Source organism: Pistacia vera, unplaced genomic scaffold (assembly GCF_008641045.1).
Source record: "Pistacia vera cultivar Batoury unplaced genomic scaffold, PisVer_v2 Contig179, whole genome shotgun sequence".
NCBI lineage: Eukaryota > Viridiplantae > Streptophyta > Magnoliopsida > Sapindales > Anacardiaceae > Pistacia > Pistacia vera.
The window spans coordinates 266,695-337,797 of record NW_022195887.1 but is presented as its reverse complement, the minus strand read 5'-3'; the positions used below and the strand labels follow the sequence as shown (position 1 = coordinate 337,797).

Here is a 71,103-nt window from a genome sequence, read left to right as displayed (position 1 = left end):
TAAGCGATTTATTGTCTCACTTAAGCGATCCTTTATAGAAAACTCTTTGTCGATTAAGTGATATATGTAGTCGCTTATATATCGCTTAAGCGATCATAGGCAATACATATTTTTTTCAGCTTTTCTCCTAAATTTTGACAAACTAAAATCACCAACACATATTAATTCCATATTTTCTCCTGAATTTGACAACCTAATTGCATCAACACATCAATGCCATGTAACAAGAATACTAAATAAACTCAAACTCAAAAGAGGGAGAGAAATACTGAATTGCTTTTGTATTAATCTGAAATGTGTCAATTACATTCAATTACAACATTATATACAACAAATAAATCTCCTATACACCTAAAACAAAAGCAGGGTCGGTAGCCTCCACCACCCTCTTCATCATTCTCTTCAACCACTTCCCCATCCTCCAAAATTATCCAGCATTCAAGACAACCCAATTATTCAAGACAACCCAATAAGACAACATCATATAAACTACAAAATTCTAAGTCCAACTTCCATACCTTTTGATGGCAGCATCAATAATTACTTAGATTGGGTTCTAGTCAGTCAAAAGGGATCCATATGCCCATGGAAGCACTCAACGGCCCAGCGCTCCCGACAGTTGCCCACTGTTTCGTCATTCAAGCCGTCCATCGACGTGTTGGTCATGTCGAACTTAATAAATTTCAGTGCATATGCCCCGTAATCAACACTACAATAGGAGGAAGACATTAGCATGAGTGGCCACTTTTCCGTTAGTACTTCATCACTGAAGTGCTGAAACATCCCTCTATCGCGCAACAGCCATGGGAACAATACGTACAATGGCTCCAACTCCGCCTCCAATTGCCTCTCTCAACAAATACTTGGGTTGCAGTCAAGGATCTGCAGCAAGCCCTTTCTAGAAGCGTGACAACGATTATCCAATGCATATCCTTGATGTTGATGATGCAGTATACTCTTTTAACCTTTGCCCAACTGTGGTCATGTTTCAACCTTTCCCCCTGTACATACTGCATCATCCTACCATCAAACTGAAAATCATTAGGGACATCGTTGAAGTCATATGTGGCCAATCTTTTTTGCTTGCCTCTTCTTGCTGCACCTCTACCAATGGCATTTTTCATTAAAGTGTCATATGCCGTTACTAGCGTTTGGCCAAAGGCTACATTGGTGATGACACAATTGGGATACAATATATAACTATTACTGCTCTGTCGTAGCCTCATGAGTGTCAATACTTCATCGATGTGCTGCATCAAATAAAAACAACATGATAAGTATACAATACCTCATGGAAAACATAAGGAAAAATAAGAGAAATAACTCACCGATTCGTCAAGCCACCTGTCCATCGTCAACATCTTTTCAAACCACTCCTGGGGATAATCCCCAGTCTTGCACTTCACATGGGCATCACTACCAGATTCATTGTAATAAGTATATAAGAGTTTTTTCTTTTCCTCTTCTATTGGCCTAACAAATTGACCTTTAACTCCTCTGTTTTTGCTTGCCCACTTCCTCCCCCTTCCTCTATTTGCACATCCCCACTTCCTTCGCGTCCTGCCTCACCCTCTTCCATTATCACTTCCCCACTTCCTCCACCAACCTCCTTAACCTCCTCTATTTTTGCTTCTCCACTTTCGTGGACTTCCTCAATTTTTTTCTTCATTTTCCTCTTCTTTCCATACGTTACTACAGTGTAAGGAGATTTGACAAACTTACTCTTTCAGCTCTCTCTTTTCAGCTCAGGTTGCACTTCAACAGCTTTCAATACTCTACCAACTTCCTCCTCCACCCTACCAACTTTCTCTGCCACCTTATCAACTTTCTCCTCCACATTTTTCATCCGCTCTTCCATCTTGTCAAACCTCTCATAAACAGCTGTTGTAAAACTCTCAAACAGACTGTTTATGAGGTCAACCACCTCATTCTCCTAACCCTGATGCCTCGGCAAAACGGTGCTTGTTGTACCGGTTTGCCAATTGGGTGCAAGCGTACGAACCTCTTCATCCTTTTCATCTTCTTCCTTCTCCTCCTCCCTCCCGCCGATTGGAGCTTCATCATCCTCAACGTCAACAACATTCTCAAGTAGTGGCCCTGCAACTGCACTTACATGTGTGACCCCTTCTAGGTCCTGCATTAGGCGGTCTATCCCTTCATCTGCTTTATCCTCTAGCAATGTAACATACTCCTCTCCCGCTTCACCCCTAGTAGCGGTGAGGAAGGGACAGACGACTCCCTGCAATAAGAAAAAAACTAATCAAATTTAAGCCACATTTAAAAGCAAGTGCATATTCAAAAGATTAATCCTTTAATCTTACCCGAGCCGCTTGAATTTCTATGTCTATTTTGTCGTAATTCCAATGGGTACACTTCTCGATGTGCCACCGCAACATCCTAGGAAATTGCGGTCGCTCATCCCCCCTGCCTTAGCCAGGACAGGGACGGCCTCATACATTAAAGCCTACATTGTAAAAAAACAGTCCATATCATAATTAAAACACATATAATAATAAAAAATATAACAAAAAGCTATTAATATTTACTTGCATGGCCCATGAGAAGCCAAATAAATTGTACGTGGTCGGTCTATTCTTCTCAACAGATTGGCAATGCTTTAACGCTATGTCTTTTCCTTGCAAGGAGTCCATGGTTAGCTGAAATGATACACATCCCCACGGATAAGCATTAAAGAAGTCCATGTTGCTTGCAAACTTCACCCAATCCATATTAACAGCTTTTGTTGAGTCTAAAGCCATTAGGATCGAATGAACAAACCATATCAGGCACATCTTGAACCTCTCTGAAGAGGTAAACCTAACTTCTCCTCTAAATTGCATCCCGTAATAGACGCCTTCGCCCTCGCGCACCCCCCCCCCCCCCCCCCCCCCCCCCCAAAAAAAAAAAAAAAAACCTTTTTAGACAGTTATCGGCTGCCCTACTCTTTTTATTCTCTCTTGCTCTTCCACATCTAGAAATGCCCCGCTCTTAAAGCTTTATGACCCTGCGAAAGAAAAGTTACGGTACTTTGTTGTTTTCTATTGTATATTTGTGTCTGTGAGTTTATTTTTTTTAATTTTTTTTTTTTTTTTTTTTGGCTTTTTACTGAGTGCAGCAACATATAATGCACTCCCTGCCCCCAGAAAGCCTTTTTCCAATTTTCTCCGATGTTCACAAAATGACCAAAGCAACTCTCTTTAAATCGGTATATACCCTTCTTCTGTTCCTTTAAAATCTCCATTATTCTGGTAAAAACTTGCCAACTCGACCTAACTATCACCCTTACGGGAAAGTACGGTACCTTATTGCTTACAAACTCCAACCCATAGTCTTTATAATTTATGCTTCGCAAAATCTGCACAAATAATATAAACTGAATATCAGCAAAAAAAAGAGACCAAAACAACTAATAGGTTGACAATTTGGGGGATATAGCCTTCGAAGGCATTGGGGAGTGGGTGTTTTTGGCCTCGACAGGACCGGGGAAGCCAATGCAAGCCCTACAGAGCCTGTTGTGGCAGGTTCCATGAGGTTGGAGGGCTAAGGACGACAGGAGGCGCAACTGTGCGTGGCCAGCCCTGCAATATGCAGGACAGCCCTCCAGCCCCCTATTCTGCCACCTCCTGCCATCCCCAGCCCTCCAATCTCCCACAAACAACCTTTCTACAGCCTCACTTGCCTACCCCCATCCTCTGGAACCCAAACAAAGTCACTCCCCCCATGCCTGTCAACTGCTCGACAAAACGCCACAACCATCATAACAATGAAACCAACTACATATCCCCAAATTCGCACAAATCAATCAAATTTCTCATCAAATTCAAAACAAAAAGTAAAAAGCGTACCCTTTCTTCACCACTGTCCTCCTCCTCACTTGAATTCTCACCGGCGTCCTTCTCTTTAGAACCATTTCCCGATTCTTCTCTCTTTTCTTGTGCCGCCATTGTCCCCTCTGCCTCTAAACCACCTTGACTCATCGGATGATCCACCAAAGCATCTTCTTCAATAGCCTTTAAACTGCTGGCACCGTCAGAGTCTAAGATTCGGAGTGAGGTTAGGTTTTCCTCCTCTTTGTGAATGTCAGTCATGGTTTCGCGTAAGGAAGCTTTTGGATCAAATATTTGCTGGAATTAAGGCACTGTTGTCATCGAAAATCGCAGAGAAACAAAATGTGTTCGTCGGTCGTTTTTTGAGTATATGGCTTGATTAAGCAATTTTGAAGGGTGGGACTGGGGGCTCGTTTTCAAATTTCAAAATTTAAACAAACTTCCGTTAATTATAATTTTATCCACTTATGTTTAAATCTTTTCAATTTAACTCATTTTACATGTTTAATGAATCCTAAGAACGCTACGTCAGCTTTTCTAAATTAAAAAAAGTTCAAAAATATTTTCAAGATCATTTTTTTAAATGCAAACTTAAAAGGTCCGAAGAGTTAGGCTTCGTTTGGCCCACATTTGGGAATACTACTATTAGTATTCCCAATAAAGTTAAACAGTAAAATTGCAAAAACTCACAATATTATTCAATATTATTCAACTTTTTTTAAACCCCCTAAATTTGTTAATTTAATTAAATACCCCTAAATATTTTTTTAGAAATTACAAAAAAAAAACCCCAACAACCCATATTTACCAGATTCTGGCCACCACCGTCGGAAAATGGCCGAAATCTGGTATAATGACGCACTACCGGCTGAATCTGGCCGATAGTGCGCCGATCTAGCCTTTTTCGGCCAGATCCACGATGGATCTGGCCGGAAAAGGCTAGATCTAAGGCCAAAGATCTGGCCGTTGAAGACTAGATCTTTGGTCGTAGTCAGTCGTCAACGACGGCCAACACATGGTCATCAACGACGACCGTATATTTGGCCATCGTTAACGAGCAAATACGACCAGATCTAGCCGTAGATCTGGCCGGAAAATACCATATCGACACAAAACCGGCAAGATCCAGCCGGTCATACGCCACTACGACGACTCCGACCACCCTTCGACGGTGGTGACCGACTGTTTATATTTAATAGGTGGGTTGGAGGTGTTTTTGTTAACTTTTAATGTTTTATTTTAAGGGTTTTTAGTAAATAAACAAACATAGAAAGGGTGTTTAGTAAATAAACAAATATAGAGGGTATTTTTATTTATTTTCAAATTCTACCTCATAATACCCATCCAATTCAACTCTTTTTAACTTTTTTCCCAAAACTTTTCTAAAAAGTGTTCAAAAAATAAACCAAACAGAACCTTAAATTTCCTCTCAGTAAGTGTAGTCTTGCCCTTTCTTATATTGGTTTTTGGAATAAAGGACCCCTGATAATACCTCAAATTATGAATCAAACATCTCCTTTATTACAAAAAGTTTATTTTATTTTTGAATCCAATTATAGAAAAACATCTATTTTTAAAAATAGATAAAACTGTCAAACATGCATCGTTTAGAATATAAATATGGAAAGAAATGATAAAAGCGCATTTATGAATGGATTGGGCAGTGATTGGTTGTCATGAGTGGGTGTGGGTGTGGGTGTGGGTGTGCTGATGCTAGTAAGGGCGGTTGGAGATTGGTGAGGAGAAGCGTAGGTGATTTGGGGATTTGCAGTGCAGAGTCGAGAGCTGTAACAAGTAAATAAATTTGAGGCCTGCTATAGTTAACGATCAGACATTGCCATGTTGGCTCCTGCCTCCTGGATCAGAAGATAAATTTTTTTTTCTAAACCAGTGTCACCTCTAACACTTTTTTCTCACCCTAAATTTTAAAATTTACAAAATCATCTACTAAAACAAAAATGAATGTACCTTTTACTGCAAGTTGTACAAAGCAAAATGCATACCTTTCCCGAAATCTATGTCAGGCACCCAACTTTTTCTTTCACATGAAAAACGTTGGATGTAACTGACTACATGTAAATTTCAAGTTTCCAGGTTGCAACAAAATGCCAGCAAAACACAACTATGGACCTGAATTCATATCAACACTGAAGATAACACCGAACGAGTAATGCAATGGAACTTCTTCATAATCTGGCATCTTCGGATGTTTCAAATTTCAATACTGGAGACATCTTCATACCAATGATTTGTACCTCTGGATTTGAGTGACCTTCCAGAAACACATTTGTAATCTACAAGACAGCAAAACTGAAAAATTAGTCTCAAATGTCGAAGACATTGTTTCATTTCCATGTGAAAGAAGGTTTTCTAGACATAGTTTCATTTCCATGTGAAAGAAAGTTTTGTATTCAGTATCAGTCAAAGAACAATGTTGCAAAAAGTTGATTAAATCAAACTCACAACATATGTATACCTGGGTGCATCCAAAAATTTTAAGGATCTTCAGCGACAAACAGCTATCAACAATCAGACCCACAGCCTCATTTGTCAAATTACGGCAAAATGATATATCTAGACTCAATAAGTTTCTCGAACGCTTAGCAAGCGATACTGCAGTGTTGTGGGCAACCTATAAAAAGTCACAGTTCGCCATACAAAATTAGAGAAAAATAATTTTTAACTCCAACCAATAAACCCCTTTGGCCCAACTAACCTTTAACGTCAAAGATTAGCATCTTAAACAAATAACCAAACATGCATCACACTCATTGCGTACCTTGCCATGAGCAGCCAATCTAGAATTATTTCAAAGAAAGTTCACTTAAAAAACATGCCAAGGAAGCCTTAATATTAATCAATCCAAAATACACATTGAGCATCCAGAGAGGGAAAAAAATGCAATTTTAAGTAGAACCAATTTTAAACCAATCTAACTTCTACAATATGCACAGACCATTACTCAGAGAGGTTAATGTGGTTACCTTGACACTGTTTAGAGAAAGTTCTTTCATAGACTCCCCAGACGTTTCCAAGAATGCAGCAATAGCTTCATCACTGTAACACAGAATAACATGACAAAAAGTTTGCGGTTTACTTATGTCAGGATTGCATGTGCTGTGAGCATTCAACATAACTTGTATTACATGGGAAAATGAGAATAAGAACACAGCAAATAGTATGTATTTTCAAAAAATAACCTTTTCCTCTAGAGCTTGCATTTTTTTCGAAGCAATATAAACAGATAGATTTAAAACCAAATCCTAGTTACACATTTATGAAAGAGAAAAAAACTCAATACTATAATTTGGTGAAGATTGGCAAAGATAAATCTTTGAGAAATTCTGTTCAGCTCAGTAGAGTATATTTCACGATGTTTGCAATCTATCAACTACTGCAACAATAGTTTACAAGAAGCCAGTATTGATAATCCATAAAATGCTATATTTTCCAGTGTAATATGCCAATTCCTAAATCACCCATTGCTCACATCAATGTAGCAAAAAGGACAAATGACATGGGGTCAAGAGTTCACCTGAAGGAAACAACTCTAGCATACTCATGGCTCTACAAAAAATTAGATTTAATTGTACTCCTTTAAGGGATTGCAAAAACCCTGTAAATCCAGGTTTCCCAGCCCAAGCAAAGACTAATACATTGAATCAGGGGAAAAGAAACTTCAACCCACCTCAGTTTTGCATCAGGAAAGAAGTTAATGACTCTGGATTATCAAATACATATCAAACCTTGATACAGAATTATACAATGTTCAGCAAACCCCATCCCTCAATTGTCTTCAATGTATAGGATTCAATTATGCACTGCTCACCATCATCATCATAGATTCATAAGTCCACCGAAAAATTATACAACCTTCATCATCCATTTACTAGACCATTATCATCCATNGTTTCATTTCCATGTGAAAGAAGGTTTTCTAGACATAGTTTCATTTCCATGTGAAAGAAAGTTTTGTATTCAGTATCAGTCAAAGAACAATGTTGCAAAAAGTTGATTAAATCAAACTCACAACATATGTATACCTGGGTGCATCCAAAAATTTTAAGGATCTTCAGCGACAAACAGCTATCAACAATCAGACCCACAGCCTCATTTGTCAAATTACGGCAAAATGATATATCTAAACTCAATAAGTTTCTCGAACGCTTAGCAAGCGATACTGCAGTGTTGTGGGCAACCTATAAAAAGTCACAGTTCGCCATACAAAATTAGAGAAAAATAATTTTTAACTCCAACCAATAAACCCCTTTGGCCCAACTAACCTTTAACGTCAAAGATTAGCATCTTAAACAAATAACCAAACATGCATCATACTCATTGCGTACCTTGCCATGAGCAGCCAATCTAGAATTATTTCAAAGAAAGTTCACTTAAAAAACATGCCAAGGAAGCCTTAATATTAATCAATCCAAAATACACATTGAGCATCCAGAGAGGGAAAAAAATGCAATTTTAAGTAGAACCAATTTTAAACCAATCTAACTTCTACAATATGCACAGACCATTACTCAGAGAGGTTAATGTGGTTACCTTGACACTGTTTAGAGAAAGTTCTTTCATAGACTCCCCAGACGTTTCCAAGAATGCAGCAATAGCTTCATCACTGTAACACAGAATAACATGACAAAAAGTTTGCGGTTTACTTATGTCAGGATTGCATGTGCTGTGAGCATTCAACATAACTTGTATTACATGGGAAAATGAGAATAAGAACACAGCAAATAGTATGTATTTTCAAAAAATAACCTTTTCCTCTAGAGCTTGCATTTTTTTCGAAGCAATATAAACAGATAGATTTAAAACCAAATCCTAGTTACACATTTATGAAAGAGAAAAAAACTCAATACTATAATTTGGTGAAGATTGGCAAAGATAAATCTTTGAGAAATTCTGTTCAGCTCAGTAGAGTATATTTCACGATGTTTGCAATCTATCAACTACTGCAACAATAGTTTACAAGAAGCCAGTATTGATAATCCATAAAATGCTATATTTTCCAGTGTAATATGCCAATTCCTAAATCACCCATTGCTCACATCAATGTAGCAAAAAGGACAAATGACATGGGGTCAAGAGTTCACCTGAAGGAAACAACTCTAGCATACTCATGGCTCTACAAAAAATTAGATTTAATTGTACTCCTTTAAGGGATTGCAAAAACCCTGTAAATCCAGGTTTCCCAGCCCAAGCAAAGACTAATACATTGAATCAGGGGAAAAGAAACTTCAACCCACCTCAGTTTTGCATCAGGAAAGAAGTTAATGACTCTGGATTATCAAATACATATCAAACCTTGATACAGAATTATACAATGTTCAGCAAACCCCATCCCTCAATTGTCTTCAATGTATAGGATTCAATTATGCACTGCTCACCATCATCATCATAGATTCATAAGTCCACCGAAAAATTATACAACCTTCATCATCCATTTACTAGACCATTATCATCCATTTACTAGACCATTATCATCCATCGGCTGTGTCTAATATTTCTTATGTCCACTTCCTCTTTCTCCATCTTAATTAATTCTATTTCAGATCCAAATCCCAAAAGTGAATATCACAATCTTTGGTTATATTTCATTATCTATCATTTCCCTCCTCCATCAAGTCCGAAAAGAAAATATTAAAGCATCAAATTTCAGCCAAATCACTGTTCATAATTGCATAAGTTTGAGGCACAAATGTTCTTAGGGGCCAGTCAACTCAACTTAATTTAAAAAGTCCAAACATAAGACAGCAGTCTAAGGAAATGCAGTTCCGCCCACAAGGATTAGGGGAATAAAGTCACAATCTACCGTCATGAAAACTAGTCTATTAACTCATAAACAACATATTTTGTATTAGGTAACCAAATAAAAGAATCAACTATTAGAAAGGAATTCCATATCTAAGTTCACACTCAAATATATGCATTGACACAGGTTAAAGCAGCAAATCTGTAACAGAAGATTATAAATAAATACTGAACAGCTAATACCTCAAGATCTCAACGAGCACAAAATAAAGTACATTGTGATGCAACAATAAAGTTTATTATGTAGTAAGGAAAACATACAAAATCCCAACATTAGAGTAAAAACCTGAACGCATTGTAGCCAACATTTAATTTTTGAATTGCTGGACTGCCATTCGCAAGATAGCCAATAGAGAAATCCGTCAAGCGACGCAAGTTAAAAATATCAAGTGCACGTAGGCCAGTACAGGTTTCAGCAATGGCTTTCAAGGAAATATCAGTCAGTTTTCTGCATCCAAATAGGAAGCCAGCATGACTAAAGGAGGCCAAATTGCACAGAAGCCAAGTAATTTTACAACAAAAGTTTAAGAAACTTACACACATTCAGTCAAAACAAGCTCCTTCATATTATGACCATGATCACTAAGAAATTCTCTGATAAAATCATCACTAACAGTTTCAATGCGTGCTACCGATAAAACTTCTAAATGTTTTAGCTTTTTCAGTGCCGGCAGAATAAGCATAGCATCAATGTTTTGGCAATCATTAATGTACAGTTCCTGCATAACTGATCCCAGTGAATTTGCGAGGATGTTGATACTTGTGGCGGTAACAAAGCAGCACTGGCTGAGATTTATACATCTTAGTGCTGAAGCAGAAGACACAATACCCTGAAGCCCAACATCTGATAGCCGGGATGCTCCACAGAGGGATAAAGTAGTTAGGGAGGACAAGCTCTTTGATGACCTGACTAAGGTAGAAAGTACAATGTGATCTGGCAGGCGTCCACAGTAGTCAAGTTGTAAAACCTAATTTCAAAAAGCAAAATGTTTCAGGTTCTCTGCAAAGTTCTTCACAATAGAAGATAATTCTCCACAAAATTCTTCTGAATAGAAGACAAAAGACTAAATTCCACATTCAAAATTCAAGAAGATGATCCTTCACAGCATCCATAAACAAAAGCAAAAGAATTTCAAAAGATAATATCCCGTCTCGAAAAGAAAAACAGGTCACAAAACTATGTTCCACTTGCAACTTGGAAATAGAAGCCACAAATAAGCTCATATCTAATTCATTTTTTTTTTTTCACAATTACTAGCCCTAGTTTTGAACAAGAAATCCTTCGTGAAAACATACTACGAAACCATCTACATATCAAACATTAAAATAAAACATTTAACGTGGAACAAATACTCATAAATTAAAGGGAATCTCCCACACCCCGACTTATTGCAAATAGTCATCAGAAAGAAGCTGTGTACTAAATTCAAAGTGACAGCAAGAACATGAAACATGAAATTAAAGCTACATTCACAAAAAAATATCATACCGTCAAGTTGCTGGTGTCACAATCCTGAAAAGATTCGGTGAACTGTTCCTCTGTTAGCCACGAACATTCGCACAGAAGTATCTCTGTAGGGGATCCAGTGACAAGGAGGTCAAGAAAATGACTATTCATCCTCCGAGAATTGCAAAGCATCACAGTAAGCTTGTGCCTCAGTGCATCCGGGACATTTTCAAGTGAAGTCATTGCATCAGCATTCTGTACAAGAATTTTCAAACATAATTCTTTCAATGATGGAATCCTCAATTTTGAACGACCCTGACCAGTCTTGGGAATCCACGTTATTGCTGTAGGTTTTTTATTCTCTAAAGAGCTGGTCCCATGTTTCCTTTTCAACTTATCATCTCGGTCCCTAATAATCTTCATAGCAGTAGAGAAGGGACCGGGCCAATCTTCAATCTCCCTTTCATTCTCAAGAGACACTTGNTTATTTTTTTTCACAATTACTAGCCCTAGTTTTGAACAAGAAATCCTTCGTGAAAACATACTACGAAACCATCTACATATCAAACATTAAAATAAAACATTTAACGTGGAACAAATACTCATAAATTAAAGGGAATCTCCCACACCCCGACTTGTTGCAAATAGTCATCAGAAAGAAGCTGTGTACTAAATTCAAAGTGAAAGCAAGAACATGAAACATGAAATTAAAGCTACATTCACAAAAAAAAATATCATACCGTCAAGTTGCTGGTGTCACAATCCTGAAAAGATTCGGCGAACTGTTCCTCTGTTAGCCACGAACATTCACACAGAAGTATCTCTGTAGGGGATCCAGTGACAAGGAGGTCAAGAAAATGACTATTCATCCTCCGAGAATTGCAAAGCATCACAGTAAGCTTGTGCCTCAGTGCATCCGGGACATTTTCAAGTGAAGTCATTGCATCAGCATTCTGTACAAGAATTTTCAAACATAATTCTTTCAATGATGGAATCCTCAATTTTGAACGACCCTGACCAGTCTTGGGAATCCACGTTATTGCTGTAGGTTTTTTATTCTCTAAAGAGCTGGTCCCATGTTTCCTTTTCAACTTATCATCTCGGTCCCTAATAATCTTCATAGCAGTAGAGAAGGGACCGGGCCAATCTTCAATCTCCCTTTCATTCTCAAGAGACACTTGTTCCTGCTCCTGCTCTTGCTCTTCCGAAGAGAAAAATGCAAATCTAGACGCATTCTGCCTTGCTATGTCTCGAAATTGTTCCATTCTTGATTCGCTCACCCTCACACCTCTCTTTTGTTCCATACTTGATTCACTCACCCTCACACTACTCTTTCCAACTACATTCTCTCCCGAAATATCAGCTGAGCTCTTAACTTCATCTTCCAAATCCACTTCAACATCGTCACTTCCTTTCAATACAGAGTCTTCAACAACCAGTTTCGCCTTCCCTTTCTCTTCTCTACTAAACCTCCTCGTACAATTTGCACTACGGCTTTGGATCCTCTCAGTCTTGAAGTTCTCCATATCAACACCCTCTTCATTTTCTATTATCTTTCCCTTCTTTTCATCCTCAACTTCAAAGTCTAATTTCCCCCTACTTTTCCCTTTCATTTCCCTTGCATTAACCCGCTCATCACTCACATTTTCTTCCCCTTTCCTCTTCACAACTTTCTTCCCTGACCGTAAATTCAAACACCCGCCACTTTGCCCACTCTCCGAACTCAATAAACCCTCATTCACACCCAATTTTCTCTTCCTTTTCACCGAACATTGCTCCGAAATCTGATCAGCGCAACAAGAGACTGATGATTTTGAAGTGAGCCGAGCACTACGTCTGCAAATGGAACCAGAATCCGGCCCATGAGCAGCTGCCGCCTCGCGGGTCTGGGAGGGAGTAGCGGGCTCTATGTTGACTCCATTTTTTACCGGTTCGGTTTTGGGTTTAGTTGGAAGTATTTCGCGGGATCGAAGTACTGTCATATTGATTGGAGCTAAAGAAAGAAAGTTATGATTGAAGAAGAGAGACGGTGGTGTTGAGGTTGAGGTTGAACTCGGGAAAATGAACAGGCGTATTGGTTTGTGCAAGAGTGTTTCTTTTTTTCTTTTTTCTTTTTTCTTTTTTTTTTTTTTTGAAGGGATTTAGGGTTTAGGAGAAACTTCTCTTGTACGCCCATTGGGGTTCTTAATTTTCCCGCCAAATATGGCACCTGTATTGGGCTTGTGGGCTACACTTTTTTGGGAGGGAAAGAACAGAGGTTCTGATTCCGCTGCAAGTTTTGTAGCTACGGATGAAATAATCAATAAATCATTTCATAAAAGACTCGTTATTTAGGGCTCCGTTTAATACACTCTTCCAAATGTTATTATTGGTTTTCTAATAAAGTTAAACAGTAAAATTGGCTTATTCTCAAAATATTATTCTATATTATTTAATTTCTTTTAAACCCCCCTAAATTTGTTAATTTAACTAAACACTCCTAAAAAAATTTTTAGAAATTGCAAAACACCCCAACAACCCATATTTACTAGATTCCGGCCACCACTGTCAGAAGCTGGTTAGAATCTGGTGTAATGGTACACTACCGACTTAATCAGAATCTGGTGTAATGGCACACTACCGACTTAATCTGACTGGTAGTGCACTAATCTAGCCTTTTTCGACCAGATCCACGGTGGATTTGGGGCCAAAGATATGGCCGTCAACGGTCAGATCTTTGGCAGTAGACAGTCATTAACAACGGCCGTATCTTCGGCGATCGTTGACGACCAAATACGGTCAGATCTAACTGTCAATGGCCAGATCTAGCCGTAGATCTGGCCGAAAAAAGCCATATCGATGCACGACCGGCAAGATCTAGCCGATCATGCACCGATACGGTGACTCCGGCCACCCTCTGATAGTGGCTATCGGCTGTCCGTATTTAATGGGTGGGTTGGAGGTGTTTTTGTTAACTTTTAATATTTTATTATAGGGGTGTTTAGTAAATAAACTAACATATGGGGTATTTTTGTTAATTTTCAAATCATACATCTTAATACCCATCCAATTTAACTTTTTTCAAAATATTATTCTAAAAAATATCAGAATAATGAACCAAACGGACCCTTGATATTCAATATTGCGTTTGTTTCAAAATACTATATTTTTATCTTTAAAAAAATGCATATTTGTTTCTCTATTCTCAAAATCATATCCTATAATATTCAACCATTTAAACCCCTATAAGTTTGTTAATTTAACTAAACACCCCCAACAATTTTTTTTTATAAATTGACAAAATCACCCCCACTCACCCACACTTGTCAGATTCCGGCAACCACCGCTGGAAGGTGGCAGGAATCTGGCGTAATGGTGCACTATAGATTGGATCTGGCTTTTTCTAGCCAGATCCACAGTGGATTTGACCGGAAAAGACCAGATCCACAGCTAAAGATCTGACCATCAATGACTGCTAATATATGGTTGTTGTTGACCGTCAACGATGACCGTATCTTTGTCTGTCATTAACGGCCAGATGTGGCCATAGATCTGGCCTTTTTCGGCCAAATCCGTGGTGGATCTGGCCGTAAAAGGCTATAGCGACGCATGATTGGCCAACTCTGGCCGGTCGTGCACAATGAAACAAGATTCTAGCTAGATTCTGACGATGATGGCCGAAATCTAGCAACTGGGGTGAGTGGGGATGTTTTTGTCAATTTATAAACTTTTTATTATTAGGGGTGTTCAGCTAAATTAACAAACTTAAGGTTTTTTTTGATTAATTTTCAAATTCTATCTCATAATAATAACCCAACTCAACTTAACAATAATATTTTAAAAATACTATTCAAAATAATAAAACAAACACACCCAAAATAATTTGATTATAACTACATCGAACTAGCATTTATACGAGTATTAAGAAACTAAGACTTTATTTTCTTACAGTAATGCTAAATTCACATTCCAATCTCACAAACTTCTCTCACAACTTCCGATATGACAGTTCACAATTGGTTAGCTCACAATTAGGTCCCGTCTATTTAATTGTAAGCTGTCACATCGGAGGTTGTGAGATTGAGTTCTAGACTTAGTATTACTCTATTTTTTTATGAATTTATTTTGTGTTTTTGAAACTATTAATAGTATTTAAAAGTATTGATTTACATAAGACAAAAAGAATGTGTTATGCCTAAAAAATATAAGAGCTGACGTCAGGTCCAGTCAGCCTACAAGAGTCAGATCATGGGTACAACCACAGCCTGCTTCCATCAGAATAGTGGGTGTGCGTCAGGCCAGCCAGAAGCTGTGGTGATCCCACGTGTCCAATCCCTGTTCTAAATCGCGCAAATCACTCTAGAAGGTGGGCAATGTGACATAAAGGAGGATTTGCACAGATAATCTCACCAACTTACAGATTTAGTGATCATTGCCTCAATGCATCCCACTATAAATTGGGAGCTCTTCTCTCATTAAAGGGGATTCGCACATTTTTACACTTGATTAATTACTCTCTCTCTCCCTAGAATTCTTAGCATTTAATACCTTGTAATATCATTGTAAAGTCAGTCGACTAAAAGCGACCTGACCATTACCATCAATATAAATATCAGTGGACGTAGGACTTGCTACCTTAGCATCCGAACCACTTTAAAAACTGTCCCCATTGCATTTACCATCATTTTCTTTTACATTCACGTGTGTCCTTTGAGCCTGCTCAACATTTCACACGTGCGGTTCGTTAGTGTAAAAATCACGCATCAACAGAATGTTTGTCTGAAAATGTGAATATGAAAATGGCGTTTGACATATTTTTTTCTGAAAATTATATTTTATAAATGATATGGCAAAACATATATTAAGTTTATATATACATTGAGTTTTAAATTAAATTAAATTTAAACTTATTAAAAGCATAGGTTTTAAAAAAAAAAAAATGCCTAATATTCTTCCTGGATATAAGTTAAGGAAACTGGAAAGGTCTTACTCTTAATCATCGGCCTTGGGTTCCTTATTCTAATGGTCAAAGATGGATAAATACATTAAATCAAAATTATTGTCTGATACAAAGTCTTTGTACTATACATAATCATAAGTTAAAGTGCTCAAAATACTTATGGGAACATGCACGATGACTTGTTAAGTAAAACAATACATGTATAATAACACGATATCATATATTATTATACTATATGATTTACTGTATAAAATATATGATGAACTTTAATGATTAAGATGTACGGGTAATAGTCAAAATTTTATATAATCGTTATAATATTTTGGCGCCGTCGGTGCCTAAAAACTTTCTAGAAGGTTATTAGATTTTGAACCATTTGATTAACGGCGATATTATGAGGATTAGGACGTCGGCCTTATTTTGTAAATCAAAAAGTGGGTCACATTTTTTAGTGACCAAAGTTGGAAGTGTACAGTACAGAAATTGTCCTCCAGCTCCGCTCACTCGTAATTATTAACTACATGTGCTCTGCCTAGCAAGTAACAACGTGGCAGCTTTTGGTTTTATTTATGTTTGTTGGTAGCAGGCTACATTGTGATTAATCATGATTGTTGATCACCAGAATAATTACAATTTAGGATTTAAGCATGAAAATGGTAGTGAAACAATTCTTTCCTACTATCGTATTCATAAAATATATTAAAACAAATAAGTATATTTATCAAAAAGATTAGGTCCAAAATTTTCCTTACTTAATAACTACATTCTTTACATAGTACAAACATCATTTGTGTAAAAGATTCAAAAAATAGTAGACAGTGTAGTCAGTCTCTCCCTTTCTTGACTCCATCCAACCAAACGTCCTCACCTATGTCCTGTAAAACAAACACACAACAGTGAGCACAAAGATGTTCAGTAAGTAAATCTTCTACTCTATATCCCCGTGCATTACTCAACAATTCGTTCGTACTCTTGTCCTTTCTTTAATTCATATCTCTTGTTCTTCTCTAATTCAATCTCTCGTGTTCTTTCTCTACTTCTAGTTCTTAACTATTCTTTTCTTCTTTGTCTATTCTCATCACCCATGGAGAATATCAGAACATTCCTGGATGAGACACTAAAGCATAACATGACATTTTTCTTTCTTTTTCTTTTCTTTTTAGTTCTTTCTTTTCTTATTCTTTGCCGTTCTTGGTCAATGCATGATTCGGAACCCTTGACCATGTGAGTGTACTCTCTTCGTGTAGATAGCTCTCATCCACATGTATTCTCCCGGCTATACATTTCTTTTCTCATTCTCATTCAGCTCTCTCATGGCGGAGACCGCTCTCCTTTCATGGCAGTTTTACATGCGGGAACTCTTAGCACTCACAGGGTTTCCTATCGCACAACCCTATTTTCTTTTCTTTTTCTGTACACTTATATTCATTTTATTCTCCAGTGCCAATTCTTTCTTTTTCTTTATTCTAAGAGAATTTTTCTTTTCTTTATCCTATTTTTTAGAGTTTTCTTCTCATTTCTCATATTTCTTTTCTCACTGTTGTGATTTACTCAATTAAACATATCATATGGATGGCTCATCCCTAAAACTTCTGATATGCATTCATGAATGCAAATAGTATTTTGCATAAAGAAGGTTCTCTACTCTTTACTCATGCTTTTTTAGGCATTTCATCAAAAATTGTGTGCATATTATAACTCTATTTTAACTTTAATTATACTTTCTTTCTTAACATCCAAATTGGAAGTTCAACTCCTTTAAAAAATCATCACACATCCTGCAAAGAAATCCACTTCAAATATTCCTCTCAAATTCTTCTACATTCTAATCCCCTACTTCTACAAAATTTATCAACACAATCACCCTTCTCATGGTGGAAATTCCTTCATAACAACATTGACTCATTCCATGAATTCCCATCAACTCATTTTCAAACATAAAATTCAAGCATTAATCATATATAAATCTCTACACATCATTCAATCATGCAAATCACAACTTAGGTGGATTTACTTACCTTAGTTGACGTAGAATTCACTTAGCTCTCCACTCTTGATTGGCTTGATACTTTCTCTTAAACCTTCATACAACTCAATAAGGTCCTACCTTTCAACAATAAAATTCACATCTAGAGTAAGGATTCTCATCTTTAAGTGCTTAGGATCAACCTTGCATCACTTTCTAGTCAAAAGCTCTTCAAGATCATGGAAAATTGAATGAAAGTTAAGAGAATTGAAGGATAAAGAGGCGGTGGAGAAATGAATGAAAGGGTTTCTAAAGCTGAACCCTTAATTCTGATATTTTTCTCCACTCTTTCCTAATATACCCTTGCCCCTTCTTTGAAATTCCACCTATGACCTTTATTCTTTGCAAACACATCCCTATTCAACATTCCAATGCATTTCCTTGCATTTCACTCTCCAATTTTTCTGTTAATTAGGGTAGAATGGTCATTGCATCCCAAAGGAGAATTCTCTAAAGCTCAGGGAAAATTTCAGCCGAGCTTCGCCGCGGCGAAGCTATTTCTTTCTTCGCCCCGGCCGAAACTCACAGCAGCTACACGGGGATGTAGCCCTTCAATCGCCGCAGCGAAGCTTCTTCTTCTTCGCCCCGATGAAGACTGAACATCAAGATATTTGTCAAATCTTACAAATTTTCAGGGCAACCATCAACCAAACCAATACCAACCCTTTCCAACCAAGGGTCAACCAAACCATATTAACAACATACAACTCCAATTGAGGAATAAATCAATAACGTTCAGCCATTCATCAAATCTTAACTATGTACCTCAAGTGGATCGTTACATGTGCCACCGTTTCCGCCAAATAATGTCCAATTTTCATTTTAATATTAGTTATAATGCTATTGGATACTTGTTTGGTTAGTCAATTTTGGTTGGCAGATTTAGTCCAAATTGTTACTTATTCTATTATAATATTTGTGTCAACAAAGGGGGATCATTGGGCAGCTCTTCACGGTTTCATTAAATTTTCTATAATATTACTAATAAAACTGTATGAATATTATTTTTTTTGTGAATAAACTAGACGGTAACATAGAAAGTATAAACCATTATATAATGGTTTAATGGTTAATTAAAATTTTTAAATATATTATTTAAAGGTCCTTCATTAATTAGTGATAAAGGTGATCACTATTTTTTTTATATTCAGCTATCATTTTAAAATCTAAAGATTAGTTGAAATAATGCCTCTAAACGTAAAAAAAGTTACAATATGCTTACGTGCATTTTGTTTCTGATTCAGGTTAACTTTCGCGATAGAAGTCCAAGCACCTACTTTCTTATTTAATTAACTTTCATAACTAACGGGAACCGTCGTTTTCATAATTATGACTGTGTACTCATTTTCGATAGAAATATATATTTTAAAAGAAGATATTTATAAAAATATTGTAAAAAACCTATATACTTATTCATAAGAAATGAAAACTGTTTTTATAAAACACTTTCCAAAAACACGTTTCATATCACCGTAATGCAAAGACATTTAATCAGAAATAGTAAGTACAGTTGGTTTACCTTCAACATTGTCTGTAATTCTGTAAACTAAATCTCAAATATTCTTCTAACGTGAAGCGCGGCTTTCAGACTTTTGGGTTTTGAGGGATAGTTATAAGAGCGTGCAATCAGCAAAAATCTCTATCTTCTTATCCGTTGAGTTGATTTTGTTGATGGCAATCTCCGCAAAATCCAATTACTGTTGTAACCACCATATATAGTGCTAACCCATCACAATCATGGGTCCATCCACCATCACACACCACCGTGGAGGAGTTTCTCATCAGCGCTTCAACAGCCCGCGATTCACGGCTCAATGCTCGGCGTGCTCACTCTTTCAAGCGCAATACTAACAATACTTTAACAATTGTAACGAGATAATAACTACGCCAGTGGTTCTAGTTTTAGTACCCATCATGAAATTGATGTGCCAGTGAACTCACCCAGATCTGAGATTGGACCAGCTCGGTTTCGTGTGATACGTCTGAGTTTAAGCAGCAGGTTGGGAACCATGTGAGCCAGAGAGTTCATTTGAGGAGTTTGTTGGAGGCCGGTCGTGGGATCTGTGGTTTTACAATTGGTTTCAGAGAAAGAGAAGCTTGGTCATTGGATGTTCTTGTTTTTTTGGGGGTTTGTTTGTTTTTAGGTGTTTTCAAGATTTGTGTTAATGGCTGGTTTGGATCTGCCATTGAAAGAGCCGCCTCGATCAGGTTGCTTTACAACCTTGTTTATTTTTGTATTGGTGTGGCTGTTTTTTCTTCTTACGTTTCATTTCAATCAGGAACAAAAAAATTCTTCATTGAATGCTATATGTGATTTTTAGAGCTTCTTTAGTTTGTTATATATATATATATATATATAGGGTTCATACTTATATATCAATGACTGCTGGCATATCAATTTGGATGTGTTATATGCTTTGAATATGTAGTAATGTATATAAATTGTCAGGGGTTGCAGTATCGAAGGTTGTTTCTCCTATAAAGTTTGAATTTTGATTGAAGGCATCTACTTTTCTTTCTAATGATAGATTAGTTCCTTGCTCCTTGGAATAGAATGATGCAGTTTTGTTATCAGAAATGTTTATGGGAACTTTTTGTTGATATTGTTTTACTTCGCCATGTCTGGTAGTCAATGGGGCATATTGTTATTGTTATTTTTGAATTTCAGTATTTCCATTGCACGATGAGTTAGTTTGTGCATTTGTGGCTCTTGCATATTCTTTTTGCTTACCTACCTGTATTTTAACCAAGCTAGTCTTATATTTTCTAGGACTTACCTTACTCTTCCATCATTCATTCAAATGTAATGGCCCAAAGCTCTCACATTACCTATCGAGGAAGTAGGTAGTGATTGTTGAACGGACTCTGAAGATGGTGGCATCTGGTGTTGTTGGTAGCAACTCTGGTGCAGCCGAAGTAAGTGTCAAACATAACTTATGAATTCATCTAATTTTATTGTTGTTGGAAATATGGGCAGTCATAATTTTGGAAAAGGAATGCCCAAAAAAAGGTTTTTACTGAGGATGAAGAGACATTTCTTGATAGGTTCATTTACTGGTTCATTTGTGAAATTCACTTCTTTGTTCAGCATTCAGGTATCTGGTCCAAGCCTAACAGCGAGAATTTCACCCATGCATTGGCAATCCGAAAAATCACAAAGTATGAAACTTGTACTTTGTGTTTGTGTTCCTTATGTTTTTAGCATCCTCTTAGTTCCTAATTCTTTTTTCTCTTGGCAGAGCTAGATGCAAAGACAAATGGCTACATTCTCATTAATGCTAGGCGGCTTGAACCAATGAGATTTGGGTCTGGCTGTTGTGTGTTTTATGATTTCTCATAGGTTTATGTTGTGTGGTACACTTATCTGATGTATCGTAATTTTATAGTGCAGTTTGTGATATGGTTGCCGTTGCTAATAATGAGCGACGCTTGTCCTTCCTATGCTTGATCATACCTCTTACTGGCTGATGAGAGGTTTGATTCATCTATGCACTTCTTCAATTAAATATCTGAAATGTTGTTTGTCATTTTATTCTTTTAACATGTATAAACATCAAACTCAACTTTTAGCATTGCTGATTAACCAATGACATTTATCGATTCTTGAATTTTGAATACTTGTCACTGAAAATTGTGGTTAGTTTTGAACATCCTGTGCTAAATTGGTTGCAAAGTGGATTCATAATCCAGAAATTTTACCTTTTGCTCCTCTCTTTTACTCTCTTGCTACCTTAACATTTGGCACATACATTTGTCATTTTGGAAGTTGTATGCATTCTTTCTGAACAAAAATTATTTCTGTGTGACATCTAGTATAACTATAAATACTACTAAATATCTCTTGTTTTCTGTAATGACTATCATAATTAATCCATCTCATTATACACTGCAGTGGCTTCAAAGATCTGTTTGATTGGAACATTTCATCAAAACACTTGAGGCTGATATCCAGGTAGTTGAGAAATTACCACCTGCCTATGCTTCTATTGAGCCTTTCAAAAAACACCGATATCTTGGTCTAAGGTCAGTACTGTTTTACTATATTAGCTGCTCAGCATCTGCTGCAAAACACCATCGCATGGTGGCTTATGTTTACATAGAGTAAGCCCTAAGCCACTGTCATTAAAACAGCCAATGCACTTAAAATAATTAAGATATTCACACCAGCATACAAGTGATTATGATTTGCCATTGTTTGAAGTTTCTTTGCTATATAACTCTATTTGTTGTAATCTTCTCTGAGATGGAGTAATAATCTATTAACTTGAATTCTTTTGTTCAGTTAGTTATACAAAACAGAGGTGCTCCCATTGTTAAGCAGCACAAAGTAATCTATTATACCATACTGATTCTCGGATTGCCAACAATGGAATCCCAAGATCCATACAAAAGCTGAGGTGCCGTGTAAATTATAGGGCATTAAGTATTCAGCCCCCATAGAACAACTGGGAAATACCTTGGTTTCTAGAATGCAGAAAATGGGGCCCTAATCTTGCTCTTCTTTTGAGGCAGTTCTGATACTTTATTTCTAAGACTGAGTGAGGTGGAAATTTTTCTTTTTTCCTGGGTGTTTCTGGCTTGACCTTTTAAAAAAAATATATGTGTGTATTATTTGCTCTCTTTTTTTGAAGTCAGAGTTCCATTTTGTTTTTCTAAAGGCTATCAATAACTAACTTTTTATATTTTTGTTCATGAAATTAAATCCCACTATATATCTACAGTTCTGAGTCCTGACGCAAATAAAGAAACTTTAACTTCTCTTTTCTGATTTCTTGGAATCAATTGCATCATTCCGAGACAAAGCAGGCTCAGTCACTTTTGTTTCAATCTAGACAAAATTGATTTAGATTTGAATATGATTTTGACAGACTACCTTTTAGTTTGTGGATTTTAGAGCTTATGGCATTAGGGAATGTGATCTGATTGTCCCCGGGGTCTAACAAATGGGAAGCTTATTTTTGACTTCTAGGTTTTCTAATAATATGTTGTATCTCTGAACTGTTACTCGGTGTACCTGAACTCATGCTAAACTCAGCTACTGATTTCTGATCGAAACCTAAATGTTAAATTCCCATAAAGATATAATGAAAAAATTAGTTTTGTCTCAACCTGTGTGTAGATGTTATGCTTGCTTTTTTTTGTTATAGGTACGAAAAGGATATGCTTGCATTTACGGGGTGCAGTCATAATTTGACAGGGAAGAAGATGATGAGCTTCGTAATGCGTACGAAGTTACCATTGGAAGGAGAAGGAGATTAATGGAACAGAAAAAGATTGCTTGGCGGCTGCCCATTGACCCCTAGAAGACTTCACTTCTGCTCAGAGGGCTGGGTTTCCCAGCCAGCACCAGGATTTATTTGTAGCTGGTGAAGCTTACGGGAAGGAAGCATGCAATATTTAACGATGCCTTTCCTAACATTACTCTCATCCACTCTCTGTACAGAAGAAGAATTGAATTCTTTTGAAAATCACCAGAACATGTTGGCTGGTTTAGACTATGTAGTTGCGCTACAGAGTGATGTATTTCTATATACCTATGATGGAAATATGGCAAAGCAGTTCAAGGTCATAGGCGGTTTGAGAACTTCAAGACTACATCAATCCAGACAGTAAAATTCTGACCTATCTTAGCTCATGTTGTCGATTTCCATCCTAAACTTGTGAATTAATTTCATTGAAACCTCTTTCAGGATGAATTTTGTCAACTTGTTGATGATATGATGAAGGAAAATTTCATGGAAGAAATTCAGTTCGAAAGTGAAAAGCTACACAAAGACAGAGATGGAGCTCCATATCTTAGGGAGGCTGGAGAGTTTCCGAAGCTGGAGGAGAGTTTTTATGCGAATCCATTTCCGGGATGTATTTGCGAAACTACATGAAATAGATAGGTGGTAAATGAAAGGAATTTGGAAATGATTATATTTTGAGTTGAAGTTGAGCAAAGATGGGTAGGTGAGTGTGGCAGTGCTTAGGTATAATTGTCTTCGGAGGAGGCAAAATTCAGCTTCAGGAGAGATGAACGACTTACATTAGTTGGGAAAAGAAAAAAAGAAAAGCCAATGGTATATATCATTTTCAAGGGAATACACAGGTGAAATGAAATGTAGACATCCATGCCTGAATGAGAGAGATCTCTATTGAATTTTATTGAAGGGTATGTTTTGTACTTGCAAATTGTAATTGGTTCTTAGATATATTAATACTACTGAATATGTTTCAAAATTTAAATTGCAGGCTAATATTTAAGTAAATGCTACAGACACAATTAAGTCAAACTAGAATGGTTACTTTGGAACATATATATTATTATTGAAGTCTTTTATTTATAATAGGAAGAAGTCTTTTATCTATCATCCCTGTTTGACTAACATTTTAATAAACTGAAGTAAATCCATCGTAATTAATTTTTCATGATATCTATTTGTCCCAACCTTTGTATAAGTAATACTTTATTTCTTTAATACAGTACAGTCTATGTTTGGATTGCATTGGATTGAGATTAGATATGTAATAGTACAGTCTATGGTTTGGTGAAGTATAAGATTGGATAAAATAGTTATATTAAAATATTTACAACTTTTTAAATTAATTGAATATTTATTTTAAATTATAAAAACTCAAACCATCATATCATCTTGATTTTATTAATAATTATTTTAAATTATTTATTAATAATCATGATTTTATATAGTAATTAATTATAATAAACTTGAATTGGAGATATATTAATTATTTTAAGGGTTAATTCTTTTATCTTATTATGAACTGTTCATCTTTATTAATCCAAATGGCAAGATAAAGGTTAAAGGCGTCAGTTATGCAACTTAATATCATAAATAAAGGGTTCATAAGAATATCAAAAAAAGTCACAGTAGGTTGACCCAACAAGTAATTATTTATATTATAAACAAATGTTAATTATCATTCAATATAATATTATAATTTTAATTATGAATATTAAATTTAAGTATACCAAATTAATTAAAATATTTTTAATAAGATCATTTTTTAAATATATATAAATTAATTGTTTTGTATAGGATTGCAGTGAATTGAAAAAGATTAAAATAAATTAAATTTATTACTGTTGGGTGTAATATAGGGCTAAATATAATTAATTAATTTAGAGATGGGAATCTTTTAACTTTAATTTATGACAAATTGAAATACAAATTCATGACTATTGATTTATTGCAATCTAAAGGACATTAGATGCAAGTTGAAAGCGGTTATTTTCATTGTCATCTCATTAACTTTTAAACTATTGGATTATGCTGGATCGGTGGCATATCCAATTAATGACTGGAGAGACTACCGTTCCAACTCAACTTTTAAAAGAGTTTAGATTTTATATTTATTTAAATTTTACACCGATAGAATTATGAGATTTTAGGAGCGGAAGAGATTTAGATTTTGTTTTTTTTGTAAAACCTTATTTTTAATCCTAATATATACATTTTATATTTTTTATGATTTTTATTTTTATGCAAGAGGATCTGTTAGTTTTTAAAAGTTTTATTAAGAGTGAAAATGAAAGGAATAAGAGCTGTTGAGTTTGCATTTAACTGAAGGGAGAAATCTGGGTATTTTTACATCAAAAAGCTAATATGGCGAGGTCATAGTGAGAATAAGAGAATCTTGGGACAGTTTCATAATTCAAATAAGTTGTTTTATATATAAATTAGGTTGTTCTCAAAAAATGAAGAAGAAGAGAGAAAAACTCATAATGAAGAAAGGAAGAAGGAGCAAAGGAAAAGAAAAAAGAGAAGAGATGGAAGAATGAGTTCGGTCAGTTTTATCTATTTAATTTTTCTGCACTTAAGTTAATGATACTTGAGAATTAGACTGAGATTTATGTTATTGACCTACATTCTTGTGATGAATTCACTGAGTTACAAGGAATTGGTGATTTGATTAAGAATTTAGTTCGGTTTAAAAAAAACATTTTACATACGTTGGTGTATAAGCTTATGAAAGTTGCATTGGTTTTACCAGTTATGACTGTAACTGTTAAAATGACTTTTTCTACAATGACTCTTGTGAAAAGTCGGTTATGCAATCGAATGGGAGATCAATGAATCAATGATTGTTTGGTCACTAATATTAAGAAAGATGTATTTGATATAATTGACAATGAGATGATTATTCAATGTTTTCAGAATATGAAAACTAGTCCAGGACCGTCGTAAAAAAATTGTGTTTTTTGAAGATATTTATTTATATTTTATAATTTTTTATTAAAACTCTGTTGTAATGAAAAAAAAAAAAGGTGGTTATAATTGGTTTCTTTGTTTTTGTTTATATTTTGCCCGTAGAGTGAAATTATTGGATCCGCCGCCGTGCTGGATCAACTGTCATAAATTTGTGTTTACAATTAAGTCATAAATTAAAATTAAAAGATGACAACAACACATTGATTTAATAAATATTTGATTAAAAAATTAAATTATTTAAAGGTTTAAATAAATAATCATATGTATTTTAAAATAACAAATTTGAAACTAGTCGGCAAGGTTGCTCGTCGGCGAGTTTATGGAGCAAGTCCGATGACATCGCCGAATGATCTACCCAATGGTGATAATGGCAAAAACTTAGTCGACAACATTTCGTTGGAAAGAGCCAAAAAAGATTCGCCGAATCTCAGGGTTGCAGTATCGAAGGTTGTTTCTCCTATAAAGATGAATTTTGATTGAAAGCATCTACTTTTCTTTCTAATGATAGATTAGTTCCTGCTCCTTGGAATAGAATGATGCATTTTTGTTATCAGAAATGTTTATGGAACTTTTTGTTGATATTGTTTTACTTCCGCCATGTCTGGTAGTCAATGGGGCATATTGTTATTGTTAGTGTTGATTTCAGTATTTCCATTGCACGATGAGTTAGTTTGTGCATTTGTGGCTCTTGCATATTCTTTTTGCTTACCTACCTGTATTTTAACCAAGCTAGTCTTTTTTTTCTAGGACTTACCTTACTCTTCCATCATTCATTCAAATGTAATGGGACCAAAGCTCTCACAATTACCTATCAGAGGAAGTAGGTATGATGTTGACGGACTCTGAAGATGGTGGCATCTGGTGTTGTTGTAGCAACTCTGGTGCAGCCGAAGTAGTGTCAAACATAAACTTATGAATTCATCTAATTTATTGTTGTTGGAAAATATGGGCAGTCATAATTTTGGAAAAGGAATGCCCAAAAAGGTTTTTACTGAGATGAAGAAGACATTTCTTGAATGGTTCATTTACTGGTTCATTTGTGAAATTCACTTCTTTGTTCAGCATTCAGGTATCTGGTCCAAGCCTAACAGCGAGAATTTCACCCAGTGCATTGGCAATCCGAAAAATCACAAAGTATGAAACTTGTACTTTGTGTTTGTGTTCCTTATGTTTTTAGCATCCTCTTAGTTCCTAATTCTTGTTTCTCTTGGCAGAGCTAGATGCAAAGACAAATGGCTACATTCCATAATGCTAATGCGGGCTTGAACCAGATGAGATTTGGGGTCTGCTGTTGTGTGTTTTATGATTTCTCTAGGGTTATGTTGTGTGGTACAACTTATCTGATGTATCTGTAATTTTATAGTGCAGATTTTGTGATATGGTTGCCGTTGCTAAGATAATGAAGGCGACGCTTGTCCTTCCTATGCTTGATCATACCTCTATACTGGGCTGATGAGGTTTGATTCATCTATGCACTTCTTCAATTAAGATATCTGAAATGGTGTTTGTCATTTTACTCTTTTAACATGTATAAACATCAAACTCAACTTTTAGCATTGCTGATTAACCAATGACATTTAAGTCGATTCTTGAATGTTGAATAACTTGGTCACGAAAATTGTGGTTAAGTTTTGAACATCCTGTGCTAAATTGGTTGCAAAGTGGATTCATAATCCAGAAATTTTACCATTTCTCCTCTCTTTTACTCTCTTGCTACCTTAAACATTTGGCACATACATTTGTCATTTTGGAAGTTGTATTTGCATTCTTTCTGAAACAAAAATTATTTCTGTGTGACATCTAGTATAACTAATAAACTACTACATATCTCTTGGTTTTCCTGTAATGATCTATCTAATCTAATCCATCTCATTTATACACTGCAGTGGCTTCAAAGATCTGTTTGATTGGAAACATTTCATCAAAACACTTGAGGCTGATATCCATGTAGTTGAGAAATTACCACCTGCCTATGCTTCTATTGAGCCTTTCAACAAAACACCGATATCTGGTCTAAGGTCAGTACATGTTTTAACTATAATTCAGCTGCTCAGCATCTGCTGGACAAAACACCATCGGCAGGTCTTATGTTTACTACTAGAGTAGGCACTAAGCCACATGTCATTAAACGCCAATGCACTTTAAATAATTAAGATATTCACACCAGCATACAAGTGATTATGATTTGCCATTGTTTGAAGTTTCTTTGCTATATAACTCCTATTGTTGTAATCTTCTCTAGATGGAGTAATAATCTATTAACTGAATTCTTTTGTTCAGGTTAGTTATTACAAAACAGAGGTGCTCCCATTGTTGAAGCAGCACAAAGTAATCTATTTTACCCATACTGATTCTCGATGTGCCAACAATGGAATCCCAAGATCCATACAAAAGCTGAGGTGCCGTGTAAATTATAGGGCATTAAAGTATTCAGCCCCCATAGAACAACTGGGAAATACCTTGGTTTCTAAATGCAAGAAAATGGGGGCCCATATCTTGCTCTTCATTTGAGCAAGTTCTGATACTTTTTTAAGACTGAGTGAGTGGAAAATTTTTCTTTTTTCCTCGGGTGTTTCTGGCTTGACCTTTTAAAAAAAATATAATGTGTGTATTATTTGCTCTCTCTTTTTGAAGTCAGATGTTCCATTTTGTTTTTCTAAAGGCTATCAATATACTAACTTTTTATATTTTTGTTCATGAAATTAAATCCCACTATAATATCTACAGTTCTGATCCTGACAGCAAATAAGAGAAACTTTAAACTATCTGCTTTATCTGATTATCTTGAGACAATTGCATCATTCCGAGACAAACGCAGGCTCAGTCACTTTCGGTTTCAATCTAGACAATTGATTTAGATTGAATATGATTTTGCAGAACTACCTTTTAGTTTGTGAGTTAGAGCTTTGGCATTAGGGAATGTGATCTGATTGTCCCCGGGGTCTATACAAAATGGGAAGCTTTATTTTGACTTCTAGGTTTTCTAATAAATGTTGTTATCTCTGAACTGTTACTCGGTGTACCTGAACTCATGCTAACTCAGCTACTGATTTCTGATCGAAACCACTAAATGTTCAAATTCCCATAAAGATTTAAATGAAAAAATTTAGTTTTGTCTTCAACCTGTGTATAGATTATGCTTGCTCTTTTTTGTTATAGGTACGAAAAGGATAGCTTGCATTTACGGGGTGCAGTCATAATTTGACAGTGGAAGAAGATGATGAGCTTCGTAGGATGCGATACAGTTAACCATTGGAAGAGAAGGAGATTTGGAACAAAAAAAGATTGCTTGGCGGCTGCCCATTGACCCCTAGAGAGACTTCACTTCTGCTCAAGGGCTGGTTTCCCAGCCAGCACCAGGATTTATTTGGTAGCTGGTGAAGCTTACGGGAAGGAAGCATGCAATACTTAACGATGCCTTTCCTAACATCTACTCTCATTCCACTCTCTGTACAGAAGAAGAATTGAATTCTTTTGAAAATCACCAGAACATGTTGGCTGGTTTAGACTATGTAGTTTGCGCTACAGAGTGATGTATTTCTATATACCTATGATGGAAATATGGCAAAGGCATTTCAAGGTCATAGGCGGTTTGAGAACTTCAAGAAGACTATCAATCCAGACAAGTAAAATTCTGACCTATCTTAGCTCATGTTGTCGATTTCCATCCTAAACGTGAATATAATTTCATTGAAACCTACTTTTCAGGATGAATTTTGTCAAACTTGTTGATGAATATGATGAAGGAAAAATTTCATGGAAGAAATTCAGTTCGAAAGTGAAAAAGCTACACAAAGACAGAGATGGAGCTCCATATCTTAGGGAGGCTGAGATTTTCCGAAGCTGGAGGAGTTTTTATGCGAATCCATTTCCAGGATGTATTTGCAAACTACATGAAATAGATAGGTGGTAAAATGAAAGGAGATTTGGAAATGGAATTATTGATGTGATTTGAAGTTGAAGCAAGAGATGGGTAGGTGAGGTGCAGTGCTTAAGGTATAATTTGTCTTCGGGGAGCAAATTTTACATATCCAAATTCAGCTTCAGGAGAGATGAACGACTTACATTAGTTGGGAAAAGAAAAGAAGAAAAGCCAATGGTATATATATCATTTTCAAGGGAATACACAGGTGAAATGAATGTAGACATCCATGCCATGAATGAGAGAGATCTCTATTGAATTTTATTGAAGGGTATGTTTGTACTTTGTACTTGCAAATTGAATTGGTTCTTAGAAGATAATATTAATACTACTGAAATATGATTTCAAAGTTTAATTGCAGGCTAATATTTAAGTAAATGCATTACAGACACATTAAGTCAGAACTAAGAATGGTTACTTTGGGACATATATATATTGAAGTCTTTTATATTTGAATAATAGGAAGAAGTCTTTTATCTATCATCCCTGTTTGACATAACATTTTAAATACTGAAGTAAATCCATCGTAATTAATTTTTCATGATATCTATTTGTCCCAACCTTTGTATAAGTAATACTTTATTTCTTAAATACAGTACAGTCTATGGTTTGGATTGCATTGGATTAGTATGATAATAGTACAGTCTATGGTTTGGTGAAGTATAAGATTGGATAAAATAGTTATATTAAAAATACTTAACAACTTTTTAAATTAATTGAATATTTATTTTAAAATTATAAACACTCAAACCATTCATATCATCTTGATTTTATTAATAATTATTTTAAATTATTTATATAATAATCATGAATTATATAGTAATTAATTATAATAAACTTGAATTGGAGATATATTAATTATTTTAAGGGTTAATTCTTTATACTTATTATGAACTGTTCTTCTTTATTAATCCAAGGATGGCAAGATAAAGGTTAAAGGCAGTGGCAGTTAATGCCAACTCTTATAATAAGAGAAAGGGTTCATAAAGAATATCAAAAAATTAAGTCACAGTATGTTGACCCAACAGTATTATTTTTATATTATAACAAAATGTTAATTATCATTCAATCTAATAGTAACAACGTGGCAGCTTTTGGTTTTATTTATGTTTGTTGGTAGCAGGCTACATTGTGATTAATCATGATTGTTGATCACCAGAATAATTACAATGTAGACTTAAGCATCAAATTGTTTCTAGCAAATCAATGCGAATTTTCATTTTAAAATTAGTTATAATGCTATTGATAATTGTTTGGTTAGTCAATTTTGGTGGGCATGATTTAGTCCAAATTGTTTACTTATTTATTATAATATTTGTGTCAACAAAGGGGATCATTGGGCAGCTTCTTCACGGTTTCATTAAATTTTCATATAATTACTAATTAATAAATTGATATTAAATAATTAATTTTTTTTATGAATAAAATAAACGGTAACATAAGAAAGTTATAAACCACTACTAAATAATTTAATGGTTAAATAAAATTTTTAAATGTATTATTTGAAAGATCTTAAATCCAATAGTTATTGATAAAGGTGATTTTTATATTCAGCTACCGATTTTAAAATTCAAAAAATTAGTTGAAATATATAAATCTAAACAGTAAAAAACAAAAGTTACAATATGCTTACGTGGAATAATTTTTTCTGATTCAGGTTCACTTTCGCGAATAAAAGTCCAAGACATACTTATTATATTAATTAACTTTTCATAACTACGAGAACCGTCATTTTCATAATTATGACTGTAACTCATTTTAATGGAAATATAGGTCATATTTATTATTTTTATCCTTATTTTTAATCCTATTCTCCAAATAATATTTGGAACATTAATCCAAAAATATTATCCTATTTTTTAATTATTTTTAAACCCTATAAGATTATTAATTTCATCAAATACATCCTAAAAAAAATTTAAAAATTATCAAAAAACCCCCGCAACCTATACTTGCCAGATTCCGATAACCACCGTCGGTGGTAATCGGAATCTGTACAATGGTCTACCTATCGACCATAAATGACCAAAAGTTCATCGATCTGACTTTTTCCAGCCAAATCCACCATGGATCTGGCCGTGAAGGACGACCAAAGAAATGGCCATCGTTGACCGAAAATGACGGCCACAGCAAGCTGTAGATCTGACCTTTTCTGGTCAGATCCGTGGTAGATCTGACCGGAAAAGGCCATAACAACGCATTACGACACAGATCCGACCGATCTGTGTCGTAACGCGATTTTCTGATCAGATTCCAACGATGGTGGCCGGAATCTAGCACTGCAGGTGGTAGAGGATTTTTTGTCATTTACATGTTAGGGTATTTATTAAATTAGCAAACTTAGGAGGTTTTTTTATAAATTTTTAAATTTTACCTCGTAATACTCCCATATTCAATTATCTAATACTATCCCAAAATTCTATCTAAAATAATAAATCAAACCCATAAATATTTTAAAAGAAGATATTTATAAAAATATTGTAAAAAATCCTATACTAACTTATTCATAAGAAATGAAAACTGTTTTTATAAAACACTTTCCAAAAACACGTTTCCATATCACCGTAATGCAAAGACATTTAATCAGAAATAGTAAGTAAAGTTGGTTTACCTCTCAACATTGTCTGTAAATTCTGTAAACTAAATCTCAAATATTCTTCTAACGTGAAACGCGGCTTTCAGACTTTTTGGGTTTTTGGAGGGATAAGTTATAAGAGCGTGCAATCAGCAAAAATCTCTATCTTCTTTAATCCGTTGAGTTGAGTTTGTTGATGGCAATCTCCGCAAAATCCAATTACTTGTTGTAACAACCATATATAGTGCTAACACATCACAATCATGGGTCATCATCACCATCACAACACCACCGATGGAGGAGTTTCTCATCAGCGCGTCAACAGCCCGCGATTCACGGGCTCAATGACTCGGCGTGCTCACTCTTTCAAGCGCAATACTAACAATACTTTTAACAATGTTAACGAGATAAATACTAACGCCAGTGGTTCTAGTTTTAGTACCCATCATGAAATTGATGTGCCAGTGAACTCACCCAGATCTGAGATTGGACCCAGCTCGGGTTCGTGTGATACGTCTGAGTTTAAGCAGCAGGTTGGGAACCATGTGAGCCAGAGAGTTCATTTGAGGAGTTTGTTGAAGAGGCCGGTCGTGGGATCTGTGGTTTTACAATTGGGTTTCAGAGAAAAGAAGAAGCTTGGTCATTGGATGTTCTTGGTTTTTTGTGGGGTTTGTTTGTTTTTAGGTGTTTTCAAGATTTGTGTTAATGGCTGGTTTGGATCTGCCATTGAAAGAGCCGCCTCCAATCAGGTTGCTTTACAACTCTTGTTTATTTTTGTATGTTGGTGTGGCTGTTTTTCTTCTTACGTTTCAATTTCAATCAGGAACAAAAAAAATTCTTCATTGAATGCTATATGTGATTTTTAGAGCTTCTTTAGTTTGTTATATATATATATATATATGGGTTCATAGTACTATATAGGCAATGACTGCTGGCATATCAATTTGGATGTGTTATATGCTTTGAATATGTAGTAATGTATATAAAATTGTCAGGGGTTGCAGTATCGAAGGTTGTTTCTCCTATAAAGATTGAATTTTGATTGAAGGCATCTACTTTTCTTTCTAATGATAGATTAGTTCCTTGCTCCTTGGAATAGAATGATGCAGTTTTGTTATCAGAAATGTTTATGGGAACTTTTTGTTGATATTGTTTTACTTCCGCCATGTCTGGTAGTCAATGGGGCATATTGTTATTGTTAGTTGTTGAATTTCAGTATTTCCATTGCACGATGAGTTAGTTTGTGCATTTGTGGCTCTTGCATATTCTTTTTGCTTACCTACCTGTATTTTAACCAAGCTAGTCTTATATTTTCCTAGGACTTACCTTACTCTTCCATCATTCATTCAAATGTAATGGACCAAAGCTCTCACAATTACCTATCAGAGGAAGTAGGTAGTGATGTTGAACGGACTCTGAAGATGGTGGCATCTGGTGTTGTTGGTAGCAACTCTGGTGCAGCCGAAGTAAGTGTCAAACATATAACTTATGAATTCATCTAATTTTATTGTTGTTGGAAAATATGGGCAGTCATAATTTTGGAAAAGGAATGCCAAAAAAAAGGTTTATTACTGAGGATGAAGAAGACATTTCTTGAATGGTTCATTTACTGGTTCATTTGTGAAATTCACTTCTTTGTTCAGCATTCAGGTATCTGGTCCAAGCCTAACAGCGAGAATTTCACCCAGTGCATTGGCAATCCGAAAAATCACAAAAGTATGAAACTTGTACTTTGTGTTTGTGTTCCTTATGTTTTTAGCATCCTCTTAGTTCCTAATTCTTTTTTCTCTTGGCAGAGCTAGATGCAAAGACAAATGGCTACATTCTCATTAATGCTAATGGCGGCTTGAACCAGATGAGATTTGGGGTCTGGCTGTTGTGTGTTTTATGATTTCTCTAGGGTTATGTTGTGTGGTACAACTTATCTGATGTATCTGTAATTTTATAGTGCAGATTTGTGATATGGTTGCCGTTGCTAAGATAATGAAGGCGACGCTTGTCCTTCCTATGCTTGATCATACCTCTTACTGGGCTGATGAGAGGTTTGATTCATCTATGCACTTCTTCAATTAAGATATCTGAAATGTTGTTTGTCATTTTAGTTCTTTTAACATGTATAAACATCAAAACTCAACTTTTAGCATTGCTGATTAACCAATGACATTTAATTCGATTCTTGAATGTTGAATAACTTTGTCACTGAAAATTGTGGTTAAGTTTTGAACATCCTGTGCTAAATTGTATGCAAAGTGGATTCATAATCCAGAAATTTTACCATTTGCTCCTCTCTTTTACTCTCTTGCTACCTTAAACATTTGGCACATACATTTGTCATTTTGGAAGTTGTATTTGCATTCTTTCTGAAACAAAAATTATTTCTGTGTGACATCTAGTATAACTAATAAATACTACTAAATATCTCTTGGTTTTTCTGTAATGATCTATCATAATGTAATCCATCTCATTTATACACTGCAGTGGCTTCAAAGATCTGTTTGATTGGAAACATTTCATCAAAACACTTGAGGGTGATATCCATGTAGTTGAGACATTACCACCTGCCTATGCTTCTATTGAGCCTTTCAAGAAAACACCGATATCTTGGTCTAAGGTCAGTACATGTTTTAACTATAATTTAGCTGCTCAGCATCTGCAGGACAAAACACCATCGGCACATCCCAGTAAATGTGGGTCTTATGTTTACTACTAGAGTAAGGCACTAAGCCACATGTCATTAAAACAGCCAATGCACTTTAAATAATTAAGATATTCACACCAGCATACAAGTGATTATGATTTGCCATTGTTTGAAGTTTCTTTGCTATATAACTCTTATTGTTGTAATCTTCTCTGAGATGGAGTAATAATCTATTAACTTGAATTCTTTTGTTCAGGTTAGTTATTACAAAACAGAGGTGCTCCCATTGTTGAAGCAGCACAAAGTAATCTATTTTACCCATACTGATTCTCGGATTGCCAACAATGGAATCCCAAGATCCATACAAAAGCTGAGGTGCCGTGTAAATTATAGGGCATTAAAGTATTCAGCCCCCATAGAACAACTGGGAAATACCTTGGTTTCTAGAATGCAAGAAAATGGGGGCCCATATCTTGCTCTTCATTTGAGGCGAGTTCTGATACTTTATTTCTAAGACTGAGTGAGGTGGAAAATTTTTCTTTTTTCCTTGGGGTGTTTCTGGCTTGACCTTTTAAAAAAAATATAATGTGTGTATTAATTTGCTCTCTCTTTTTTGAAGTCAGATGTTCCATTTTGTTTTTCTAAAGGCTATCAATAATACTAACTTTTTATATTTTTGTTCATGAAATTAAATCCCACTATAATATCTACAGTTCTGAGTCCTGACCGCAAATAAATAGAAACTTTAAACTGTCTTCTTTATCTGATTTTCTTGAGAATCAATTGCATCATTCCGAGACAAACGCAGGCTCAGTCACTTTTCGGTTTCAATCTAGACAAAATTGATTTAGATTTGAATATGATTTTGCAGAACTACCTTTTAGTTTGTGAGTTTAGAGCTTATGGCATTAGGGAATGTGATCTGATTGTCCCCGGGGTCTATACAAAATGGGAAGCTTTATTTTGACTTCTAGGTTTTCTAATAATATGTTGTTATCTCTGAACTGTTACTCGGTGTACCTGAACTCATGCTAAACTCAGCTACTGATTTCTGATCGAAACCACTAAATGTTCAAATTCCCATAAAGATATTAAATGAAAAAATTTAGTTTTGTCTTCAACCTGTGTGATAGATTATGCTTGCTCTTTTTTGTTATAGGTACGAAAAGGATATGCTTGCATTTACGGGGTGCAGTCATAATTTGACAGTGGAAGAAGATGATGAGCTTCGTAGGATGCGATACGAAGTTAACCATTGGAAGGAGAAGGAGATTAATGGAACAGAAAAAAGATTGCTTGGCGGCTGCCCATTGACCCCTAGAGAGACTTCACTTCTGCTCAGAGGGCTGGGTTTCCCAGCCAGCACCAGGATTTATTTGGTAGCTGGTGAAGCTTACGGGGAAGGAAGCATGCAATATCTTAACGATGCCTTTCCTAACATATACTCTCATTCCACTCTCTGTACAGAAGAAGAATTGAATTCTTTTGAAAATCACCAGAACATGTTGGCTGGTTTAGACTATGTAGTTGCGCTACAGAGTGATGTATTTCTATATACCTATGATGGAAATATGGCAAAGGCAGTTCAAGGTCATAGGCGGTTTGAGAACTTCAAGAAGACTATCAATCCAGACAAGTAAAATTCTGACCCATCTTAGCTCATGTTGTCGATTTCCATCCTAAACGTGTGAATAATAATTTCATTGAAACCTACTTTTCAGGATGAATTTTGTCAAACTTGTTGATGAATATGATGAAGGAAAAATTTCATGGAAGAAATTCAGTTCGAAAGTGAAAAAGCTACACAAAGACAGAGATGGAGCTCCATATCTTAGGGAGGCTGGAGAGTTTCCGAAGCTGGAGGAGAGTTTTTATGCGAATCCATTTCCAGGATGTATTTGCGAAACTACATGAAATAGATAGGTGGTAAAATGAAAGGAGATTTGGAAATGGAATTATATGATTTGAGTTGAAGTTGAAGCAAGAGATGGGTAGGTGAGGTGGCAGTGCTTAAGGTATAATTTGTCTTCGGAGGAGGCAAATTTTACATATCCAAATTCAGCTTCAGGAGAGATGAACGACTTACATTAGTTGGGAAAAGAAAAAGAAGAAAAGCCAATGGTATATATATCATTTTCAAGGGAATACACAGGTGAAATGAAATGTAGACATCCATGCCATGAATGAGAGAGATCTCTATTGAATTTTATTGAAGGGTATGTTTGTACTTTGTACTTGCAAATTGAGTAATTGGTTCTTAGAAGATAATATTAATACTACTGAAATATGATTTCAAAAGTTTTAATTGCAGGCTAATATTTAAGTAAATGCATTACAGACAACAATTAAGTCATAACTAAGAATGGTTACTTTGGGATATATATATATATATATATATATATATATATATTTGAACTGAAGTCTTTTCTATTTTAATAATAGGAAGAAGTCTTTTATCTATCATCCCTGTTTGACATAACATTTTAATAACACTGAAGTAAATCCATCGTAATTAATTTTTCATGATATCTATTTGTCCCAACCTTTGTATAAGTAATACTTTATTTCTTTAATACAGTACAGTCTATGATTTGGATTGCATTGGATTGGATTACGTTTTGGGATATGATTGGATTTGGAATAGGATTAGAATAGTACAGTGTCTATGGTTTGGTGAAGTATAAGATTGGATAAAATAGTTATATTAAAAATATTTAACAACTTTTTAAATTAATTGAATATTTATTTTTAAATTATAAAATACTCAGAACCATTCATATCATCTTGATTTTATTAATAATTATTTTAAATTATTTATATTAATAATCATGATATTTATATAGTAATTAATTATAATAAACTTGAACTGGAGATATATTAATTATTTTAAGGGTTAATTTTTTATACTTATTATGAACTGTTCATTTTTATTAATCCAACGATGGCAAGATAAAGGTTAAAGGCAGTCACAGTTAATGCCAACTCCTATCAATAACGATAAATGGTTCATAAAGAATATCAAAAAATAAAGTCACAGTAGGTTGACCCAACAAGTAATTATTTTTATATTATAAACAAAATGTTAATTATCATTCAATATAATATATATAATTTTAATTATGAAATTAAATTAAGTATACCAAATTAATTAAAATATTTTAATAAGATCATTTTTTAAATATATATAAATTAATTGTTTTGTATATGATTGCGGTGAATTGAAAAAGATTGAAATAAATTAAATTTATTACTGTTGGGTGTAATATAGGGCTAAATATAATTAATTAATTTAGAGATGGGAATCTTTTAACTTTAATTTATGACAAATTGAAATACAAATTCATGACTATTGATTTATTGCAATCTAACGGATATGAGATGGAAGTTGAAGATGATTATTTTCATTGTCATCTCATCAACTTTTAAACTATTGGATTATGCTAGATCAGCGGCGTATCCAATTAATTACTAGAGAGACTACAGTCCTACTCTACTTTTAAAAAGTTTAGATTTTATATTTATTTAAATTTTACGTTTATAGAATTATGAGATTTTGGGAATGGAACAGCCCCGATAATAAGTTTGGATTTTATTTTTATAAAACCCTAATTTTAATCCTAATATATATATTTTATATTTTATATTTTTTGTGATTTTTATTTTTACGCAAGAGGATCTGTTAGTTTTTAAAATTTTATTAGGAGTGAAAATGAAAGAAATAAGAGCTGTTGGGTTTGCATTTAACTGAGGGGAGAAGTCTGGGCATTTTTACATCAAAAAGCTAATGTGGCGAGATCATGGTGATAATCTTGGGATAGTTTTATAATTCAAAGAAGTTGTTTTATATATAAACTGGGTTGTTCCCCAAAAATGACAAAAAATCTAGAAAAAGAAGAAGGAGCAAAGGAAAAGGAAAAAGGGAAGAGAGAAAAGAATGAGTTTGGTCAGTTTTATCCATTTGATTTTTCTGCACTTGAGTTGATAGTACTTGAGAACTAGGTCGAGATTTATGTCATTGACATATGTTTTTGTGATGAATTTGCTGAGTTACAAAGAATTGGTGATTTGGTTAAGAATTTAGTTCGGTTTAAAAAAGATATTTTGCATACGTTGGTATATAAGTTTGTGAAAGTTGCATTGATTTTATCAGCTATGACTACAACTGTTGAAAGGGCTTTTTCTACCATGAATCTTGTGAAAAGTCGGTTATGCAATCAAATAAGAGATCAATGGATGAATGATTGCTTGGTCATCTATATTGAGAAAGATGTATTTGATACAATTGACAATGAGATGATTATCCAACGTTTTCAGAATATAAAAACTTATCGACGATAATTGTAGAAAATTTGTTTTATTTTTATAAAAATTGCGTTTTTTGAAGATATTTATTTATATTTTATAATTTTTTATTAAAACTCATCGTAATTAAAAAAAAAAAAAGTGTGGTTATGAGTGGTTTTTTTTTTTTTTATATTTTACCCCAGTGAATTTCCTTGATCCGCCGGATCAACTGTCATAAATTTGTGTTTACAATTAAGTCATAAATTAAAATTAAAAGATGACAACAACACATTGATTTAATAAATATTTAATTAAAAAATTAAATTATTTAAAGGTTTAAATAAATAATCATATGTATTTTAAAATAACAAATTTGAAACTCGTCGGCGAGTTTATGGAGCAAGTCCGATGACATCGCCGAATGATCTACCCAATGGTGATAATGGCAAGAACTTAGTTGACAACATTTCGTTGGAAAGAGCCAAAAAAGATTCGCCGAATCTTTCCGATGAAGCATCATTGATAGAGGATTCATCATTACCACCATCCACCGTTGGGTAGATCGTCTAGTCTAGCGACGATCAACCCAACAGTGTCAGTAGTATCGTTAGACGCTCCGCTGTTGACGACGCCCAGATCTGTGGGAGGCAACTGGTTTTTTTTATTATTTTAACATTATTTAAATAATTTAAAAAACAATTCTTTAACTGTGTCTTTTGTGCAGAGAAAACCCGTGGGGGATGTGGGAATAAAATTTTAAGAAATAGTTCATTCAATAAAATAGATTGTTCCATAATCACTTTTGAAATGTATTTATCGGATCATTGCTTTAGAAATAAGAGATTATAAAAACAGTTACAGCAATCCCAAACTAAACCTTAAAAATGAAATGCTTCATTCACCATGAACAAATAGAAATTAACAGAGAAGGATTGCTGATAGAAAGAAGGCATCTCATTCAACACAAAAAAATTACATGGGCAAACGGAACCTTTCAAAAATGTTACCCAGAAAGAAACAATCAAGTTTAAAAAAAAAAAAACACATTTCTGCCAATACTATAACTGCAAAATCGACTCTACAAGGTCATGAAGGGGTGCAAGCTGAGCTATTTCAATCAAGCGAAATTCCTGCATCACATTACAGACAATTAGATATTTCCCAAGACAGCAAAAATTAATTAACACATGAATTTATTAAGCATATGAGAATTTTAAGAAAATAAACAGAAGGAGATCTTGTGCTCCTAGAAAAGAATGAGGAAATGGAAAGTAATTTAGTAGTATGTGTTGATGACACACACATGACAGTAGATGAACTTACCCATGTAAAGAGGACAAAATGTTTAAAGCAAGTATTTAGATGAGCTTCTTCCTTCAAACTCACGATCTTCTGGAAATGTGAGTGATAGATGTGGGCATATACGCGGAACAATCTCTTAAAAATTGTCTTAACAAAATCGCGAAAATTTGGAGGAAAGGGTGCTCCTGCAGCGCATAACATTTATATTAATGAACAACAAATATTTCAATACAAACACGTCTTGCCTCTTTAACAAATTTTAACTCACCCAATTTTTGTGGGAAAATTGATTCATCATCTAGCTGAACTTCAATCCAGTCCATCAGATACTCAACATATTTAGGAGCAGACACCTCTATTGGATTCTTAATCGTAACTCCATCCGCCCATCTATACTTGTATCTGTAAGAAGTAGACAATAATTCAGTGCATGCATATATGAATACTAGAAAAATAGCCCTTGATTCATTTGCCTATGAAGAATTACAGTAATAGGCTAAACAGAGCAAGAATAACTTTGAGCTAATTTGATGATAATTAGTAAGATTCTAAATGCATTAACTATTTTAAATAGAAATTTAGAAGGGTCAAGGGATCAGAATTATACGTTGGTCCAGCTGTCATGGATGGGCAGTCCGATGGTGTGCAGAATTCAGTTAGGGTACCATACAGAATATTTACTTGGTTGAAGAAATCTACAGCTGTAGAAAAAGAACACATAATATAATCAAATGCAGTTGCAGAAATTATTTTAAGCTCATCTGGATATTAATCTGAGGGAGGAGATTCCCAAAGCAGATACTGAATGATAAATTTACACAGAATTTGCAATCATGTGAACAGAAAATTTGTAGTCAAGAAACCCAAATGTTGAAGTCCTTACTGTTTACGGCCAGCCACTCATTAATATCTTCTCCGGGAGGTAATCTAACAGCTTCTCTAAAGTTCCCACTACCCAAGGTTACATCAATATGCTTTTGAAGTTGAGCACCCTGAATTTGCATAAAAGATGCATTGAGTCAACTCAAAGACTAGGTATCCTATAAAGCACATTTCCATAATTAGTAATAACACCAACCTTACTTCCTGAAGGAGCATTCTTTTTAGGGCGAAAAGTCCTCTGATTTCTGCATAATTAGGCAAAGTTCAATATGATACATGAACCGCTAGATATTGTCAAATCAGAGCCATCCATGACACAAAACAGTATTTATATTCACTATCGTCACGAAAACTTTCAGTTAAAATACCCTTTTCTTACTGTATCATATCATAAATTGCATACAATTTATGAACAAATTTGAAACGAGTGTAACGCCTACAACCAATCAAGTTCCAGTTTGAACGTGAAACTCAATTGTTTAATTGCCAGTTCCCATATTGGAGGAGAGATTATATAAACTACTAACACAACGCCATATTACATCGAATTATGATCAAACATAAAAGAATATAAAAAAGATCATCATCATCCACCAAAAAGCTATCGATAAATGCTAAAAATACCTGCTTCCAAGGCCGAAGAGACTCATTTTCTAGCCACCTACAGCGAGAAAACAGAAGCTGAAGAAACAAACAGTATTTAAGAGTATTTATGTATATAATATATAAAGAGAGAGACTTGGAACTTAAAACTTGTTAATAAATAAACAGAGGGAGATGACAGACTGGCAATAAGCCTAAGCAGACAGAGAGAGACAGAGCTGAAGAGACAAGGACACAGCCAGACGAGATCTCTTCCTATACCTTTTTTTTTTTCTCTTCCCCATTTTTGCTTACCTGGCTGATTCTATCTAATTGTTTCATCAATAATTCTGAAACTCTAGGGAGTTATACTCACACATTAATCTGACACGTGGACTAACAAGGGTTTATTATAATGAAGGAAATATTAGGTTCTAATGATTGATTGGATTTGGGATAAGATTTATAGATGAAAAAGGTAAATATTGATATTGATTAGTTGGAAAATGGGAAGTGGGTCCAAAGAAGATGATTTGTATCTAGCTGTGTAGATTTGTTCGATTGTGCTTTGGTGTTGTTGGCAAATTTGATTTCGTCCAATTCAGTTTTGGTTGGATCATGGTTAAGTTATTACAATAATTCCTCTTCTGGGTTACTTGACTTTCAAGTTGAGATATTAAATACTCAAAAGTTAAAAACATGAGCTTTCAGACCGACGCAACTTGATGTTATAAACGACAAAACAAAATTTTGCAAAAAGACTTTTTATTTATATTTTTTTTTAAAGAAAGGACTAAAATGGTATCTCTTCCCGCCATTTAACGGTAACAGTGACGCTGACCACAATGGCACCACCCAACATTCCATTCACATCGCTTCTTTTCAAGTGCAAAACCATTCAACAATTGAAACAAACACACTCTCAGCTCTTAATTAGAGGCTTAAACCACCCACCGCGCTCTCTAAGACCCACCATATCTTTTGCTGCCCTTAATCCTTTTGGTGATATCCATTACGCCCTTCTTCTTCTTTTTCAATCGTCCACACCCCCTCAAATATTTCTCTTCAACACCCTCATTCGTGGCCTTGCACGCGCCCGCCGCCCCCACTCTTTGTCGACCTCTTGCTTTGTGTTTTATAGAATGATTGACTTGAATATTATCCCTAATAACTTTACATTTACGTTTTTGTTTCAGGGTTGTGCTAACTGTGGTGATTTTGATTTGGGTAGGCAGTTACATGGGATGGTGGTTAAAAATTCTTTTGCTTTGGATGTGTTTGTGAAAAATTCTGTGATACAGTTATACTCGGTTTGTGGGAAATTGAGAGATGCCAGATGCGTATTTGATGAGAGTATGGATATTGATGTAGTGTCGTGGAATTCAATGATCAATGGATACATAAAGAATGGTGAAATTTCAGAGGGTCTTGAGTTGTTCGACAAAATGCCTCACAGAAATGAGGTTTCTTGGAATGGTGTGCTTTGTGGATTGGTTAAGTTCGGTTTCTTGGATGATGCTTGTAGAGTTTTTAAGGAGATGCCATGCAAGAGTTTGGTTTCTTGGGTGGTGATGATTTCTGGCTATGCTCAGAATGGGCGACCAAAAGAAGCTTTGGCTTTGTTTAGAGAGATGCAGTTATTGGATTTGGAACCAAACTCTGCAATTTTGGTGAGTGTGCTTTGTGCATGCTCACAGTTGGGAGCTTTGGATCATGGGAACTGGGTTTACTCTTACATCCAAAAGAAATGTGTAAATGTTGATTCAACACTTAGTGCAGCTTTAGTTGACATGTATGCAAAATGTGGCAGTATTGATTTAGCAATGCAGGTATTTCATTCATCTAAGGAGAAAGATGTTTCATCTTACACAAGTGCCATTTCTGGCCTGGCAATGAATGGACGAGGTATAGAAGCATTTCAGCTTTTTGAGCAAATGAAAAGTGAGGGCATCTCACCTGATAGTGTCTCTTACGTGGCAGTTTTATGCGCATGTAGTCACATGGGATGGGTTGAGAAGGGTTTTCACTACTTTCATTCAATGCTTGATGTTCATGAAATTAAACCAGAGTTGGATCACTATGCCTGCATGGTTGATCTTCTTGGCCGTGCTGGCTTGTTGGAGGAGGCAGAAAATTTCATTGCTTCAATGCCAATGAAACCTGATAATGTTATCTGGGGGACCCTCCTTGGTGCCTGCAGAGTTCATGGTAATGATCAGATGGGTCAAAGGGTTGGGAATATGCTGATAGAATCTGATCAAAACCATGATGGTTGTTACATTCTACTGTCCAATATCTATGCTAAAACCATGAACCGTGAAGACGCTGAAGAAGTCAGAAAATCCATGGGAGTCAAAAACATAGAACGTGTCCCTGGGTATAGCTTGATTGAAGTGGATGGTGTTGTTCAGGAGTTCTTGGCTGGAGATAGATCCCATGACAGAACAAAGGAGATCTACATGGTGTGGGAAGAAGTTGTTAAAAAGATAAAGAACTACGGCTATAAGGCTGAGACAAGAGGGGTTATATTTGACATTGAAGAGGAGGAAAAGGAAACTGTGATTGGTTACCACAGTGAAAAGCTGGCTTTGGCTTTTGGGTTAATCAGCACTAGGCCTGGATCTGTAATAAGGATTGTTAAGAATATTCGGATCTGTAATGATTGCCATTTGGCAATGAAGCTTATTTCTAAAGTTTTCAAAAGGAAAATATCTGTTAGAGATCGGAAAAAGTATCATCATTTTGAAGAAGGTTCTTGTTCCTGCTTGGATTACTGGTAGCCAAGCAATACATAAACTCCATTGAAGGAAGAATTAGTTTTTAATTAAACAATTGCAAGGTGCAAAAATAGAAAATCTTAAAAATTAATGCACCGGTCACCCTAACGAGATACCATAAAGTTGGCAAGATTTGAAGTCACAAATCTTATCCAAAGGGCTGCCTGCATCTCTAGCTACATGAATCCTTTCTTGAGACTAAGCTCCACAGAAGATCAGATGTGCTTCGAGCCTTGATTTGAAATTCCTCAATCTGACCTGGGCTTCTCATTGGGTTTCCTCTCGTCCATATAGAATCAGCTTAACCGAACACTTGGATGGTCATTCCCAATGAATGATACTAGGTGCGGGCTACCCCTTGAAATGAGAATACGGGGGGTAAGCATAGAGACCGGCTGACGTGCCTATATTTCTCTTGGTTAAACGAGGGAAACCTCTTATTCATTGATTACCTAGATAGTTCAAGAAGCAGCCACTCTATGATCTTAAATTTTGATCTCAGTTTCATTCAAAATTCGTATACAGGTCAGCTGTTCATTACTGCTATAGTTTTTCAAGTTGACTGTTGAAATGGTCAAGAACTTGTATGTTTAACACAAAAGATTGTAAGATTTATGTAACTTCATTGAATTTATGCTCAGTTTGAAAAGAAATATAATGCATACAATGTCATCGCCCCATATATATATATATGTGTGTGTGTGTGTGTGTGTGTGTGTGTGTGTTTTCTTTCTTATTATAGATCAATAAATAAATAAGCTGAATGTTTATGGTGCTAGCAATTATAATGAAGTGAAGGATACTGCAAACCAAATCTATAATTAAGTTTCGGATAGATCTAATTCCCATTCTTTCTTGCTTCCCTTACGGTGGTAGAGTACATCTTTATCTCGACTGCTCACAGCTTTATTGCTTTATTTAAGGCCCTGTCATAGTGTCATATAAATGTTGTTAATTATATTATTATATTTGGGCTTAAGCTCAAGGTATAGTCTAAGGCTTCCTAATTGGGTCTTTTTGTTAGAAGTTATCTTTGTCCCACATTATTAAGTTAGTGGGATTATCATTCCTATTAAACAATATATATGTGTATTTATTTCAGACATAATATAATAGACTCTTCTCACCAAAACAACTTGACAACTTGGTATCAAAGCCTCCCGGGGCATTTAGATCCGGTTAGATCTCCAGTTTCGCTCACCTTTTGCCACCGATCTTTTTAGATTTGTAGATCTATTCAAATCGCACCCACTTGAAGAAACCCAGTCGCAGGGGCCTGTATGTAGTTTTTCAAACCTACATGGTTTTATTTGAGGGTGTGTTTGTAGGATTGAAAACTTGCAGGGCTGTTTCAAAATTCATGTTGCTTGGGTGTTGCCTGTTTGGTACAGTTCCAGTTTGGGGTTTGTTTGGTTGCTTGGGTCCTGGTTAGATGGTGCATTTATTTGCTATTGAGGATCAATTATGTTGCTTAGGTGCTACTTCTTGGTGTTGTTATTTGCGATGATTTGTATCAGCTGTGTAGATTTGTTGATGTGTTTGGTGTTGTTGGCAAATTTGATTTCGTCCAATCAGTTTTGGTTGGATCATGGTTAAGTTATTACAATAATTCCTTCGGGTTACTTGACTTTCAGTTGAGATATAAATACTCAAAAGTAAAAACATGAGCTTTCAGACGCCAACTTGATGTTATAAACGACAAAAAAATTTTGCAAAAAGACTTTTATTTATATTTTTTTTTAAGAAAGGACTAAAATGGTATCTCTTCCCGCCATTTAACGGTAACAGTGACGCTGACCACAATGGCACCACCAACATTCCTTCACATCGCTTCTTTTCAAGTGCAAACCATTCAACAATTGAAACAAACCACTCTCAGCTCTTAATTAGAGGCTTAAACCACCACCGCGCTCTCTAAGACCCACATATCTTTTGCTGCCCTTAATCCTTTTGGTGATATCCATTACGCCCTTCTCTTCTTTTTCAATCGTCCACACCCCTCAAATATTCTCTTCAACACCTCCATTCGTGGCCTTGCACGCGCCCGCCGCCCCCACTCTTTGTCGACCTCTTGCTTTGTTTTATAGAATGATTGACTTGATATTATCCCTAATAACTTTACATTTACGTTTTTGTTTCAGGGTTGTGCTAACTGTGGTGATTTTGATTTGGGTAGGCAGTTACATGGATGGTGGTTAAAAATTCTTTGTTTGGATGTGTTTGTGAAAAATTCTGTGATACAGCTATACTCGGTTTGTGGGAAATTGAGAGATGCCAGTGCGTATTTGATGAGAGTATGGATATTGATGTAGTGTCGTGGAATTCAATGATCAATGGATACATAAAGAATGGTGAAATTTCAGAGGGTCTTGAGTTGTTCGACAAAATGCCTCACAGAAATGAGGTTTCTTGGAATGTGTGCTTTGTGGATTGGTTAAGTTCGGTTTCTTGGATGATGCTTGTAGAGTTTTTAAGGAGATGCCATGCAAGAGTTTGGTTTCTGGGTGGTGATGATTTCTGGCTATGCTCAGAATGGGCGACCAAAGAAGCTTTGGCTTTGTAGAGAGATGCAGTTATTGGATTTGGAACCAAACTCTGCAATTTTGGTGAGTGTGCTTTGCATGCTCACAGTTGGGAGCTTTGGATCATGGGAACTGGGTTTACTCTTACACCAAAAGAAATGTGTAAATGTTGATTCAATACTTGTGCAGCTTTAGTGAATGTAACTTTTGAAATGTATTTAACGGATCATTGCTTTAGAAATAAGAGATTATAAAAAAAGTTACAGCAATCCCAAACTAAACCTTAAAAATGAAATGCTTCATTCACCATGAACAAATAGAAATTAACAGAGAAGGAATGCTGATAGAAAGAAGGCATCTCATTCAACACAAAAAAATTACATGGGCAGACGGAACCTTGCAAAAATGTTACCCAGAAAGAAACAATCAAGTTTAAAAAAAAAAAAACACATTTCTGCCAATACTATAACTGCAAAATCGACTCTACAAGGTCATAAAGAGGTGCAAGCTGAGCTATTTCAATCAAGCGAAATTCCTGCATCACATTACAGACAATTAGATATTTCCCAAGACAGCAAAAATTAATTAACACATGAATTTATTAAGCATATGAGAATTTTAAGAAAATAAACAGAAGGAGATCTTGTGCTCCTAGAAAAGAATGAGGAAATGGAAAGTAATTTAGTAGTATGTGTTGATGACACACACATGACAGTAGATGAACTTACCCATGTAAAGAGGACAAAATGTTTAAAGCAAGTATTTAGATGAGCTTCTTCCTTCAAACTCACGATCTTCTGGAAATGTGAGTGATAGATGTGGGCATATACGCGGAACAATCTCTTAAAAATTGTCTTAACAAAATCGCGAAAATTTGGAGGAAAGGGTGCTCCTGCAGCGCATAACATTTATATTAATGAACAACAAATATTTCAATACAAACACGTCTTGCCTCTTTAACAAATTTTAACTCACCCAATTTTTGTGGGAAAATTGATTCATCATCTAGCTGAACTTCAATCCAGTCCATCAGATACTCAACATATTTAGGAGCAGACACCTCTATTGGATTCTTAATCGTAACTCCATCCGCCCATCTATACTTGTATCTGTAAGAAGTAGACAATAATTCAGTGCATGCATATATGAATACTAGAAAAATAGCCCTTGATTCATTTGCCTATGAAGAATTACAGTAATAGGCTAAACAGAGCAAGAATAACTTTGAGCTAATTTGATGATAATTAGTAAGATTCTAAATGCATTAACTATTTTAAATAGAAATTTAGAAGGGTCAAGGGATCAGAATTATACGTTGGTCCAGCTGTCATGGATGGGCAGTCCGATGGTGTGCAGAATTCAGTTAGGGTACCATACAGAATATTTACTTGGTTGAAGAAATCTACAGCTGTAGAAAAAGAACACATAATATAATCAAATGCAGTTGCAGAAATTATTTTAAGCTCATCTGGATATTAATCTGAGGGAGGAGATTCCCAAAGCAGATACTGAATGATAAATTTACACAGAATTTGCAATCATGTGAACAGAAAATTTGTAGTCAAGAAACCCAAATGTTGAAGTCCTTACTGTTTACGGCCAGCCACTCATTAATATCTTCTCCGGGAGGTAATCTAACAGCTTCTCTAAAGTTCCCACTACCCAAGGTTACATCAATATGCTTTTGAAGTTGAGCACCCTGAATTTGCATAAAAGATGCATTGAGTCAACTCAAAGACTAGGTATCCTATAAAGCACATTTCCATAATTAGTAATAACACCAACCTTACTTCCTGAAGGAGCATTCTTTTTAGGGCGAAAAGTCCTCTGATTTCTGCATAATTAGGCAAAGTTCAATATGATACATGAACCGCTAGATATTGTCAAATCAGAGCCATCCATGACACAAAACAGTATTTATATTCACTATCGTCACGAAAACTTTCAGTTAAAATACCCTTTTCTTACTGTATCATATCATAAATTGCATACAATTTATGAACAAATTTGAAACGAGTGTAACGCCTACAACCAATCAAGTTCCAGTTTGAACGTGAAACTCAATTGTTTAATTGCCAGTTCCCATATTGGAGGAGAGATTATATAAACTACTAACACAACGCCATATTACATCGAATTATGATCAAACATAAAAGAATATAAAAAAGATCATCATCATCCACCAAAAAGCTATCGATAAATGCTAAAAATACCTGCTTCCAAGGCCGAAGAGACTCATTTTCTAGCCACCTACAGCGAGAAAACAGAAGCTGAAGAAACAAACAGTATTTAAGAGTATTTATGTATATAATATATAAAGAGAGAGACTTGGAACTTAAAACTTGTTAATAAATAAACAGAGGGAGATGACAGACTGGCAATAAGCCTAAGCAGACAGAGAGAGACAGAGCTGAAGAGACAAGGACACAGCCAGACGAGATCTCTTCCTATACCTTTTTTTTTTTCTCTTCCCCATTTTTGCTTACCTGGCTGATTCTATCTAATTGTTTCATCAATAATTCTGAAACTCTAGGGAGTTATACTCACACATTAATCTGACACGTGGACTAACAAGGGTTTATTATAATGAAGGAAATATTAGGTTCTAATGATTGATTGGATTTGGGATAAGATTTATAGATGAAAAAGGTAAATATTGATATTGATTAGTTGGAAAATGGGAAGTGGGTCCAAAGAAGATGATTTGTATCTAGCTGTGTAGATTTGTTCGATTGTGCTTTGGTGTTGTTGGCAAATTTGATTTCGTCCAATTCAGTTTTGGTTGGATCATGGTTAAGTTATTACAATAATTCCTCTTCTGGGTTACTTGACTTTCAAGTTGAGATATTAAATACTCAAAAGTTAAAAACATGAGCTTTCAGACCGACGCAACTTGATGTTATAAACGACAAAACAAAATTTTGCAAAAAGACTTTTTATTTATATTTTTTTTTAAAGAAAGGACTAAAATGGTATCTCTTCCCGCCATTTAACGGTAACAGTGACGCTGACCACAATGGCACCACCCAACATTCCATTCACATCGCTTCTTTTCAAGTGCAAAACCATTCAACAATTGAAACAAACACACTCTCAGCTCTTAATTAGAGGCTTAAACCACCCACCGCGCTCTCTAAGACCCACCATATCTTTTGCTGCCCTTAATCCTTTTGGTGATATCCATTACGCCCTTCTTCTTCTTTTTCAATCGTCCACACCCCCTCAAATATTTCTCTTCAACACCCTCATTCGTGGCCTTGCACGCGCCCGCCGCCCCCACTCTTTGTCGACCTCTTGCTTTGTGTTTTATAGAATGATTGACTTGAATATTATCCCTAATAACTTTACATTTACGTTTTTGTTTCAGGGTTGTGCTAACTGTGGTGATTTTGATTTGGGTAGGCAGTTACATGGGATGGTGGTTAAAAATTCTTTTGCTTTGGATGTGTTTGTGAAAAATTCTGTGATACAGTTATACTCGGTTTGTGGGAAATTGAGAGATGCCAGATGCGTATTTGATGAGAGTATGGATATTGATGTAGTGTCGTGGAATTCAATGATCAATGGATACATAAAGAATGGTGAAATTTCAGAGGGTCTTGAGTTGTTCGACAAAATGCCTCACAGAAATGAGGTTTCTTGGAATGGTGTGCTTTGTGGATTGGTTAAGTTCGGTTTCTTGGATGATGCTTGTAGAGTTTTTAAGGAGATGCCATGCAAGAGTTTGGTTTCTTGGGTGGTGATGATTTCTGGCTATGCTCAGAATGGGCGACCAAAAGAAGCTTTGGCTTTGTTTAGAGAGATGCAGTTATTGGATTTGGAACCAAACTCTGCAATTTTGGTGAGTGTGCTTTGTGCATGCTCACAGTTGGGAGCTTTGGATCATGGGAACTGGGTTTACTCTTACATCCAAAAGAAATGTGTAAATGTTGATTCAACACTTAGTGCAGCTTTAGTTGACATGTATGCAAAATGTGGCAGTATTGATTTAGCAATGCAGGTATTTCATTCATCTAAGGAGAAAGATGTTTCATCTTACACAAGTGCCATTTCTGGCCTGGCAATGAATGGACGAGGTATAGAAGCATTTCAGCTTTTTGAGCAAATGAAAAGTGAGGGCATCTCACCTGATAGTGTCTCTTACGTGGCAGTTTTATGCGCATGTAGTCACATGGGATGGGTTGAGAAGGGTTTTCACTACTTTCATTCAATGCTTGATGTTCATGAAATTAAACCAGAGTTGGATCACTATGCCTGCATGGTTGATCTTCTTGGCCGTGCTGGCTTGTTGGAGGAGGCAGAAAATTTCATTGCTTCAATGCCAATGAAACCTGATAATGTTATCTGGGGGACCCTCCTTGGTGCCTGCAGAGTTCATGGTAATGATCAGATGGGTCAAAGGGTTGGGAATATGCTGATAGAATCTGATCAAAACCATGATGGTTGTTACATTCTACTGTCCAATATCTATGCTAAAACCATGAACCGTGAAGACGCTGAAGAAGTCAGAAAATCCATGGGAGTCAAAAACATAGAACGTGTCCCTGGGTATAGCTTGATTGAAGTGGATGGTGTTGTTCAGGAGTTCTTGGCTGGAGATAGATCCCATGACAGAACAAAGGAGATCTACATGGTGTGGGAAGAAGTTGTTAAAAAGATAAAGAACTACGGCTATAAGGCTGAGACAAGAGGGGTTATATTTGACATTGAAGAGGAGGAAAAGGAAACTGTGATTGGTTACCACAGTGAAAAGCTGGCTTTGGCTTTTGGGTTAATCAGCACTAGGCCTGGATCTGTAATAAGGATTGTTAAGAATATTCGGATCTGTAATGATTGCCATTTGGCAATGAAGCTTATTTCTAAAGTTTTCAAAAGGAAAATATCTGTTAGAGATCGGAAAAAGTATCATCATTTTGAAGAAGGTTCTTGTTCCTGCTTGGATTACTGGTAGCCAAGCAATACATAAACTCCATTGAAGGAAGAATTAGTTTTTAATTAAACAATTGCAAGGTGCAAAAATAGAAAATCTTAAAAATTAATGCACCGGTCACCCTAACGAGATACCATAAAGTTGGCAAGATTTGAAGTCACAAATCTTATCCAAAGGGCTGCCTGCATCTCTAGCTACATGAATCCTTTCTTGAGACTAAGCTCCACAGAAGATCAGATGTGCTTCGAGCCTTGATTTGAAATTCCTCAATCTGACCTGGGCTTCTCATTGGGTTTCCTCTCGTCCATATAGAATCAGCTTAACCGAACACTTGGATGGTCATTCCCAATGAATGATACTAGGTGCGGGCTACCCCTTGAAATGAGAATACGGGGGGTAAGCATAGAGACCGGCTGACGTGCCTATATTTCTCTTGGTTAAACGAGGGAAACCTCTTATTCATTGATTACCTAGATAGTTCAAGAAGCAGCCACTCTATGATCTTAAATTTTGATCTCAGTTTCATTCAAAATTCGTATACAGGTCAGCTGTTCATTACTGCTATAGTTTTTCAAGTTGACTGTTGAAATGGTCAAGAACTTGTATGTTTAACACAAAAGATTGTAAGATTTATGTAACTTCATTGAATTTATGCTCAGTTTGAAAAGAAATATAATGCATACAATGTCATCGCCCCATATATATATATATATGTTTTCTTTCTTATTATAGATCAATAAATAAATAAGCTGAATGTTTATGGTGCTAGCAATTATAATGAAGTGAAGGATACTGCAAACCAAATCTATAATTAAGTTTCGGATAGATCTAATTCCCATTCTTTCTTGCTTCCCTTACGGTGGTAGAGTGACATCTTTATCTCGACTGCTCACAGCTTTATTGCTTTATTTATGGCCCTGTCATAGTGTCATATAAATGTTGTTAATTATATTATTATGTTTGGGCTTAAGCTCAAGGTATAGTCTAAGGCTTCCTAATTAGGTCTTTTTGTTAGAAGTTATTTTTGTCCCACATTATTAAGTTAGTGATTATCATTCCTATTAAACAATATATATGTGTATTTATTTCAGACATAATTTAATAGAATCTTCTCACCAAAACAACTTGACAACTTGGTATCAAAGCCTCCCGGGGCATTTAGATCCGGTTAGATCTCCAGTTTCGCTCACCTTTTGCCACCAATCTTTTCAGATTTGTAGATCTATTCAAATCGCGCCCACTGGAAGAAACCCAGTCGCAGGGGCCTGTGTGTAATTTTTCAAACCTACACGGTTTTATTTGAGGGTGTGTTTGTAGGATTGAAAACTTGTAGGGCTGTTTTTAAATTCATGTTGCTTGGGTGTTGCCTGTTTGGTACAGTTCCAGTTTGGGGTTTGTTTGGTTGCTTGGGTCCTGGTTAGATGGTGCATTTATTTGCTATTGAGGATCAATTATGTTGCTTAGGTGCTACTTCTTGGTGTTGTTATTTGTTATTTGGTTGTTTTTTGGCTGGTGTAGTTATTAGCAATTTGGGAGTATTTGTGTTTATTGGGGGTTACTTACAGGTGGTGATGGTTTGATTCACATGTGTTAATGGGTTTGAATGTGCTTTCTTCTGAGGTTGCTAGACTTATTGATGTTGTCTTTGATAGAACCAATTATGTCGAATGACATCAGATGAGGAGTTTCTTGAAAGGTCGCAAATTGTGGTGTTATATTATTGGTGATATAAAAGAACGAAAACAAAGGGAGTACAAAACTAATGAAAATTTTCAGGATCGCTTTGAGGATTAGGACAGCAAAAAGCATCAAATGATTACCTAGTTTCGTAATACCTCTGTCCAAGTCTTTGTTAGGATTTTGGTAACTATGACCTAGCTAAAGATGTTTGGGACTTGTTAGGCAGTTGTTATGTTACTAGTGGACTTGTTCCCCAGCATCAGGTTTGGAGCATGCTTGTTAGTATGAAGCAAGAATATGGACACCTGGTTTGAGACTATTATGCTAAAATGTCTCGTTATTAGGATCAGTTGGCTCTGTCTAAACGTTAACTTTAGAATCAGGACGATGCTAAGCTTGTACTTACACACAGGAACAAGATACACTTGATTTAGTTTCTCATGCGTCTCCATCCTGGCTATGAGAATACTCGTGCTTATTTGCTATATCTATCCGCACCACCGGTCCTTGATACTGCTCTTGCTTATCTGATTTTAGAAGCCCGGTTCAACACCCTAAAGACACCTCAGACCAATGTTATCACGGTTGTCTCATCTACCTCATTTTTTACCATTAATTCTAGTACTTAAGACCTAAACAGCTAACTTGTCATTATTGTAAGAAACCTACTCACTTCCTTTGTGATTGTCCTACTCAACCTAAGAAGTTGACTTGTAATTACTGCAAGAAATTCAGTCATTTCATCAATGATTGTCCTACTTGACCACTAAGATCTTCAAGCAACAACTATTAGCAGGGAAGTCAGCCCAAATCTCAACAGTCTCATAATTATGCTTCTCACTCTGCTATTGCAGATTTAGAATCAAACCCTAAATCTTCCATCAGCTTTTGTGATTTCAAAAATTATTGAGTCAGGTTGTTTCTGTCCATCTGATTCTAGCTCTTCTATTGCCATGTTTATCACTATAGGTAAATTTGCTTGTCTTTTTTTTTTTTTTTTAATTGCTTACTGTAACCACATGACTCATAATCCTAGTTTATTTACATTTACCATCTATTACACATGACTCATAATCCTAGTTTATTTACATTTACCATCTATTACAGCTGCTGATGGTTCTTAGATGCCTGTTAGTCATGTAGGTAGTGTATCTACTCCTTGTTTATCTTTGCCTAACACCTATCTTGTTCCACAACTTACCCTTAATCTATTATCTATTGGTTAACTTGTGAACTTGGTCTTGATATTCTCTTTTCTCAATCTGGTTGTTATGTGCCAGATCCTCAAACAAAGCAAATCCTTGGGAAAGGTCGTAAAATTGGTCGGTTGTTTAAGCTTACTTCTTTTTATTTTCTTACCTTTCACACTGCTTCCACATCATATACCTCTCCATTGACTCTTTGGCATTCTCGTCTTGGTAATGTCTCAGTTTCTAGACTTCGTTCTATGGTGTCTACTTTGTTATCTATTGATTGTGTGTCTTGTCAACTCGCCAAACAATCAGCTTTACCTTTTTCCCTTAGTGATTTTGTTTCTACTGCCCCTTTTGATTTGATTCATGATGTTTGGGCCCCTGCGCCAAATGAATCTATGGGTCATTTTAGTTATTTTGTCATATTTGTGTGGACGATTACTCTATATTCACTTGGTTATATCTTATTTGACAAAGATTTGAATTGTCTAAGATTTATTCTGATTTTGCTACAATGATTCAAACTTAATTCTCTTGCAATATTAAATTTTTCCAAGCTGATAATGTCATGGAATATAAGGAAAAAGAGCATCTCAACTTTCTTAAATTACATAGCACTATTCTTCATCATGCTTGTCTAGGTGCATCTCAACAAAATAGTTGAACAGAAACGTAGACATGTCTTGGATATTTTTTGTGCTTTACTCATTTCCTCTTCTTATCCATAAAAGTTTTGGGGTAAATCTGCTTTCACAACTGTCTACACAATTAATTGAGTTCCTTCCTCTGTGATTGTGATAGAACCTGTCCTGCAAAAACAACCAGCAATGCCAACAAGCTATCCCACACACACCACCAACACTCACAGTCAATAAGAAAATACTCAGTTATATTAATATCCACACAGAACAGTACAACCAGAGCAGATACTTCCAGTAACCTGATCCTATCAGTAATCAATAAGCAAATAAACTGGAAAATACAGCAAGTACACTAAGAGAAAAATGGTAAACCAATGGCTGACTTCGAGGGTCAGTCACCTCTTAAAATACTGACTTCGAGGGTCAGTTGCCTCCCTTCCAATTACTTTTTTCCTTCTTGATTCTTCTTTCTCTCGCCTCTCTGTTTTTATTCACTCCTGGCACCTTTTGTGCTCCTAACCGAATCTTCCTATATTCACTCCTGTCAAGCCATCTGTCATCTGTCCTTTCTAAACAAACTCTAACCTTCTACACACAAATGTTAGCACTTATTCCTCTACTTTCTACCCTTGCCCTTCCTACGGTATACCAACCTTCTTGGTTGTTCATCAGATTGCAAATCAAACTCCAAATAAACGTCTTTATGGTACTTCTTTTGACTACAATTCTCTTAGGGTTTTTGGTTGTGCTTGTTTTGTTCTTCTCTAACTTCATGAGTACACTAAGTTAGAGCCACATGCGTGTCTTTGCTATTTTTTTGGGTATGGGATTGAGTATAAGGTTTATAGATGTCAGGATCCTCTATCCAAATATCTTCATATCTTGAGACATGTTTTTTTAATACACCGTGTTCAGTTATATATCCAAATTTCATGTTTTAACCCATCTTGTTCCTCATTTCACTAATCATTATGTTGAGTTGTTTCCTAACATTACAGATTCATCCAGTGAGCTTCCATTGACCATGCCTGAGCCGGGGTCTCCTAGAGATCCTGCTCTGCCTGCTAATCTTGCTCCTACATAACTTTTTGTGTCTCTCCCTTCACCACCTCATATGCGTCATTCTACAAGGATAACTTAACCTTTTGTTCATCTTCGTAATTTTCATTGTTTTTTTGCTATTTCTTCTCTCTATGAGCCTCGCACATTCCATGAGACCAACTTCAACCCTCTTTGGCAGCAAGCAATGCCGAAAGAGTTGCAAGCATTGATGAATAGCAATACGTGGTATCTCATTGATTTACCTCTTGATAAGTCTGCTATGGGGTGTAAATGAATCTACAAAATCAAGACTCGCTCAAATGGGTCAATTGAGCGCTACAAAGCTCTTCTAATGGCTAAGGGTTTTACTTAGAAGTACGAGATTTATTATAGGAGATGTTTGCAATTGTTGCCCTTCTTCCTTCTATAAGATGTCTCATTGTTGTTGCATCTGTTAGATACTGACCACTTTATCAGATGGATGTCATGAATTTCTTTTTGCACGAGGATCTGAAAGAGGAAGTCTATATACAACATCTTCCAGGGTGTGATCATCCTCTTAACAAGGTTTGTCGATTATAGTGAGCCTTGTAGGGTCTTAGACAAGCCCCTCGTGTCTGATTCTCTAAGTTCAGTGATATAGTTACGCAATTTGGGTTTGTCTCCAATCTTTTTGATTCAATGTTGTTCACTAAGAAGTCTAAGAGTGATATTTTTTTTCCTTCTGTATGTTGATGACATGATTATTACAACTGATGATATTGTTGGCATCCATAATCTTAAACAATATCTTCATCAACACTTTGAGATGAAGGATTTGGGTAATCTTAATTATTTTTTAGGCTTGGAGGTCTCTGGTGGGAATGATGGTTACTATTTGTCCCAAGCTAAGTATGCCATTGATCTTTTGTCTTGAGTTGGTCTCTTTAATACTAAGATTGAAACCACTCCTCTAGAGACCAATCTCAAGCTTCATGCTACAGATGGGGAGCCTCTTTTTTATGCTACTCGATATCGCCAGGTTGTTAGGAGCCTCATATATTTGATTGTTACTCGACCAGATATTTCCTATGTAGTTCACTTGGTTAGTCAGTTTATGTCTACTCCCCGGTCTACTAATTATGCAGTTGTTTTTCGGATCTTGAGGTTTGTGAAAGGTACTTTGTTTCATGGACTTCACTTTCCATTTACCTTATCTCTTCAGTTATATGCTTACTTTGATGTTGATTGCACTGGTGATTTGATTGATTGATGATCTACTACTGGTTATTGTTTCCTCATGGGTGATTTCTTAGTTTCTTAGTAAGACAAGAAGCAGTTAGTTGCTGTGAGGTCGAGTACTAAATCTGAGTATCAAGCTTTGGTTGATACTACTTCTGAGTTTATTTGGCTGAGATGGCTTCTGACATACAGCTTTCAAGGAGTACTCTCCTATGTGACAATTAAAGTGACGTTCAAATAACGCATAATGACGTGTTTCATAAGCATATTAAACATATTGAGGACAATTTTCATTTCATCCGAGATCACATTCAAATAAAGGTTTGCACCTTCTTTCTATCTCTTCTACCAAACAACTTGTGGATCTCTTCACCAAAATACTTCCTCCAAGGCAATTTCATGATCTTCTTAACAAACTTTAGTTGGTAGTTACTCTTACCACCTTAAGTTTGAGGATGATGTTAATTGTATTTTGACTTAAAGCCCATTGTAGAGTCTAGGGCTTCCTAGTTGGGTCTTCTTATTAAAATTTGTTTTGGTCCCACATCATCAAGTTAGTGGGATCATCATTTTTATTGAATAGTGTATGTGTGTATTAAACAGTATATATGTGTATTAATTTAGACATAATAGAGTAGACTCTTCTCACCAATAATGTCAAGTAAAATTCAAATGGCTTATCATGTCAAGTTAAAGTTCTTGTTCCTCTTTTGACTCTCCAGCTACCCTGTGATTGGATTGCATTATCATCTTGGTATGTCAGATAAGTTGAGAAATTTGGACCATATAAAATTGTTGATAAGGTTGTCCTTATTTAGTTTCTCAGAGATATGATAATCTCAAAGCTTCCTGCTACCATTATCATCAACATGCTTAGTATATATTTGATATTAAACAGCTAAATATTATTAGTTAAAAGCTCTATTTCACTGTCTTCGCTTCGAAAAATGTATGGAGTGCTTAATTTTATTGAAATGATGATGTATATTGTCCAACTAAAGACTATTTTTCTTTTTCTTCTTTTTATAAATGTATCAATAACTTCACGAATTACTATCATTTAAGAGATAAGAGATAATGACATGGAATTGTACATTAAATATTATGAATCCACGGTGACAATAAGATTGCTTCTTATTACAGATGGATACACTGAATAAGAACAGAACCAATTCACCTCCAAAAAAAGTAAACAATTAACTAGACTCTTTTTATCGGCGAACAGGTAAACTACCACTGACAGGAAGAAGTGAGAAGAACCCCTAAAACTTATGGTTCGTGCTAAAATAAAACCTAAGGAAACGGCAAAGCATTGAATAAAAGACACCAATGGGAGGCTGTAATACCTCTGCATAAACACGATTAACCTTATCCAGTGCCACCAAGAACACCCTTGAGCTTCTTAACCTGAGCATCATCTAGGAAAGTAGTCTTCTCTACCAATTCAGAAGGCAAATTGTTTCCAAATAAAGCGTAGTCCAGGATTTGGAGGCCGGGACTTGGACTACTGAAGCTAACAAATGCTAAGGCCGGACCTCCCCCTGCATTTATTTGGAAGTGCAATAAACCTTGAGGGAAAACCATAATGTCACCCTTCTTCAAAGGTTTAAAGTAAACTGCATTAGCGGAGGAAATGAAGCCGGCACAAATTGAGCCTTGGACAACGATGAGAACTTCTGAACCTCCAGGGTGAGTGTGCATTGGCACAACTCCTCCAGGGGCCAAGTCTAAACGGGCCACGGAAACACCAAGGCCATTTACACCAGGAAATTGTGCAGAAAACGCCGGTGTCACAGCGGCTTTGATAATGTTTGAGGTGTTACCAGCAGCTCCAAGGCCAGAGAAAACAAAATCATCAACTGTGAGCTTTGCAGGCTTCTTGCAAGAGTAGCCTGCAGGGCCTTCAGGGGCCGAAAGGTCTCCAACGCAAAAGTCCTGCACCGCGGCGTAGGAAGAGGAGAAGAGGAGCGAAAGGACGAAGATTGGGAGAATCATCTTCATCAGTATCGTTGGTGTTGGTTGATTTAGATTGCGTGTGCCAAAGAATTGGTTCATGTTTTTATAGAGTGGATATTTTTTGCTATTGTCCAGGATTTTAGGGATAGGCCCCATGCAAGATTTCACGTGCATGGTAAAGCTCAATGTATATGGGAGAAACGACATATGATGGGCTCTCTAGTGCATAGGCAATGGCAATAAATTTTCCAGATAACAACAAGATTTCTCTTTTTGTTTGAGATAAAGGAGCGGAAAGAAGCATCTTTTGCACTTCTGTCATAGTAGAAAATATCTGCCGGTCATATTCAGGATTTATTGATGCAGTAATTGCTTTAAAATTTCAGGTAAGACTGACCAACCTTATTTTCCTGAAACAATTAGAAAGACCTAATAATTCTACTTATTAATCGTTCTTTGCACCCTGAAGTTCAATTGAGTGAACTGTGAATTGACAACTATTGAAGAGTCACAGTAAACATAAGCCAAAAAATCCTTGGATACAAATGGAAGAAAACGAAATGCATTATGCGAGCATTACTTAGATCTTTAATATGAAACATTAATGTAGAGATTATTGAAAATCAACCAGCACCACCCATTCTGATGGAGTCAATTTACTGTAGGAGAAGAAGAGGCATATTCAATTTCAATCGCACAAACATCAAAAGAGACAATAAAGTCAGTTAAATTGGCACTATCCAGGATTCTCAATCGCCAATCGACGGTCCATGTTATCAAAGTACTGAATCATTGTGAAGACACAATAACGAATGTACAAAAATTTGTCACTCAAATATCATAATCGTGTGGTCCATCAGCGCATGTGAACGGATAAATTAGAGCATAAGATGACATTTTGACAGCTAATAAGGGTTCTGCAAATCTTCTTCTCTCTTTTAATGCTATCCATAAAAAAATGTGTGGAACTTAGGAATTCCCCTTCTTCCACGGTTTCTCATTTGAGCTTTAACGAATTTCAAAAGTCATCTCGATACATACGCTCTTATTGTCAAATGTTCTGTACAAATTATCTTATTCTTTGAGACTGTATATACAAATGATGAAATAAAAGTATTAAGACATGATAGAGCTAGCTATGCACGTTTCATTACAGTGGTGAAACTTCCTTTTTGGTGAAGGAAACTTCCTAAAAGAAACGAGCCAAAATCTATACCATTATTAGCAATTTCCTGCTTCAATTATATGGTGCCTAGAGAATAAAAAGGAGAAAAAAAAATCAAGGCTTAAGCATTGATTCGGTAGCTTGAGCCACAATATTACAATGTATTTAGCTAAGAGAATTTGGAGCTGAAATTGCATTGATTCTCCACTCGTATAATATGATAAATTTGTTCACATACAGGTCCAGCTACAACACCACATGAGACAAAAGATATTACGCCTCGTACTAGACAAGAAAATTACGGTGCCATGTTCATATTGAACCGACATTTCCCAATTGCCTTAACCTCGGGCTAATTTGACAAGTCAAAAATATTTTCTAGAGAATGGTAGTGGTTTAAGAATTCTTACTTTTTAATATTTATTATTAAATTAAAAACTAACGCTTCATTTGGTTCACTTTTGGGAATACTATTATTAGTATTAGTATTCCCAAAAAAGTTATACAGTAAAATGTTATTATTCTCAAAATATTATTCTATACTTTTCAATTTCTTTTAAATCTCCTAAATTTGTTAATTTAACTAAACACCCCCAAATATTTTTTTTTAGAAATTACAAAAATACTCCAGCCACCCTTCGGCGGTGGTGGCTAGCTGTCCATATTTAATGGGTGGGTTGGGGGTATTTTTGTTAACTTTTAATATTTTATTATATGGGTGTTTAGTAAATAAACAAACATATGAGATATTTTTGTTAATTTCCAAATCCCACATCTTAATACCCGCCCAATTTAACTTTTTTCAAAAGATTATTCTAAAAACTATCAGAATAATGAACCAGTCTAAATATATCTTCAATATTTTATTTTATATAAATACTTTTGACACCATACTTGTTATACTGTATTTACCAAACTTAACTTCTTATATTCTTATTCAAACTTAATTTAATGAAATTCAAATATTATTTAATATAAAAGAAAATAGTTTTTAATGAAGAAGTAAGTTTTACAAAGAAACATATTAAATGCGAAGAATATAATACAAGATTTTAAGCTTGTAATTACTTCTGAAGTTTTCTTTTAATTTAAGTTCTATAATATATTGTTTGCTAAATGAATGGTCGACAGGTTATTCGCAAGTGTACGAAATCGTACAAGTAGTAAAGTTCGAGTAAACAAGTATCGAATCCCAAGAAAACTACTTATCCAGTATCAAACTAATCTATTTCATTACTATTTGATAAAACAAAATTTTAGGAATGATTTAATGAAATATAAAACAAACTAAAAACTAAAACAAGAAAAAAATTGTATTAATACTTTGATAAAAATATCAATATGGCTAAACCTAGGGCACAGATTTCACACCAATTTAATCATATGTATTAAAAATTATTGCTAACCTAATTAAGCTTATTCTAAAGGCCAAATTCCCTAGTATTTTACTAACTTTCTCTCAAACAATTAGCAAATTAACTCTTAAGCAACAACTCAAAATATTTCTACGTTGGATTTAGAAGTTAAAAGATCATTAAAGGGGTGTTTGTTTGAGCTTATAAGTTAATCAAACTAGTTTATAAGCTCTAAAATTAAGTTGACCTGTTTGTTTATAACTTTTTTTGGATTTATAAGAAAATATATATATATATATATAAAGCTGGGGGGAAGACACTTTTTTTTTTCTCGCTTATAAGCACTTTGCTTATAAGCTACTTTGATCAAGTATATAACCACATTACCCCTTTTTAATTTTAAAATTTCATCCTATACCCTTATTTTTAATAATGTAGTACTCTTTTTAGTCATTTTACTAATGAAATGTACTTATAAACCACATTTTACCAAACTCATCAACTACTTATCAGTCACTTATAAGTATTTTAACTAAATACATAACTGCTAAATTTTAAATACTTGTAAGCTCTAATTTTCATAAGCCCAGCCAAACAGGCTTTAAGTTCTATGAAATTTATCAGAGCCTCACAGATCACAGTAACTTATCTCTAGCATTCGCTCAATCTGTGGTTGTATTACCTTAGACTAATTAGGTTTTATCTCTCGATTTTAACCCAACTCATGATATCATTCAACTCTCGAATCCAGAAGAATTGAAAACATTACACATAATAATAAAACTTAGAATTAATGCTTAATTAAAATTAACAACAATAACGTCAACACATATTCATGAATTGGGCTACATCTTTAACCGTAGAAAAGAAATTTAGTTCATAATTGCAATACTAGAAACAACTATTATATTCAATAACATGAGTTCAAGAAGGAAAATAGAAAAACTTCTCTAATTGGTGAACGAAAACTGCAAGAATTCTTATATCCAAAATAGTAGCCGCTCTCTCTCCTTCTCTAATCTCCCTGAAAACTAATTAAAGACTTTTATTTATAGTGTTAGGGTTTGAAGGTTAATTAGGAAAGAATTAAATGCCTCGAACCAGTCAAATTCGGACTAGGAAAATAATAACCCAAATAGGCCCGCAATGAATCACTGCAACAACAAAAACAGTCGCTAAGGCGATCTTTCTTTCTGTCCCACGAGTCTGGAATATTCAGAATTTGGTGAAGTCATCAACACAAACTTTGTATCTCTCTGAATAAAATTTTCAACGTCACAAGAATCATCAAATTCTGATTTCTACAGCTCAAGTTATGATAAAAAAATTGAAGCATGCTCATCTTAAAGGATTTCCAGGTTTTAAGTCTCATATTCAACACATCATAACTTCCTCATTTCAATTACGATTCTTGCACCGTTTGTTCTCACTCGTCACAAATTCCATCAACATCATTTTTCTTCATTCAAATATCGTTTATAACCTGAAAATACTCAAAATATACCCGTGATCCCATAAAATGTATTTATGAAATAATTAACTAAATTTCACAATAAAAACACATTTTTCTATAAATAATCCAATCGAATCACTAACAAAGCATGTATTTTCAAGCTCTTATCAATGGTTGTAATATAACAAAATATAAATGATAATTTTTGTAAAGTGGAAAAAAAATGCTAGGACAAGAGCATATCTAAAAAAAAAAAAAAAAATAGGCCAATTTCTAAGCCCCTCCCTAAGGTTTAGGGAAATTAGTAGGTTTCACCCCAAAACAATGATTGAAGAAAACCGATCCAATATGGTTATTTGACAAAGTCTTCTTAGGCCCAACTTTTTTCTTTTAACTTTTACTTTTAGATATAAAATAGTAATACTACACACATGAATTCTTCTCACTAATTTTCTTTCACAAACGCGATGTATCAGTTTGTAATTGGTCAGCTTGCAATAGGTTATGTCTGCTTAGAGGTGGAACAAATGGGCCGGGTTAGGCAGGTCAACCCTAACTCGGCCCGCATTAAAGAGGGTTCAACCCGGATCGCCAATAAGGCGGGCCGGGTTGAACCCAACCCGCATGCAACCCCCGGGCAGGTCGGGTTGATATATGGCAACCTGGTGATCCGCGAGTTGCTATTTTAGCTTTTTTGGAGAAGGCCCGCCGGGTTGACCGGCGGGTTTGCCGAAAAATAATAAATAACTAATTAGTTAATTAATTTTTTTCGAATACCCCTTTTAACCTTGAAATATAGCCGTTTTATAGCAGTCGAAGGGGTCTTTTTCGTCATTTTTTTTTCCCATTTTTTCTATAAATTGGCCCTAAACTCTCATATTTTCTCACATCTCAAATTCTCTCATTCTCTCATTTTCTCTAATCTCTAATCTCTCAATTATTCTCTTTGTTATCAATTTGCTCTTATTTTAATTTTTATTAGTTTTTGCAATTTTCAATTCATATTTCCATATTCCAATTCTCCTTCTTTAATTTTTTATTTCTTCTACATCAATTTTTTTTTTTTAACTACAATGGATAGATATTTCTCTCCCATCAATTTCAATGATGAAGGAAACTACTATTCTAGTCCTAGTCCCGCTGAATTTACTAACATAAATGCAGGAGATTCAAATAGTCCCGTTTTCCCAGTCTCAGAATCCGATACACCTCAAAATATGCCCCCTATTCCTCCCCATGCTGCTACACTACAGCTCCTGGTGGTTTTAGAAGTCGTCCTCGTAATCGTCATCCTCGTCCAACTTCATCTCAAGCTGAAGCGGGTTCATCAACTGTTGTCGAAACCAAAGACAGACACACATCAGACGTTTGGGTGCATTTCGACAAGTTTTACGAGACAGAAAATGGAGTTCAAGTCAAGAAAGCAAGATGCAAATATTGTGGAAATATTTATAAAGCTGATTCAAGTAATGGTACTAGTACTTTAAAAAGGCATGCTAATAAACATATTGCTCAACATGGAAATAGAGAAACCAATCAAACTTAAATAACTAATATGGGTACTACTTGACGTTAATTATAATTCTGATGTATATAGGGAACAATTAGCTTTATATATTACTGCAACTGATCAACCTATTAATATGGCTGAAGATAAATATTTTGAAAGATTTATTAAAAATTCATTTTTTCCAAGATTTAAAAGTTATTCTAAAACTGCAACTAGAAATGATTTAATAAAATTGTTTGGGAAAATGAAATTAGAATTAAAAAAATAAAATACATAGATGTCATGGCTCTAACTGTCGATATTTGGAGTGGAAGAGCTAAACAAGATTATATTTGTGTGACCAGTCATTATTTTGATAACGAATGTAAATTAAATAAATTTTTATTAGGATTTAGATTAATGGATGTGGATCATAGTGGTCAACAAATTTATAATAAAATTGTTGAAGTTTTAGAACATTATGATATTGTTAATAAAATGATAAGTTTAACTTTAGATAATGCAAGTGCTAATACTACAACTATAGATTTTTTTCAAAGTAACTATCATTTTTATAACAATTTGAAGTTTTTTCACCAACGTTGTGCATGCACATTAGTAATTTAATTGTGAAAAGTGGTATGAAAACAATTAAAGAAAATATTGATAGAATTAGGGATTGTTTAGCTTGGATTACTAGTAGTAATAAAAGAAATACTGAATTTCAAGATGCTTGTATAAAATCAAATATGTCTCTTAAAACTTTTGCATTAAACATGCATGGTAGATGAAATAGTACTTATTTAATGTTTGATTCATGTTTACTTTATGCAAATTTAATTAGTTATTTTGTAGCAAATAATAGAGGTCCTCATTATTTGGTAGAAAATGATTGGCATATAGCTAAAATATTTCATTCTTTTCTTAAAATTTTTTACCAATCCGCTTTATAACTTTTTGGTGTGTATTATCCTACTAGTCCAATATTGGTAATACATACAATTATAAAAATTTCAGAGTTATTTACAAAAAAACAAAAACAATAAAATTTTAAAGGAACCAATAAAGGCAATGAAAATTTTTTTTTTTTTAAATATTGGAAACCCATTCCTTTTCTTTATTGTTTAGGTGCTATATTTGATCCTAAAATTAAAGTAGTAGGTTTAGAAAATGGTTTAGACACATTATCTAAAAATTTACAAAACGAAGCATATGCCAATCAACTAAGAGAGGTAAGAGATTGTCTTACAGAGGTATATTTCCAATATGAAAACAGGTATGGGAACTGCAAAGACGTGAAATACCCAGGGAAGTTGCATCAGAAGAAACAAGTGAAAGCTTCTACACCTGGAGTGCATTTAATAGGCCGGAGAGGACCTGAACTCGAAGCACAACCTCCTCTTCAGAAGCACCAACAACGTCAATGAATATATTGTCTTCCATGCAGTCACAGAGTAATGAGCTTCAACAATATTTAAGAACCCTTGAAATGTTACCAGCAGATCCACAACAAATAGCCAACTTTGATGTCTTAGAATATTGGAAAACCAGAAAATGTATTTTTCCGGTATTATAAAGACTTGCCTTGGATGTTTTCTTTGTTCCTGTCTCAACTATCTCATCCGAACAAACATTTAGTGCAACTGGAAGAATTTTAAATGAAAGGAGGACTAAACTTTCACAAAAAATGATTGAAGTCCTCACATGTCTTCGAGATTGGGAACGGTCATGCCATCAAGATCAATATGAGGTTGTCGACGATACTTTAATAGAATCATTTCAATTTTGTAATATAGATGATACGGATGAGGGAGGTCCTAGTCAACCCCCAAATTAGTTGTTTTGGAAATTGTAACTTGAATACTTGATAAATGAATAAATCCAATTTTTCTTATATTACAATTTTATTGTATTAAAATTGAAATGTTAACAAAAAAAAAAAAAAATTGAATTGAATTGAATTATTGATATTTGAAAAGTTAACTAAAAACATTTATTTGAAAAGTTAAATTAAAAAAAAAAAAAAATCGGGCTAACCCGGCCCGGACCGCCGCTAACCCGGCGGGTTAGGGTTGGCGGGCCGGGCTGGGCTAGCTAATTCCAACAAAGTGGCAGGCCGGGTTGCCGTGGGCCAGGCGGGTTGCTTTTCCACCATTGTGTCTGCTCAACAATGGGTCTCGCTTGACCAAATGCGAACTGACCAATTATGAACTGTCACGTTAGCGTTTATGAGAGAAAGTTGTGAAAAGTGTTTGTCAACTTATCTTTATTCAGTTATAAAATTACATACGCATGTACTGTAGCATTCATAAACCATAAATAAGATAACCTTTTGGATAAGTATAAGCATAAGAAAATCACAATATAGTTTGTGCGTAAAACTGAACTCTTTAAACTTTAGTAATATTTCTTGAAAAAAAAAATAATAAATAGTAAAAAAACATGTATAGCAATGTGACTGTACTGTTGCATTAGGCCAAAAGTATATGAGTAATAATAGCCTTACAAAGAGGTATACAAAGAGACAAATCTAGCCCTTAAAATTCATGATTGCCTCTCTCTTTCTCTTTTTCCCTTCTTTTAAGGACTAGATTTGTCTCTTTGTATGCTTCTTTCTGAGGCTAGTATTACTCAAAGTATATATCACAAACTAAGATTAAATTCTTAAACATTAACAACTATACATAATGTCAATTAATCTTTTTCCTAGTCGATCCACCTGGACATGACTCCTTCAAAAATTAAGGTAGTAAATGTATTAAGAAACCTAATAAATTTTATATCCAAGAGTATATTATATATATACCTCCCAAAAAAATATATTTATTCATAATAAAAAAGGAACTGAAAACCAATATTTTGGTAAAGACATCGGTTTTGATTTGATAAAAACATCAGTTTTTATTTGATAAAGACATCAGTTTTGAATGAAAGTACTGTTAATTAGCACTTATTATAATTCTACCCAACTATTTAACATTTGTTATTTATCTTTTTTTTTTTATTTTAACTCGCTTGATTAAGTGGTTAACCAAGAAAAAAGCCCTGTTTCAAAAATCGATGTCTTCACGATAAGATGAAAGTTAAAACTGATTTCTTTTTACTATTTTTTATAAGTACTTATTCTAAATTTAAAGATTAATCTTTTATGACAACAGGATATTGTTTGTATTCATGGCTATAAAAGAATGAAGCATCGTTTTTTATCTTCATCCATCTCGAAAAACGTATTACTAAGGTATTTTCTCCTACTTTAACCCATTATTTCGGTAATCATACCTCATTTTCTGACAATAAACTGCTTCGGTTCTTCTCTTTCCTTTTAACTTTTTTTTTTTTTCCTTTTTTTTGTCCCAGTTGAATTGGAAATCAGTGAGAGAAAATGAGGACATATATTTTTCATGCACTCATTGTTTTGGCTATAACACTGCAGCAAACTGGCGTTTCTGCAAAACGCATGAACATAGGCCTAAACTATGGAACGTTAGGAGATAATTTACCAAGCCCAACTGAAGTGGTTAAAGTATACCAAAACTTAGGCATTGGCAAGGTGAGGATTTTTGCCCGCAACCAGACAATACTGGATGCTCTAAAATTCTCCAACATCCAACTTTGTATGGGTATAACTAATGAAATTTTATCTATCCTCGCAGAAAATGAGGGAAATGCCGAGAGATGGTATAATAGATTTGTGGGACCATAACTCAATAGCGTTAACTTCACACATATTACAGTCGGGAATGAATCATCCCAAGTTATTACTCCCAATACATCGTCCCTGTGATGCGAAATGTGCGCACCGTTCTAGATAAATTTAATCAAACTGGTATAAAAATGTCAACAGTGGTGGCAACTAGCGTTCTCGGAACTTCTTATCCACCGTCTAAGGGGAATTTCACAACTGAGGCAAGAGACACAATGATTGAAGTTCTGAAATTTTTAAACGAAACGCGTTCATCTCTTTTGATCAATGTGTATCCTTATTTCGCCGTGGCGGCGGATCCTAAAAACGTCCGCTTGGATTATGCACTGTTCACGGCCAAGGACCCGGTTGTTCATGATGGAAACTTGAAATATTAACTTGTTTGATTCAATAGTGGATTCTTTTTTCTGGGCGATGGAGAAGGAAGGTTTTGGTGACGTGGGACTTGTAGTGTCCGAGAGTGGTTGGCCTTTTTACGCGAATGGAAATATTACACCTAGACAACTGGCCTAAACGTATAATTATAATTTTGTAAGACGTGTGCAGAAAATTGGGACCCCAAAGCGACCGCATGCACATATTGGTGGGTGTATATTTGCTTTGTTTATTGAGAATCTGAAGCCTCCCGGTGTGGAGAGAAATTTTGGGCTTATATTTGCGATTACAATGGATCCACTTTATCCCATCTAGGCTCTAGCCGAGTAATACTATTTATTCTAAACACTTATATGATGTGTAATTATCATTAATAAATATAAAGTGTAATTATCATTAATATTGAGCTTAATGTTTGATTTAAAACCATTGTGGAACTTAATTTTGATGGTAAGGTTTAACTTCCTTGTTAACTTGTTAGAAAGCCACATGTCATTATATGATTGGTTGGTATCGTAATCATCAAATAGTGGGATGCTTATGTTGAATAAGATTATAATAGAAAAGATGTGTAGACGTAAAGATCTACCTGTATAGAAGGAGGGACTGATCCCGTGAGGTTGAGACTACTAGCGATCTGCTATACCTGCACACGTAAAGAAACAAACGTGAAGCGACGGAAAACGCTAGGGTAGTGTTTGCCATAGGCACTCTGACGCTTAAGTCAGCAAGACTGAAAGATACTGATTTAGTGAGGGCTAGGGAGTAGAGAGGTTACGAAAAGTCTAGTCGGGGGAATGTGACTACGACTGTAATGTGAAGTTCTCAAGCGGGAACTCTGGGGTTTGAAGGTGTAATGTAATCTGCCTTGTGAGAGGGTTGGCCTCTGTTTAAATAGTGACAGTCTGGTCTCTCAATCCTGGTGGGATTGGGAGTTCGCATAGTAATATGTTTCCTCCAGGAGTGTATCCTTTGGCCCCCTTATCCTCGCGTGAAAGGGAGTCCAAGTATGACTCTGACACGGACCTTGGAGGAATTGGGATGGCAATGGACTACCTTATCAGTGTTCGAGTAGGAGTGTGATCTGTAGGTGACCGTGGGCTCTAAATTTGACCATAAGCCCAAGAGGTGTACTAGGGTTAGGA

General features: G+C 35.2%; 7 protein-coding genes and 3 pseudogenes across 11 annotated transcripts; 6 read left to right on the top strand and 4 right to left on the bottom strand.

Annotated features, from left to right (window-relative positions):
- Nucleotides 1-5,696: 5,696 nt before the first annotated feature.
- Nucleotides 5,697-13,138, bottom strand: LOC116126283. Its single transcript, XM_031411976.1, has 6 exons — nt 11,835-13,138; nt 10,185-10,615; nt 9,934-10,095; nt 8,379-8,451; nt 7,871-8,026; nt 5,697-6,121 (listed from the first exon to the last, which is right to left on the bottom strand). The coding sequence occupies exons 1-6, from the start codon at nt 13,074-13,076 to the stop codon at nt 6,014-6,016; spliced, it is 2,172 nt and encodes a 723-aa protein (XP_031267836.1). The 5' UTR covers nt 13,077-13,138; the 3' UTR covers nt 5,697-6,013.
- A 7,779-nt stretch (nt 13,139-20,917) lies between these two features.
- Nucleotides 20,918-23,946, top strand: LOC116126397 (annotated as a pseudogene).
- A 3,271-nt stretch (nt 23,947-27,217) lies between these two features.
- LOC116126310 lies at nt 27,218-30,185 on the top strand (annotated as a pseudogene).
- Nucleotides 30,186-32,764: 2,579 nt separating this feature from the next.
- LOC116126366 (O-fucosyltransferase 35-like) lies at nt 32,765-37,621 on the top strand. The gene is made up of 9 exons (XM_031412064.1): nt 32,765-33,518; nt 34,089-34,235; nt 34,413-34,485; nt 34,566-34,636; nt 34,723-34,811; nt 35,248-35,380; nt 35,664-35,896; nt 36,567-37,043; nt 37,129-37,621. The coding sequence occupies exons 1-9, from the start codon at nt 33,033-33,035 to the stop codon at nt 37,319-37,321; spliced, it is 1,902 nt and encodes a 633-aa protein (XP_031267924.1). The 5' UTR covers nt 32,765-33,032; the 3' UTR covers nt 37,322-37,621.
- Nucleotides 37,622-40,563: 2,942 nt separating this feature from the next.
- LOC116126360 (MOB kinase activator-like 1A) lies at nt 40,564-42,821 on the bottom strand. 3 transcript variants are annotated; one of them, XM_031412056.1, is made up of 8 exons: nt 42,662-42,821; nt 42,500-42,556; nt 42,072-42,120; nt 41,877-41,985; nt 41,601-41,694; nt 41,262-41,395; nt 41,015-41,178; nt 40,564-40,821 (listed from the first exon to the last, which is right to left on the bottom strand). In XM_031412056.1, the coding sequence occupies exons 2-8, from the start codon at nt 42,523-42,525 to the stop codon at nt 40,750-40,752; spliced, it is 648 nt and encodes a 215-aa protein (XP_031267916.1). In that variant the 5' UTR covers nt 42,526-42,556; nt 42,662-42,821; the 3' UTR covers nt 40,564-40,749. The 3 variants fall into 3 exon arrangements, with proteins under 3 accessions (XP_031267916.1, XP_031267918.1, XP_031267917.1); XM_031412058.1 differs by having other exon boundaries at nt 42,500-42,536; XM_031412057.1 differs by having other exon boundaries at nt 42,773-42,786.
- A 105-nt stretch (nt 42,822-42,926) lies between these two features.
- LOC116126309 (pentatricopeptide repeat-containing protein At3g62890-like) lies at nt 42,927-47,797 on the top strand. The gene is made up of 3 exons (XM_031412004.1): nt 42,927-42,935; nt 43,654-45,208; nt 47,478-47,797. Exons 1-3 carry the CDS (start codon nt 42,927-42,929, stop codon nt 47,795-47,797), a joined length of 1,884 nt encoding a protein of 627 aa, XP_031267864.1.
- Nucleotides 47,798-48,210: 413 nt separating this feature from the next.
- LOC116126369 (MOB kinase activator-like 1A) lies at nt 48,211-50,310 on the bottom strand. 3 transcript variants are annotated; one of them, XM_031412071.1, is made up of 8 exons: nt 50,132-50,310; nt 49,970-50,006; nt 49,542-49,590; nt 49,347-49,455; nt 49,071-49,164; nt 48,732-48,865; nt 48,485-48,648; nt 48,211-48,291 (listed from the first exon to the last, which is right to left on the bottom strand). In XM_031412071.1, the coding sequence occupies exons 2-8, from the start codon at nt 49,993-49,995 to the stop codon at nt 48,220-48,222; spliced, it is 648 nt and encodes a 215-aa protein (XP_031267931.1). In that variant the 5' UTR covers nt 49,996-50,006; nt 50,132-50,310; the 3' UTR covers nt 48,211-48,219. The 3 variants fall into 3 exon arrangements, with proteins under 3 accessions (XP_031267931.1, XP_031267929.1, XP_031267930.1); XM_031412069.1 differs by having other exon boundaries at nt 49,970-50,026; nt 50,132-50,309; XM_031412070.1 differs by having other exon boundaries at nt 49,970-50,026; nt 50,243-50,256.
- Nucleotides 50,311-51,069: 759 nt separating this feature from the next.
- Nucleotides 51,070-52,707, top strand: LOC116126308 (pentatricopeptide repeat-containing protein At5g48910-like). Its single transcript, XM_031412003.1, has one exon. The coding sequence runs from the start codon at nt 51,070-51,072 to the stop codon at nt 52,705-52,707; it is 1,638 nt and encodes a 545-aa protein (XP_031267863.1).
- A 6,830-nt stretch (nt 52,708-59,537) lies between these two features.
- On the bottom strand, nt 59,538-60,505 carry LOC116126383 (auxin-binding protein ABP19a-like). Its single transcript, XM_031412089.1, has one exon. It carries the CDS (start codon nt 60,461-60,463, stop codon nt 59,831-59,833), a length of 633 nt encoding a protein of 210 aa, XP_031267949.1. The 5' UTR covers nt 60,464-60,505; the 3' UTR covers nt 59,538-59,830.
- Nucleotides 60,506-69,262: 8,757 nt separating this feature from the next.
- Nucleotides 69,263-70,273, top strand: LOC116126307 (annotated as a pseudogene).
- The last annotated feature ends 830 nt before the right edge of the window (nt 70,274-71,103 follow it).

Excerpts from the sequence above, each read along its gene's own strand:
- LOC116126369 (XM_031412071.1), bottom strand. The coding sequence starts at position 49,995 with ATGAGTCTCTTCGGCCTTGGAAGCAG. Across the intron at positions 49,165-49,346 it reads TGAGTGGCTGGCCGTAAACA|CTGTAGATTTCTTCAACCAA; the intron begins GTAAGGACTTCA and ends CTTTTTCTACAG. Across the intron at positions 48,649-48,731 it reads AATTTTCCCACAAAAATTGG|GAGCACCCTTTCCTCCAAAT; the intron begins GTGAGTTAAAAT and ends TATGCGCTGCAG.
- LOC116126308 (XM_031412003.1), top strand. The coding sequence starts at position 51,070 with ATGATTGACTTGAATATTATCCCTAATAACTTTACATTTACGTTTTTG.
- LOC116126309 (XM_031412004.1), top strand. Across the intron at positions 45,209-47,477 it reads GTATCATCATTTTGAAGAAG|CTATACTCGGTTTGTGGGAA; the intron begins GTTCTTGTTCCT and ends TCTGTGATACAG.
- LOC116126366 (XM_031412064.1), top strand. The coding sequence starts at position 33,033 with ATGGGTCATCATCACCATCACAACACCACCGATGGAGGAGTTTCTCAT. Across the intron at positions 33,519-34,088 it reads AAAGAGCCGCCTCCAATCAG|GACTTACCTTACTCTTCCAT; the intron begins GTTGCTTTACAA and ends ATATTTTCCTAG. Across the intron at positions 34,637-34,722 it reads TGAACCAGATGAGATTTGGG|ATTTGTGATATGGTTGCCGT; the intron begins GTCTGGCTGTTG and ends TTTATAGTGCAG.
- LOC116126360 (XM_031412056.1), bottom strand. The coding sequence starts at position 42,525 with ATGAGTCTCTTCGGCCTTGGAAGCAG. Across the intron at positions 41,695-41,876 it reads TGAGTGGCTGGCCGTAAACA|CTGTAGATTTCTTCAACCAA; the intron begins GTAAGGACTTCA and ends CTTTTTCTACAG. Across the intron at positions 40,822-41,014 it reads ATTTTGTCCTCTTTACATGG|GAATTTCGCTTGATTGAAAT; the intron begins GTAAGTTCATCT and ends AATGTGATGCAG.
- LOC116126283 (XM_031411976.1), bottom strand. The coding sequence starts at position 13,076 with ATGACAGTACTTCGATCCCGCGAAATACTTCCAACTAAACCCAAAACC. Across the intron at positions 10,616-11,834 it reads GTGACACCAGCAACTTGACG|GTTTTACAACTTGACTACTG; the intron begins GTATGATATTTT and ends TTTTGAAATTAG. Across the intron at positions 6,122-7,870 it reads AAATTTTTGGATGCACCCAG|ATTACAAATGTGTTTCTGGA; the intron begins GTATACATATGT and ends GCTGTCTTGTAG.
- LOC116126383 (XM_031412089.1), bottom strand. The coding sequence starts at position 60,463 with ATGAAGATGATTCTCCCAATCTTCGTCCTTTCGCTCCTCTTCTCCTCT.